Source organism: Sciurus vulgaris, assembly GCF_902686455.1.
Source record: "Sciurus vulgaris genome assembly, chromosome: 11".
In the NCBI taxonomy this organism is placed as follows: domain Eukaryota; kingdom Metazoa; phylum Chordata; class Mammalia; order Rodentia; family Sciuridae; genus Sciurus; species Sciurus vulgaris.
The window spans coordinates 33,811,684-33,883,772 of NC_136472.1; positions in this window are offsets into that span (position 1 = coordinate 33,811,684).

Below are 72,089 nucleotides of genomic sequence, written 5' to 3' on the forward strand. Positions count from 1 at the left end.
TCCAGGATTTATTAATGTTTGTGTTCTTGAAGGCTGCTATTCTAACTGTAATCAGAAGAAATCTCAGCATAGTTCTGATTTTGATTTTCTTTTTTATTGGCTCTTTTTAGTTGTACATAACATTAGATTCAATATGACATGATTTTTACAGCATGGAATATAATTTGTTCTAATTCAGTCCCCAGCATTTCACCTTTCCTTCCCCTTCATCCTCCCACTGTTCTCTTCATTGTGTTGTATTGATATTTCTGCTATTTACTTTTAGTTTAGTTTTTTTTTTTTGTTGTTTAGTTTTGTTTTAGTTAGTGTCTTGTGGATATACATGATGGTGAGATTCGCTACGGTATATCCATAATATACATGCATAGAAATGTTAGGTCAGATTCATTCCAGACTATTCGTCTCTGACCCCGTCCCTCCTCCCACCCACCGAGTCCCCTTCATCTAGACCCATCTTTCTTCTATTTTGATGGAACCCACTTTTTCCCCTCTCTCTTCCTTCTCTTTCTTTTCTCTCTCTCTCACCCCCCCCCACACATACACACACTCACACACATTCTCTCTCTCTCTTTCTCTCTGAAATAGAAGTAGCTTCCACCTATCAGATAAAAAATATTAAAGATATTAGTTCCTGTTTAAATATCTGGTGGAGTTCTGCTGATAATTCATTAGGTCCTGGTCTTTTCTTTGTTGAAAACCTGTTAATAGCTGATTCCGTTGCATTAATTGACATGGATCTGTTTATCTTTTCTATAGCCTCAGGATTCAATTTGGATAGTTAATATTTCCTTAGAAATATGTCAATATCTTCAAGATTTTCTAGATTATTGGAGAATACATTTTCAAAATAGTTTCTGATGATTTTCTGGATTTCATTGATGTCTGTATTCATATTTCTCTTTTTATCTCTGATTTTAATTATCTGAGTCTTCTTTATTTTAGTCATTTTGGCTACAGGTTTGCCAATATTGCTTACCCTTAAAGAAAAAAAGCTCTTTGTTTCCTTTATCCTTTTTATTGTTCTTTTTATTATCCTTTTTTCATTGATTTTGATTCTGATTTTCTGATTTTAATTATTTCCTGTCTTTTACTGACTTTGGTTTTTGTTTGCTCCTTTTTGTTTTCTGAGGCCTTGAAGTATAATGGTAGATAATTTATTTGGCTTATTTCTAATTTTTTAGGGTTGAACTCAGTGCTATAAAAGTTCCTTCTAGAAATTTCTATTTCCAATAGAAATACTGTCCCACAAATTTGGATATGCCATATACATATTCTAATTTGTTTCTAATTTTTTAATTTCTCCCTGATTTATTTTGCTATTCATTCATCACTCAAAAGTATATTATTTAGTTTCCAGGTGTTAGAGTGTTTTTTGTCTTTTGTCTTGTCATTGATTTCTAATTTCATTCCACAATCTCTGATATTTTATATTTGATAAGATTTGTGACTGTTTTAGTCAGTTTTTTGTTTTGTTTTGTTTTGTTTTGTTTTGCTTCTGTGAGTAAAGGACCTGAGAAGAACAATTTTAGAGGAAGAAAAGTTTACTTGGGGCTCACAGTTTCAGAAGTCTCCATCCATAGAGGGCTGCCTCCATTACTTGGAGCTAAAGGTGAGGAAGAACATCATGGCAAAAGAGTGTAGTGGAGGAAAGTGGCTCACATGATCAGGAAGAACAGAGAGAGACTCCCCTCACCTGATACAAATATATACCCCAAAGTCACTCCTCTAATTCCCCCCTCCTCCAGCCACACCGTACCACTTCAGTTACCACTCAGTTAATCCCTGTCAGGGCATAAATTCACTTATTGTGTTAAGACTCTCACAACCCAATCATTTCTCCTCTGAACCTTCTTGCATTGTCTCACACGTGATCTTTTAGAGGACACCTCACATAGAAAGCATAACAGTAACCTAAAGTATGGTGTATTTGAGAAAATGTTCCATGTGCTGATGAGAAGAAGGTGACTTGAGTTGTTGCTGGATGATATATTCTGTAGATGTCTCTTGGGTTCTTTTCATTAATACTATTTTTTAGATCTGAAGAATCTTAGTTTATACCTTGGTGATCAGTCTAGTGGTGAGAGAGGTGTGTTGAAGTCATCCAGGATTATTGTATTGTGATCTATTTGGTTTTTAATATTGAGAAGAATTTTTTTGATGTATGTATATAGATCATTGTTTGGCACATAAATATTTATAGTCATTGTAACTTATTGTTGGATAATTCCCTTAACCAGGATGAAGTGACCTTATTTTTCTCTTCTGATTCATTTTGTCTTCAAATTTACTTTATCTGATATGAGAATGGCTGCTTCTGCTTTTTTATGGGTACAGCTTGCATGGTGTATCTTTTCCTATCCTTTTACTTTTAGTCAGGGGATGTCTTTGCCTTTTCGGTTAAACAACATATTTTGGGTTCTTTTTAAAATCCTATCAGTAAATTTATGTCTTTCATTTGAAAAGTTTAAATAATTTACATTCAACATTAGAATAGATTTTTATTGTTTGCCATTTTGGTGTGTTTCTGATGTTTAATTCAGACTTACTTCTCCTTTATTCTTCTAGTGCAATGTATCCCTATGCAGGTTTTCATTGTTATTTTTCATTTCTTCTCCATGAAATATTTTGTTGGGTATATATTACATGCAAGGTTTGTGGTTATGAATCTTTAGTTTCTGTTTATTATGGAATGTTTTTATTTCATTTTCAATTGTGAATCTTAGTTTTGCTGCATAGTCTTGGTTAGCACTCATTTTCTTTCAGAACTTAGTATATATTATTCCTATCCCTTCTGGTTTTAGTGTATGGGTTGAGGAATCAGTATACTTCTAAGTTGACCAGTAATTTTTTTTTTTTTGTTATAGCTTTTAAAAATAGAGTCTTATTCTGTATATTAGGAATTTTTATTATAATGTGTCTTGGAGTATTTCTATTGTGATTCTGTATATGTGGAGTTCTATATGCCTCTTGCATATGAACTGCCATCTCATTCCTAAGATTTGGGAAGTTTTCTAATATTATTTCATTGAAAAGTTTGCACATCCCTTTAGTCCTTTAGTTTATGTTTCAGAGTCTTCATCTGCTACAGTGATTCTTAAATTTGGTCTCTTGATGTTATCTCACATGTTTTAAATATTTCTGGTTATGGTCTTTTAATATTTTTTCTTTATGATCAACTTTATTTTAAACATTATATGCTTTGTATTTGTGACCTGAAAATCTATCTTCAAAGAAGTCTCATCTATTGGTGATATTTTCTAAGTGATCATTCACTTTCTGTAATTTTGCTCTAATTTCACTCATTATATATTATTTCAGATCATTGAAGATTTTAACTATGAACTTTCTAAATTCTTTCTCTGACTTTTCCTTGACTGTGGTGTTGATGGAATCAGTTGTTGAAGTGTTATGAACTGTTTGAGGTGGTTTGTTTTCTTGCTTTTTCATATTGCTCATATGTCTCCCCAGTTATTGGGATGGTTATTGCTTCTTCCTTAAGCAAGATGCTACTTTAATGAACTTCTTTCTCTCATGAGTCCTGATTTGGGCAAATATCCAGGCATTAAGAATGTAACTCAGTGTATGGCCTCTGTTGATCTCAGTATCAGTACAACATTTGGGGATGCCTATTTACTACTATGACTTCAGAGCTAAGCCATGTCTATTCAACCTTGTGAAAAGTGGAAAACTTGTTCATATTGTTCTTCACAGTTACCCTAATTCAGGTGTAAACTTGTAGTAAGATTCTCTCAAATATTTTTACCACTATCTTCAATCTGTATTGTGAGAATGTTTTCTGTTTACCTCCTTTTTCACCATCTAGGATCAGTTTCATTTACTTAATTGCTAAATATATTGAAATTTTTTCACATACTTGTTGGGAATTTGCATTTCTTCTCCTTCTCTTCTCCTTCTCCTTCTCCTTCTTCTTCTTCTTTTCGGTGGTGTTGGGGATTGAACACAGGGCCTTGTGCATGCTAGGCAAGCACTCTACCAACTGAGCTATATCCCTAAACCCACATTTCTTATTTGAGAAGTGTCTGTTTACTTTATTTTCTTACTAATTAATTGGGTTATTTGTTTTTGTTTTGTTTGTGGTGTTAAAATTTTTAGTTCTTTATTTATTCTGGATATTAATCCTCTGTCAGAGGTGTAGCTTGCAAAGATTTTCTACCATTATAAAGGGTCTCTCTTCACATTTTTCTTTTAGAAATCACAATTTTAGTTTCAATAATAACACTTTCAGTGATACAATAAATGAAGGTAAAAAGGACTTAGGTTATTTGCAAGGATGAATCAATTTATATCCAGAGGATAGAATATGCTATCCTCACAAAATCAACATTTTTTTTCAGATCTGGAATAAATATCTAAATACATCTTACATGGAAAAATATGCACATCTTACAGGGAAAAATATGTACATCTTACATGGAAAAATATGTTGCATATGAAAAATGATTCTTTTTGGTTCTTTTAGTTATACATGACAAAAGAATTCATTTTGACATAATTATACAAGAATGGGATATATCTTATTCAAACTAGGACATCATTCCTATGGACATACATGATGGTTCATTGTTTCTTTTACTGTGCAGAAGCTTCTCAATTTGATGCCATCCCATTTATTAATTTTTGGTAGCATTTCCTGTGCTTCAGGGGTCTTATTGATAAAGACATTGCCTATTCCTGGATGTTGAAGTGTTGAAGTTTTGGTCATATGTTTTCTTTAGGGGTTGCATAGTTTCTATTCCTTCATTTGTTTGGACTTGATGCTTATGGAAGGTGAGAGATAATTGTCATATCTCTTTCTTACACTATGGTTAACAAATTTTCTTATCACCGTTTGTTTAAAAAGGCTATCTTTTCCTCCAATATATATTTTTGACAACATTTTCAAGGATCGAATGACTGTAGCTGTATGGGTTTCTCTCTGTATCTTATCTTCTGTACTATTGGTCTGTGTGTCTGTTTTATGCCAATACCATGCAGTTTTTATTTTAACTCTGTATTATAATATGAAATCAAGTGTGATGTCTCATACATTGTTTTTTTGGCCAAAAATTGCTTTGGCTATTTGGGGTCTTTTATTATTCCATAGGAATTTTAGGACTTACTTTTCTAGCTCAGTAAAAAATTCCATTGTTATTTTGATGGAGATTTCATCATATCTGTATTTGTTTTTGGATTACAGACATTTTAACATACTAATTGTGCCTATCCATGAACATGAATGGTCTTTCCAACTTCTTGTGCCTTCATCAATTTTTTTCTTCAATATTATATACTTTTCATTATAGAATTCTTTTAGCCTTTTGGTTAGATTTATTTCTATGTATTTTACCTTAGTTTCTGGAAGGGGGTTATTGTGAATGGGATTGTTTTCCTTGTTTCTTTCTCAGGAGAATCATTGGTTTCTAGGAAAGTTATTCATATTCTGAATGTTGACTTTTACAACCTTCTAATTTGTTTATAAGTTCTAGTAATCTTCAGGTAGATCTTTTTGGATTTTCTAAGCATGGAATTATATCATCCTCAAACAGTGATAATTTGACTTGTTTCTTTCCTTTCTCCACTCTTTCTGGTTTCTCGTCTGAACTAAATGCTCTGGCTAGAATTTCTAGAACAATATTTTAAAAGAGTGGTAAGAGAGGGTATCCTAATCTTCTTCCAGATTTTAACAAAATTTTTTTCATTTTTTCCTTATTCACTACAACACTGACCTTGGATTCATCACGTATAATCTTTATGATATTGCGGTAATTGCTTCTATCCCTAGATTTTTCCATATTTCAGTCACTAATGAGTTTCAGATCTTGTTGAAGGCTTTTTCTGCATCTATTGAGAAGACCGTGATTTTTGTCCTTAATTCTATTTATTTGGTGAATTACATTTACTAATTTGCTTATGTTAACCCAACCTGGAAATCCTAGAATAAAATCAACTTGGTCATGATGTATGATCTTCTTGATATGTCAGTAAATATGATTTGCTAAAATTTTGTTAAGGATTTTTGCATCTAACCTCATTAGAAATATTGTTCTGTAGTTTCTTTCCTTGATGTCTCTGTATCTGGTTTTAATATGAAGATGATAGTGACATAATATAATGAATTTTTTGGTCTTCCATCCCTTTCTATTTCATAGAATAATTTCAAAGCATTGACATTAGTTATTCTGTAAGAGTCAAGTAGAATTCAGCTGAGAATCTACCTGGTCCTGGGCTTTTTGCTGTTATTTTAGTTGTAAGGCTTTGTTATTATTTCTACTTCATTGCTAGCTATAGGTCTGTTTATGTTTTCTACATCCTTTCAATTCAATTTTTTGTAGGACATACTTTTCCAAAAATATATCCGTTTCTTTATATTTTCCAATTTTTTGGACTCTAAATTTTCACAATAGTCTTAATGATCCTCTGGATTTATGTGATGTCTCTAGTAATTTCTTTTATTTCCTCTCTCATTCTATTAATGTGAGTCTTTTCTTCTTGATTAGTTTGGCTAAGGGCTTATCAGTCTGGTTTATCTTTTCAAAGAACCAATTCTTTGTTTCATTGATACTTCATTTCTTTTTAATTCTCAATTTCATTGATTTTGACTCTGATCTTAATTATTTTCTTATTTTCACAGCATTTGAAATTTTTTTTTCTTGTTTTTAAAGGGTCTTGAGATATACCCATTAGTTGTTTATTTGGAATCTTTCTAATTTTCTTGGTAGTTACTTGCAGCTTTCCTTTTAGAATTGTCTTCAGAGTGTCACAGAGTTTCTGGTATATTGTGTCACTATTCTCATTTTATTTTATTAATTTTTAAATTTCTCTCCTGATTTCTTCTTTCACCCATTCATCATTCAAAAACGTATTGTTAAATCGCCATGTTTATATAGTTTATTTTTGGTGTCTGTTTCTAATTTTATATAACCAGATAAAACACAAGAATTATGCAGTTTTTCTTTATTTGCAGAGAGTTATTTTGTGGCCTAAAATATGATCTGTTTGGGGGAATATCATGAGCGTCTAAGAAGATAATTTATTTGGCTCTTGAATGGTGAAGGCAGAAGTTATAGAAACCTAATAGTTTTAAAAGATGATAAAAATACAGTGATTTGAGGAAAAGACAATGTTATAGGAAGGTAAAAGATAGTTGAGAATGTTCAAAATGTGAACACAGAGAAAGAAGAACAGATATAGCAAATGGTGGCTATAAAGGAGGAGGAAAAAATGTATACAAGAAAGAGAATTTGATTGTTAGAGGGAGAAGAGAGAAAAAGAAAAGAAAAAAAGAGGAAGAATCAAGCAAAAATCAAAATAAAATATGTTATATAATTTACTGTTTCATTTTTCAATATTTTTATTTATTTATTTATTTATTTATTTAGTGCTGGAGATTGAACCCTGGACCTTGTGCATGATAAGGCAAACACTCTACTAATAGAGCTATATCCCAAGCCCTCTTAAGATTTACGTGTGGTTCTTTTTCAATATCTATATCACCTTATTTTGTTTTTCATACCTATCCTGTACTGACTTCCTTAATTCACTCAGTTGTTTTTCTGTGTTCTCTTGTAATTCATTGATCATTTGTATAATTATTCTTTTGAATTCTTCATTTGATATTTCATTTCTTTAATACCTTTTGAGCCACTTGCTGATGAATTATGAACCCTGTTTTTATCATATTTACTTTCTTTTTCATATATATCTTGTTCTGTCATATTTTCTATATTCCTCTGTTAGGCTTTATGAATCTCTTAGCATGAATTTCTCTTCCATTCTTACATGTGAATCTTTTTATGGCACAATATTCTTTGCCAAAGTGTTGTAGAATAATCTAAATTGAGATTTTACCCAAGGCGATTTAAGTCAGAGATATGGAACAAAGTGCATCTCACTTTCCCTTCATCTAATGATTCCTATAATCTGCAGAATAGGGTCTGAAAACTGAACAGTAGGCATGCTTACGCTCAGTAACTAAGCCTGAAAAACCCATATTCATGGACAGCACAGTGAGTGAGATGTACCAATGTTTATTTACCTGCCTCTGAGTAGAACTCTTAGGAAACTTTTGAGATCCAGACTCCCAGCGAAAATTGGAATCTGCCTGACCCTAGCAGTGCATTGATACAACAATCTTTTCTAGACCAGTGTCATTCATGTTCTGCTATTTACACCTTAGGACAATATGCCAATAATTGCTACCATCTCCTGGGTGCCCATAGCAGCAAGATGCCGGGTGAACTCAAGATGGTTCCCAGCCTCAGCTATTTTCTTATAAGTTGAGAAAACAGCATTTTTTTTTAAACAGAAGTTTGCTGTGTTGACTCTATCAACTTAGTTTAGGTTGCTTTTCTGACCCACAGGTTTTCTACATTAGTTTTTTTTTTTTTTAATATTTTTTCTGTATTCATATTGTCCCTCTCCTCTGCAGAGAAACAGCACCATTGTCAATACTGCTGCTGCAACTAGCTTGGTTCCAATATGTTATTTCTTATTTTTTTTGTTAAATGCACCCAAATTTCTGAGTTTTTAAGAGACTCTGGTTGTCTGATATTTCAGGGAATTTTCTGTTTCACCCACCTCATGAACAGCAGTCCTCAGCTGCTTGAATCACAATCCATGGAGCAACTAGAAATACAGCCTTACTTTTTTCCACTCCCTCCCCCTTTTATGGCTTCTTTTCTTGTAACCAATTTTCAAGTATTGTAGTATCTCAAAAATATTTTCTGAACTTTTACTCCTTCAAAACAAATTATCTGTAACCATCTTTTCTCCTCCGAGTGAGTCTTGAACATCCTAGTGTTCAAATATGACCTGCTTTGTATATCTCAATTAATACACTGTTTTAGATTTAATTTTCTGAGCTCTATCTAATTCAAACTGCTACTCATTAATTATGTGAACTTGAGCAAGTTGCATGACCATTTTCTCCCAAATTGTTTTCATGCATAAAATTGAGGTAACCAAAATAATACCTGTTATTTGGATTGTTATAAGGATTCAATGATATAATAAATCTGTATTATTTAGAAAAGTGTTTCATACAGAGAAGGAGTTCAATATATGTTAGTTCTAATTACTCTCAAAGCACTCTTCCCTAGTGCTTTTATGGTACCATATTCTCTTTGGGAAACGAAGCACACCTAGAATTTCATATTTAACTTATGTGATTCTGTGAGACATTTCTGCCTCATCAATGAGGGTAGTAATCACATCTACTTTAACCCATATTAAATCCTGTAGCACCCGACCAATACTTGGAACAAACTAGATCTTTAAAAAGTATCCATGCAGTGAGATAGCACTACTGTTGTCTTAGAGCTTCCATAGAGAAAAAAGACTATTTCCTCTTATTTTTATCCCCAAATACTATCACTGTATGCCAACAATTCTTTTTTTTTTTTTCTTATACTTTCAAAAATTTATTTCCTTTGTTGTAAATTGCTATCATTTTACTGATTTGCCATGTAGGTTTGCTTTCAGGGTATTTGAATTTGGGAGAAAAGTCCCAAAATGAAACAAATCTGAGAACCACTGATTATCATTAATGTTAATATTGCTTATTTAACTTAGCCAGATATTTATCTGTGGTGGCGATCTGTTTTACTCCTAAGAAAATTACTAGTTGGGTGTGGTGGTGCATGCCTGTTGTTGCAGCTACTCAGCAGTTTGACACAGGAGGTTCAGATCTGTTGAGTTTTAGGAATTCAAGACCAGTCAAGACAACATAATAAGATTCTGCCATAAATAAATAAATAAATAAATAAATAAATAAAAGGAAGAGGAAAGAAAATGACCTCTTAAGACTTAATCTTGAAAATCTATTCAACTAAATCATTGTACATCTGGATGATTAGCAAACTTCTAACTTTGCTACAATGTAGCCTAAAATAAATGTTTATAAATTGCTGATATTTTTGTAACTTTACCCCTGTTTCTAACCCACTGACTTCACAGGAGGAAAAAAGATTTTTTGAGATAATGACGATGAATGATGGATTGACTGATAATGTCTTCAAACTATGCAATTCCATTGATTCAGATCATCATTTCACTACTTTTGTATGCTATGGTACATTTCTGTATGCATTTTCTGGAGGTTACAGTGAACACCAAAATATTCATGTATCTACTAAAAAATCACTTGTTTTATTATTAAATACAAAAAAAGAGCATATGTTCATAGACTCTTTATTCTGACTAATAGAAAAAAAAACTACATTTTGTCCTACTTTAAGACAATTCAGTCAAATTAAGTTTTTTCACCCATTGTCCTGGTTTTAATGTATGTTAAAATGTACTAATTATAGCATTATAGGATAAATTCACTTTATTAAGGCCACATATTCTTACTTTAGGTCAAAGCAGAATTGTGAATATTCATAGAGTAGTGAGATTCAACAAATTTTTTTATGATCTAAGTCCAATCTTTGAAGATAATTTAGAAAGTGACCTAAAGGACTGTATCAATGTTTATATACAGTTTTTTGTGGGTTTTTTTTTTGCCTCTATAAAGATAATAAGAATTATCATATTAGTTGCAAACATATATTGTTTGTTCAAAATGTGCAAATATGTTTGTTAAATATCTTTTCAGGACAGTTCATAATAGTTGGCAAATTTTAGACTCATCCAGATATTCTCTAATATAAAATTCATATCTAATATAAGAAAATAAGTATGCCTGAAGCTTTTGGTATTCCTGCTGAGGATTTACTTTTGGAGGATATCATCATCTTCATTATCAATTTCACTGAGTAGAAACTCAAGAATAATACTATGCTACTCAAAATTCTTAATGAGTTTTATTCATTAATGTCTCTGTGTGTGTGTGTGTTTGTGTGTGTGTGTAGTCTTCAAACATAATAACATCATACTGTTTTTCCTCCATCTTTCATTGTTCTTAAATGATGTGTTATACTATAAATGGTTAAATAATGTTGGAAAAAGAAAGAAATTATGTTACAGAATTTACATTATGTTTGTGTGATCTAAGAATACACTATTTTGAACTATAGTTGGTCATTTCTTCATAAACCGAAACTCAACCAGCATTAGTTCAGCAAGAAAGTACATTGGTTTCTGAGGAGAAGTAGATTTTATGTAATAAAAAAATTAATAACTCACAGGTTAGTAGAATGATAAGCTAGATGAGCCTCTGAACAGTGTTGAGGAACATTATCTTCTCTATGGGACATTAGCTCCACCAGTAGGCTCCCCAAAGGCATAAAAGTATCAAAGTTTCCCATCACTCATAGCATACAAGACACCTCTCTCAACACCCATTCCAAAGGAGAGAGAGAAAAAGAGAAAGGTTTGACCAATTTTCATTTCTGGTTTAATTTTAGGAGTACAGAAAGCACAGAAATCCAAAATCTCACACCAGAATCATTAAAAATCTGATATTCTCAGATAATACTCCCTATTGTCATTTAATGTCCCTTATGGGACTAGTACTCCAGTTTAAAATACTTGACATGCAATTGTCATGCAATTGTTACCAAATGTCTTCTAATGTGCCTAATATTTGGGTGAGAATTGAAAAGTGGCACACTTGGTTGCTAGTAATGAATACTTTTTTGTGTTGCCTTCATTTGCTATTTCTATTTGCACTTTCTTCCAAGCTCCCACTCTGTATTTGTTCACCAGCTTTCAGTATTTAGAGTTGGTGCATCTTTTGCAATCAGATGTAATATTGCTATTTTTACAGGAACATGAAGTCAAGCAGTGTTGTTAAAAGGAAGAAGCAGCTTGTGGCAGTAATATCACAACTGTGAAAACATCACATTACTAATGTTACTTATCTCTTCATTAGTCTGATTTAATCAGTTAACTTGTTTTTTTTTTTTTTTTTTTTCCCCTGCCACCTGATACATCTTGTGTGACTCTGTAGTGTCTCTGAAGTGTAGTTCTCCAATAAACAAAGATCAATTCGTTCATCTCCCTCAAATTTCAGATGGGGAAGTTCTCTCCTAGAGATAAATGTAAAGTTTTTGCCCAAAACTCATGATGACATATAAAGTATGTCCATATCTTAAAAAAAAAAAAAAAGAAAAATGAGACTGGGTAGTGACTCGGCGGTAGAGTGCTTGTCTAGCATGTGTGAGGCACTGGGTTCGATTCTCAGCACCACATAAAAATAAAAACAAAAAAGATATTGTGTCCATCTACAAGTAAATAAATTTAAAAAACAAACAAAAAAAACCAAATGAACACCAGATATCCTGATTTCAGTCTGGCAACTCACATGACACAATATAAAGTAGCTTGCATTTTTGAAGTCTCTATACCGCCAACTAATTTGTTGTAAAATTAAAATTCATTTCAAAAAGGAATCATTTTAAACCCATTTTTTTGTTTTGAATTGTGGCCCAAACATCTACATATCTTATTTCTTTCACTCTTCTTAGGAAAAAAATAATTCAAATATCAATTATAAGAGAAATATACATGACTTACTTCACAATTATATTATCATAGAGCATGAGCTCATATAAGTATATAAAATATGATATAAGCATAAATAGACTACTAATTTTGATCTAATTTATTCTAGTTATAAGTTAGTATGCATGTAGGTGTGTAGCAGAATACACATTATTTAAGACACACACAAAAGTATCATAGACACTTACTTGAAAATTGCATATTAAGAACATGATATTTTACAAGCATTAACCTGTTAGCTCTCCAGTGAGTAGATACTTGTATATGTAGAAGGAAATGAGAGGGAGGGGGGTGTGAAAAATGGTAGAAGGGGACAGACATCATTACCCTATGTACATGTATGATTACACAAATGGTATGAATCTACATGGTGTACAACCATAGAAACGAAATGATGTGCCACATTTGTGTACAATGAATCAAAATGCAGTCTATAAAAAATAAAAATAAATAAATAATTTTAAAAAGAGGAATAATGGTAATGGAATTATGTATACTCTGTCAGTACTTTATTCAGTTTTTCATTGCTGTGACCAAAGACCTGACAAGAACAACATGAAGGAGGTAAAGGTTATTTTGGCTCACATTTTCAGAGGTTTGGTCTGTTAAACAGTCAACTGAATATCTGTGGGCCCCAGATGAGGAAGAACATCATGGTAGAAGGGTGTGGAGGAGGAAAGCAGCTCAGAACCATGGCAACTGGGAAGCAGAGAGAGAGTTCTGATCACCAGGGACACAAAATGCACAATATGTTCCCCCAAAGCATTCCTGCAGTGACCTACCTCCCTCAGTCACATCCTACTTGCCTACAGTTTTCCCCCAAGTTAATCCACGTTAGGTTAAGGGTCTCACAACCTAATCATTAACTTTGGAGCTTTCTTGTATTGTTTCACACATGAGCTTTTGGAGGACACCACATGTCCAAACCATACCAGATAGTAAGAATAGAAAGATGTATTAATTTGGTGGTTGTCAGAAGGGCATTTGATGTCCTCTTATGGGCCTTTACTCATGTATTTTTTTTTTTTTCCTGATAGTTCATGGAAAACACTAAGACTTCTGAAGAGTTTATTAAATGAAAGGCAGATTCTGTCTGCTGTCTGCTATATCATAGTCTCTGGAGCTATATTCTAGACATCTGCCTAATTTTAAAGGACTTATTCTGTGTATTTATTTTAGTGTCATGACATTTGACTATAAACCTTTCAATAAAAATAAAGGCACAAGAAATAAACACACTGAAGTTAAACACAACCTTAAGTATTGCATTCATTTAATTTATTTTTAAACTCTTAAATAGATCATAAGACAATGGGAGAAATGAGCTGAAAGTCTATAGCCATATATAGAACAACTGCATTTGATTCCATCCTTTCTCTCTTGCTTTTTCAAGTACTGCCCTGCCATTCACCCATCTTTGTCTTTGGTACCAGGTTCTGCTACCTAAATCAAAATGGTAATCAGGATGATATTTCAGTGTGTGAATTTATGGACTTTCTCCTCAATTTCACCCAACCCCTGATTTTTCCCATTTATTGTAATGGTTGGATAGCCATTCTGCAACTTACATCCAGAATGTCAGAGCTCATGTTCTTTGTCTCCTTTCTTGATCCAGCCTTTCTTTCAAAAGAAACATTGCTTTAATTGTGTCATCTACAGCAGCCTCTACATGTGATTGGTAAAATAAAAATAGGTAGAATAGTCCAATATTATTAAAAGGAACATCAATAACCATTATTGCATAAGATATATTAAAATACTCCATAATTGTCATCCACATATTCAAGAAAGTCCAATAAGGACATTCTTTCTGATTATTCCATACTGTGAGATACATAACCTTCTTGAATTCACTTGTTTTTATATACCTAAAAATACGTTCATCAAAACATTCTTCATCCTTTAGGTTAGCAACCTTCTTATATGATCTCTCTCACTAATTTTTTATATTACTCCACGCAGAAGGAAGCTAGATTCATCTCTAGTTTCTTTTCTGATACTGGAAGCATCTGTACTTTGACCAAACCCCATGTCACTTGGTTGTCTTAGGTCTTTAGCCAGTGTTCAAAATATACTTCGGCACTAGTAAACTCAGAATGGAGGAGGAAATTCTCCTTTCACTCTTTATTTTCCTGAAACATACAATTTGTTTTTTGTGTTTTCCCCTGGATACTGCCTCTACACCTATTTTTTCTTAATGAAACGACATTATCTAACATATCTGAATTTTTATGATATAAATAATGTATACATTTAGGACAAATTTAAGTGAAGATTTCATTTGCCTGTTCTCTTTTACCCCATGACTCTGTGGCATATACAAATTGTAATTACCAAAACTACATAGACTTTTTGTTTTTTCTGGAAACAGAAAGTGAAGTTTTAAATAAAAATCATTACTGATATATGATTTAGTTTACACAATTTTTTCCAATATTCCACTTTAAGGGATGGAAGAATAACTCAGTAAAGTTAAATGTCTTGTAGTCATTCTCTGGAGTTGTATAATGTGAGTGGCAGGTGACCATTTTGCTATGGAATTGAGAAACTGCCAAATCATTGAAATTGGGAAGTGATAATTTTACTAACAACATCTGAGCACACAGTTTATTACTCCATCATGATGATCGGAAAGATTTGTACATTTCTTGTGCCAAGATTTAACATTTCGAGAAGGAAAAATTTTCTTCTAAACAGCATCTCATAATGAAATACATTGCTAAGGAACCGTCCGTGTCGGGCATTTTAAAAACACAGAGTTTTTATTTTCATTTTGCCATTTCTAAAAAAAAAAAAAAAAAAAGAAAGAAAGTTGATGTAGACAAGAACCAAACATCAAAACATAAGAGTAAAAGGAAGAGTGTTTTTGTAGATAATCATAATTTGAAAAGAGAATTCAACAATTTTCTAGTCTACCTTAGGAAATACTGCAGCTGTTTAAATATCATTGCATTTAAAGTTCAAAACCCTGACAGTTACAGCTGTTCCTTATTTATTTTATTTGAATGAGTCTCTTGTTAACTAAAATGAAAGCAAAACATAGTAGACACCTCATTTTATCTTATTTGAACTTTAATGAAACTTATGTTTCTCTAGTGCAAACTGTTTTTGAAAAAAATTATTGCCAATTATCTAGATAGAAGAGTTGTCATTGATGCAAGAATAAAATTATTCCCATTAAAGATATTCATGTAATAACTTTCAATCAACACTAAGCATTTACATTCTGATATGTATTTTAATAAAATTTTATTTGAATTCAAATTAGGTAGGGTTGATAGTGCTGTGATAATATTTTATTTGAATTGTTTGTATGTATTACAATATGCTTCCATGATTGTTTGAAGACATTTTTTTAAAAAAAATTTGGATGGGTAGTAATTTTTGTCCCAAATATTCAATATGGTAACATGGAAAACAAAAAGTGGCAAAAGTTTATAGCATATCATTTGAAATGGATATGTATGGACTTAAGAAGCAGAAGTTATAAGTTTTGATCCCAACTGCAAGAAAATAATTTCCCAACACTTCCCTTTGCTGTGAAAATGGGGAGTCCAAAAGAGAACCAATATATATTAGATGTAATTCTAAAAATACTTTTTATTTATATGGGCAATTAGTTTTCTAATATTTAATTCAAATTCAAATTTATTTTCCCACCTATTCCCTAATTTAATTTAGAAATTTTAAATTATCAATGCTTACTCAGAGATCAATGTTTGCTAAAGTGTCACTCTCACAAATATATTTTTCATTTTTCAATTTAATTAATAATGCAGTGTGTCAGTTTTTACTTCAAAATAAACCACCCCAATATTTAGCAAAAACAACTTTCTTTGAGGTGACATTCTGTGGGTTAGCCAGTTGGGTTGGCCTCAACAGGGTGACTCTTCTGCTAGTTTCTTGGATGGGCTCACTAATGAGTCTGGGATGAGGGTCCCAGGTCAGTGGGGGCTGATTGGTCTAGGATGTGCTCTTCTGGGATGGCTTTTCCTGCTCCACATGATCTCATTGACATTGACCAGCAGGCTAGTCCATGCACATTTATTTGACATCTGGGCTCTCAAGAACATCAAGAGTAGAAACTGTGAAATGACACACACAACCCAATTAATATGTACAATTAGTACTTGCTAACAAAAATATAATAAATATACATGTATAAGTAAATACAACAAAATGTATCAGTAATGACATTATGCTAGTTTAGAACTTGTCAAAGCAACTGCCCTTAATTGGAGTAGATACACTGAAGCCAATTTGAAAATGTCCCCAACAGTTATTAAGGTATTGTTATGCATGTTAAATGTCACCATGATTCAGTGTTGGTAAGTGGTTTTTTAAGTTTTGATTCTTTTGTGTATCTGTGTTTTGCAAAATTTAGAGGGGTGAATCTAGTTCCAGCTGAAGTAGCTTTGCTGTAATAAATGATTGCTACCTTGAAAGCCTGTCATACCTTTGTTAGCTACCCCAAACAATAGCAAGCTTCAACTTCCTTTATATATTCTATGTAATTTAAGTTCATTTTTTGTTCATCATTGTTCGGAAGCCTTCATAATGCTTATTCTAATTTAATCACTTGCAATAAAGGGCAATGAAAAGTCACACAGGAGTTGAAAATTATAATCAATGAGAAGAAAATAAAAGTTTTAGAAAAGTACAATTGTTATGTTCAACTCAGTGAAGGGGCTCTCTCCAATGTATAAAATAAGTTTAGGACTAACAGAGCTAACTGAACAGTTCAATATCATTCTAACCTTTTCCTGCTGCATAGAAAATTGTCCAAAACTTCGTCCTGTAAACAAAATTCTCAGTACTACTTTTCACATGTTTGTGGATTGATTGGAATCAGATGAAAACACATAGGAGATATTTTTGTAGCCATATCTTAATAGTAAATTATGCCATAGTCATTAACACCATTTCCCCAATAAGGAAAATAATTCTCAGATTACATACACTATTCAGTATACTACAGGCACTGGATAGCAAAAGTTGTGGCTCTAACCGAGGTTCTTCAGTTCTTCAGTGGATGTTCTTGATGTTCTTGGGAACCCAGATGTGAAAGTTTTTTGTTTGGTTTTCTTTTTTTCTTTAAAGAAGTTTCAGGGCTGCTATTTAAAACACTCTCACACACACATGCACACGTACTACTATACACACATGTATTAGGTTAAAAATCATTCTGGAAATCTTATCTTTAAGACATAGTTGTGAGAAGTCTACTGCACAATAATGTAATTCCCCCTATGAATGTTAAGTAATAAATCGCTTTGGGTGCAACATAATCAAGAAAGAAAATTTAAGGTGTTATTTGATCATAACTGTGCCTTGATGAGATAAAAAGATTAGTCACAACCTGTCTTTGAAAATCAAGAAAGAGCAAGGATATAGAGGTCAGGTGTCTTAATCCATTAAAATTTATTCAATTTTATGACATTTACCAACAATGTTTTGGACATCTTAATTGGTTTAAGTAAGACATAGAGACATGCACAATCAGAAAAATGCTCTGTTAAAGTAGATAATTTCATTAAATATTTTACATATATTTTTAAGATAGATGGGTCATTTTTATTAGCAAACAAAGATAATGTTTATTTTTTCACCAAAATGGTCATAACATTCCCTTCAGCTTGACTAAACTTTCTACAGGCTTCTACCTGAGTAGAGGGTCTTAGTCTCCCTTTTCTTAAAGCTTTTACCTTCGAAAGCTTGCTGTTGTAATTTTTTCTCTTCCTCTTAGAGCTGAAAATCATGTAACCCACTAATATCTTTCTAAAAGACCTGGGAACCATGTTTTAAACCCTAATCAAGAAATACACATATACAATAGACACCATTCCATCATACAAAAGAAGGAAATTCTGCCATTTGCAACAACATGGAGAGAACTGAACATTGTTACATTCAATGATAGAAGCCAGGCTCAGGAAGACAAGTACTGCACAACCTCAATCATATGTGAAATCTAAAAACATTGATCACATAGAAGTTGAAAGCAGAATGGTGGTTATATGAGAAAAAGTGAGGAGGATGGTGTGGGTAAAAATTGGTCAGTGGGGACTAAGATACGGGTAGGACTAAAGAGATCGGTTGTGCTAGTGTGCATTACGGTAAGTATACATGACAATAATGTACTACTGTACTTTCTAAAAGATGCAAGAAAGGATTTTGAAAGCTTTCACCATAAAGTAATGATTAAGGCTTAAGAGGTAAATAAACTTAACTTGAATAAACTATTATGCAATCATGAATGAAACATTATGTGGTATCCCACTCACATGTATGTTATTTAGGCTTTTTGTGTATCAGTTCATCTTTTTAAAGGAAATAAAAGATAGTACCCTGCATTTTTTCTTTCAGAGGAGTTGCACTCGATTTTTTCTTGTATTGTCACTCTCTTACCGAATATAAGCCTTCCTCTCTGTTTAGCTCCATTAGAAGCAATTTTTCTTTGATGTTTGAAGAAAAAAAGTTTGATATTTGTTAGATATAAATTCAATTAACAAATTATCATCATGGATTTCCCTTTGACATCTGTAATTAGAGTCCAAGAAGCTTGATGTTAGCCTTCTTCTTTGATTTCAAACACAAACACTTTAAAAGTATGAAATAAAGTTTATCATCACAAGGTACACTACGAAAAGATTTTTCCATATGATAGGTTCAGTTTCAAGACTCAGGCCTAAGAGGAAAATCAGGGCAGAATCAGAAAGCCTCTGTGTGCTGGGATTCCTTCAGTGGTTGGGGACTGGAGATGGAAGAGATGATACATGCACAGTAGGAGTCCTCGAGTGGGACCCCATCAGTCTGATAGAACCAATCCTGCACATTGCTTATCCTACCTTCTTCACACTATGTGAGGCAGGCAGGGAAAGAAATGTGGGAAATGGACTTCATCTCTTCTTTGCAAGAACAACAAAAGCCAGGATGTAGCTCAGTGGTAGAAGTAGAGAGCTTCTAGCATACATGTTACCCTGGATTGATATCCAGTAGTGTCAATAAATAAATAAATGAATAAATAAATGAATATAAAGAATAAAACAAGAATAAATATGGAAGAAGTTATGCTATTTAAAAAAATGTTCAATGTGGAAGAGTTAAGTAAAACAGGATTTGAATTGTAAAGTTGAGACACCTGCGTAGGTCTTTCAAGGATGAGAGTGGTCTGGAGCCTTTGAGAAGGAGAGAATTTGAGGATGATTAAAAGTGTCACTTAACTGTTGATACATAGGATTATAATTCTTAAAATACTCATAAAACCACAAATTAAACCTATAAATAGATAATGTTTAAGATCCATGTATCTATTAACTTTATGTGTGCTGCTATTTCAGAGAAGTAACAAAAAAAGCTTTGTATATTATAAATAAGACTTGAAGACTTGCAAATGGCTAATGCTATTACCAATGTGATGATTATGAAAAGATCACGATGGTTCAATTTATCAACAACATTTTTTTATTTATGAAAAGTTTAGCAACATTACACTATTAAACAAAACTGAAGAAAAATTATATTTAAAGGGTTTATACATTTTGCAGGTGACCACAGAGAGGACATGATTGACAAATGAACTTTTTTCTTTTCATTTTGTTTAATAAAAATTGATTGTGCTTTTTAGAGCTTCATGCATCACTCTAATGCAGGAGCTTAGAGGAATTTCTTGGTAAGTCCTATTTTTAGCCACTTACAGCCTTCACAAATGCATTAGCTTGAAATTCATCATCATTTTTCTCCTCTTTCCTAAATGAGGATTTTTCAACGAATATTTGGTCAAATTCCATTCTCCATTTTTGAGTTATTGAAGCAATAAAATTAGATATTTTTCATCTGCATGTGTTTCAGGTGCAATTTAGGGTATTTTTCTGGTGAAGGTCACTGAAAAAAAAAAAAAGTAGAGAAAGTGTAGTTCCAATGTGGAAAGATTTGCTTATTTGTTTGTTTGATTTTTAACCATTTTTAATATATACTACACTTTGGATGCATAGTAAACCCTAAATTAAAAAAAAAAACCCTATCATTTCTATGAATTCTATTTTGCAGTAGTATTTCTTGGCCCAGTTCTCAATTGTATTTTCTTTACACCTATTCCTTTTAGGATACTGACAACTTTTTTTCTTATAGACGTTCTCTAGTATGAAATTGAGTTTATTATGTTTCATTATAATTTAAAAGAAAACTGTTTAAATACTGTATTGGTTGCCATTTAAAAGACCTTACAGGTGATATTCTATGTTAAAATAAAATGTTTTTCTAAGTTTTATAATTTTTTATGTGAGTTAAAGTATTGTAAAAAAAAAAAAAAGACACATGATTTTATCTGCAATTCACTCCTTGTTCTCTTAGTAGATTTGAATCATGAAAACTTTTTTTACCTTCATACATAACTTTTATTTTCATGATTCAAAAAATGCTTATTTTTAAGGTAAATGAATGGCAATTATCTATAAAATCAATAAATGATAAAGTAAAATACAATGAAAAAATAAAGATCCTCTAAATTCTGCCAGTTTACTCACTGGTGTTTTTTCATCGATTCTTGATTCAAAATCATATCAATTGTTTAAACATAAACTGCCTTAAAATAATCAGAATTATTCCAGGAATAAAACTGGCTTTGAATCTTATGAAAATAGCTCAAGTTTCTCATCATAAATAAGTACATCTGTAATAATCCTATTTCCAAAGAAGGTCACTTACTGAGATACTAAGGTTAGGACATCAACATATGCATTATGTAGAAAACAAAATTCAGCTTTTTAACAGGGACTGTCCCCCTAGATTTAGACCTCTTGTTTTTGATACTTCAGCATAAATGGACTTCACTGAGATAAAACAACGGAAAATACTATGCTAGAATAGGAGATGATCCTGAGAAGTGTGAATCAATGAGAGTTTATTATAAAAATGGTTGAGGAGACATTAGAACTAAAGTATCAATGGTGTCCAAGCAGCTTGACATTGATACTTGTCCTATTGCTCTAGGTCAATTTTTGAGATCTGTAATACTGATAATCTTGCAGTTATTCTGTAAGATTCTTTTTCATGAAGATTCTGTGGAGAAAGACATTATTAACATATGCTAATTTGTAAAACACTTAGAAATTTGATTTCTTTTGATCATTTTTTTAAAAAACAGATTTGAATAGTTACCAACTGATAAGAGTTTTGGGGTCACCTTGAGTTTTAGTTTGATAATTGATTTATATTGATGGATAACATACCCTTTTTATTGCATTAGAGTGCTGTTTGATGTATGCTATTCATACTTTGTAACTTATCTGATTTAAGTAGAAGTGGAAGGTAGAGAACAGGTAATACACAAAGAGGGAATTCAAAAAATTATAAAATGTAAAAAGAAAAAAGTGGAGAGGACAAAATGGAAGAAATAAAAAATAATAACAAAGAAATCCCCACATCTGAACATTTTATTTTTCTGTGAAGCATCACGTGCTTCAAGTATTATGATCAGATAAGATTCCCTTATAAAGAACTTCATTGTCGTCTTCTTCCATTCAGAGCTACCATACCTGTAAAAGTGAGTAGATGTTCTAATTACTCTCATTATAAAATGATATCAACATACATTTCATATTTCGTCAGCCTCAAAATCTTTCTGCAGTTATGTGGGAGTAAAAATAAGAACTATTTTGCTAGTTGTAATTTCCATGTCTATGCATTCTGCACTCATTTCCCCAGGTAATTAGTATCCTGGAATGTCGTCGAGTTGGCATATTATCCTTCCTGAGCACTCCAGGTAATAATTGAAATTCAGGATAGGTACTCTATTACAAAGCTCATTGATAAAGTTAATTAATGTAAGCCAAGTTAATTCAGGGCTGGTGTATGAAACAGGAAGTTCTCCCTACTTCCATTTTATTATCCCTTATTGTGTGTGCCATGGACGAATGACTTTTGATGGCTGAATTCTTTTCTTCATCCTTATATTACATCCCTTATACTATACTGGACTAAGCTGTTGTTATGCCTTTTATTTTTATTTCTGAGACCAATCACCAAATCACACATTTTGCTTGTTCTAAAATTCTGGACGCTCTCATTTAGTGAAGTCCCCATAGAAACAAGTACATCCTTTTATTTCATGGATAGTTGTTGTATTTTGAGAGATGCTTTCTGGATTCCTGATTGTACTTCTTTTCTACTACTTTTATGTAATGATTCTCAAAGTTTTTAAATCCTCTGAGTCCTCTAAAACCCTTACATTTTTGTAAGATGCTTGAAAACACACTAGTTATTTGATACCTCTTAATCTTTATGTCTTTCTTTGACATCAAATTCAGCATTTTCATGGTTTAAGGACTCTGGAGTCATGGCTTTTTCTTTTCCATCCAATGCATTTTATTTTTCTTTGTGCCCCCTTGTCTTTACTTACCTTATGGTCTGCCTTAGCCATTTTATCTCAATGATCCATACATATGAGATTAGCATAACAATAAATGATCTCACTTTCAGTAAAAAAAAAAAAAAAAAAATTAGCATCCAATAAAATTTGATGGATTTCATGTGAAGTATTTCCCCAAGCAATCCTCCAGCTCCTTTCTCTGAGATATTTTCTGTCATGTATGATCATAGATTTTCTTTGGTTACTTACTATAAATTTATATTGTTTCCTTTGCCCTATAACTGAAAACCATACTGCTATATGTCACAATCTACCACCATGAGTTTCATTCTGCAGAACTGAGTATAAAAATAGTCTACCAGGAAAGAGAGAGAAGTTCTAAGAACATAAGCTATATTTGGAAGTAAACATCATCTCCAAAATTCTCTCATTCACTTGTGCCCATATCACTGTTCTTCTGAAGAAGCATAATAGAAAAATAACAAAATAGTCAACTGAAATCAAGGATGGTTGCATAGCACAGCAGCCAGGCTTCCGTAATTATTTTGACTGTCATTTACATTTCTCACTAGCTTCAGGAGTTAATCAATTGGTCAAGTTCTAGAAATATGCAGTTGTTTAGCCCACAATGCTAGTGCTAATCCCCCTCCATCTTGTTTAACCTCCTGAGGTATCTTCTTCTTTTTTATTTTTTTTAAAACTATTATGTGAAACTATTATAATGTGAAAACTAGAGTTTTCACATTAAATTAAGATGGTAGTATATTTGTTCTGAGGTTTCTTTTATATATGTTTAAGCTTTTTCTCTTCAAATAAAAACTACTCACTATTATGATTATGTCAAATTGTTATTTATCAAATCTTCAATTCCATTTTATATCTCTACCTGGTCTGTAAAATTATTCCTTGTGACACCAGTCATATTTGGAAGTTATTTATACAGATATAAAAGTGAGCAATCCAGAGAATGATTTAGTTGTTTTATTTGGAAGTAGCAAGGTGGTGGGTAGTCAGCTCAAAAATACAAACCCCATCATATTCCTAGAAGCATTTATATCAGTTATTTCAGTTTTGAAAATACAATCTTAGTACTAAAACTGTAAAGTATAATTATTTCTTGTATAATTTAAAAATTTTATTTACATAAAGGAATTGATCATCTCTCTACTGTGTGAATTTAAAAATTAACTTTTGATAAAACAGATAAAATATTTATTTATATTTACTTATAAACCCTGTTTGCATCTACTTCCCATTTTCTAAATAACCATTGCTTGTAACCTCTATAAAAAAATCATTCCATTCATTTCTTGTAGTCTTTCACTGACTTTAATTAATTAATTTTTATATGGTGCACATTAGTTGCACAAAGCAGCGTATTCATATATGCTTATAACATCATCTGATCAATTTTTTAACTCTCAATACCTCTACTTACCATCCTTTTGTCCCTCTTTCTCATCCTCTTCTCTGAACCCAATGGTCTCCCTTCTAATTTCATGACATCCTTTTTTTTTTTCCACTCGAGAATTTTTTCCACCTATGAGAGACTACATAGGACACTGTCTTTAATTTTGCAGTTCTTCCATATCCACCACTATGACTCTAAGCCCCAAGAAAATATTTTTTTCTCCCTTTCTAGTTTTTATAATATGGTATCTAAAAGGAAACATATCTAAAAGGAAACTTTCTGAAGCTCTGAGATGTAGGGAGTAATTTTGAGGTCTGTCTCCACATACAGATAGATGACCCCTGATTACCATGGTTCGACTAATGAGATTTTGGACTTTATAACAGCACAAAAGTAGTATAATTTTAGTAGAAACGTGTAGATGTTTAGAGACGAAGTTCGCTGAGGGTGAGGACGAACAACGCCTACCTTATCTTGCCTGCGCTTACTCAGGCATCAGAGATTGAGCTCTGCAGGCACATATCTTAATTTTATTTAGGGTCGTACAGGACATATATAGGCACATTATCCAATCAGGTTAACACACTTGGTAAAGTATTACAGAGTCAGCCTATAGGTGAACCATACATCGAGGTAGTGAGTAAACAAATCAAGCATGTCTAAGCAATTGTGCCCAGCAGCAGGTATGAGTCAAAGGACTGGATGGTAAGCTCCTGCACACAGCATGAGGCAAGGCAGCGCCAGGGGAGCTCACATCACAGGCTTGCTGGGATGCTGACAGAACGAAGCCTCCCCTCAGTTCTTAGCTCAGCTCAGCAACTGCAAAGACCTTCATTCCACGGCATGTCTTACCATTACCTCAGTTTCTCTGTCCAGACTGTTTGGCTTACTTAGACCATGGTGTCAGTGACTGCTGTCAGATAAGCTTGGGGAATGTTCCCTACTGAAACATACTTTGAATTTTGATGTTTCTGGGTTACAAATATGACATATTAATTTCTCTTGCCATTGCTGGGCAGCAGCAAGCCAAGGTAGTTCCAGCCAGGCTCATAATGAGTAGGAAAACAATGGTCCTCCACAGTACTTTGTGCTGCTAAAAGATACCACTCATAGTTGAGGTATATTGAATGCAGTTTTTACTTAAATATTTCCCGTTTGTGTTGGTTCATCTGGAATTTAAACCTCTGATATTTCAAGGAGTATCTGTATCCTCTTAGATAACCTATTGAAATAGAATTTTTATACTGGTGTTGGTTGTAATATGTATCTCTTTTTATCTCTTTCCCACAAAGGTGAATTAGGGTGAAAGTCAAGCATTTACTGTAGAAAATATTTTTAAAAAGATCAAAGGAGGTCTGTCCTGAATAAGATAGTCACAATAAGATATGATAATGCATGTAATATGTTAAGTAGTTTTTCTCATTGAGTTCAACGATACTCCTTTTTTTTAAGAAAGAAAAATATCTAAATCCAAGTGACAAGAACATTAGTCAGTAACAAATGTGAAGTAGTTTCTATTGGCAGGGATTCAGGAACTGGGTGCCAATGTTTCTTAACCTTGATTGTAATGAAAGAGATAAATAATCACACAAAAATCTTAACAGAAGGAATAGCATATTGTATGCATCCAATCCGTATGGCATAAGATACAATTATTTGCCAAAATCATAAACTTTGAAGATCAGGTCTTTAGATTACAAGATATTATTAGTGATCTTCCTGCAATACATTTATGGCAGAGATCTTTCTCAGTATATAATTTTATACTATGCTTGCAAAATGAAAAGTTGTTCCTTGGATAAAACCTAGAATAAGAGATTACTAAGAATGTTATATAAAAGATAAAAGATTTTTTTCTAATTAGTTGCACCCATAATTCACCTAAAAACCATAAGCAAGAAGAAAAGACATATCATGCTCCCATAGTCCATAGGAAATCACTGCTAATGCTTCTTACATACCTACAGTTTATTTAATTATTATTAACATAAAACTTTTTTTCATTCACGCTGTGAAATGATAACTATATTTTATGTTTTAAAACATTACAGACACTTATTTATTAACAATAATGATTTTGGATCAATCATCTTTAAATGGGTTTCTATATTATAATTTAATGAACTATTCTTCGATTATAAGATAATCATGGTTTCCTTATTATTATTGTTACCTCCCCCAAATACAGTTTGCACAGAAGATTCTTCTTTTTAGATATAGAGTAATAGTTTACTTTTTGTTGTGTAACAAGTTTATAGGTCAAATTTTAAAGTATGGGGTTTCCAAACTGTTATCCAAATTATTATACTAATTTGTCTTCCCATCAATTATTCACTGATTAGCACATCGGAGTTCCATTTTTTCTTTGCAAAATTACCAGCAAAACATTGTATATGGAATTTTAATTTTATTGTGCTTATTTATTGGTATGATTTTCTCATATTACAATGTGTAAACTTTTTATTGAATAATAGTTACTTTTCAACGTGTCTTAAAATTTTTTCCATAATTTTTCCTACTTTAAAAATTTAGTAGCACTCTTCTAGAGATATAATTACTCAGCTCCATATTTCTAAGGTTTAATTTATGTTGTACTCACTTTATCTACCTAGAATTAATTTTCAATATGGCATAAAGTTTAATATTTTAACCAATTATCTGTCAAATACTTGTTTTCATCACATTTTGAAAGGTATATCATATACCACATTATATTTTGTGATTGGGATTTGTTTATAGTTTTTTTTATTTAGTCTCCATTTTCTCCATGTTTTCTTTATTTCCAACATCAATCTTCTTGCATATCTTAGCTTTTAAATTTTAATAATGTTTAGACCAACCTTAGTCCCCCATCCTTGCCTATAATCAAAGCAAATAACATTTTCTCCTTTCATATCTTTTTTCCCCAACTATTATATCACATTGCTGTTTTGTTAAAATTGATGAATTTTATAGTTAACATTTTGCATTTGTTGCACAACAATCTCTCAAGCATTGTGTAGGTATTTTTCAAATTAAAATCACATCAAATTTCATAATTACATGACTGTATCTTTTCCACTTTTATCCTTCATATTCTTGAACATTATCATTTTATTCGAATTGCACATTATGAAGAAAAAGCAAGGGAAAACAAAAATGGCATCCCTTGATGCACTGTTGTCATTTAAGGCTAAGTAATTCTCTATGTAAATTTAATTGGTTGTGAACCTTTTAATTGTTGTATAATTTATGTACATTTATTTACATTTTAGAATTTTGCAACTTTTAACTATACATTTTAGTATAGTATATATGATTTTCATATATAGTTACACGTTTTTATCTTATTACTCTAGCAAGATTCTTAAAAGGAAACATTTGTTAATGTTTTTGGATATTCAAGATATTCTAATTTGTACTTTCAAATTATTTTACAGTCATTTAAGCAGTCTGTCTTTTCCAGCAAGGCATGAGGTTTTCTGCTTTCCCTATACTTGCATACTTCAATATCATCCACTTAAAAAGTTTTTTTAAGATATTGTATGAAAATCATCATGCACGTCTTGATTTCTTTTTATTATTATTTTATTAATTCATGGATTTCTTTCTATTATTATATAATTAATGAATAAAGTGCCCCTTATTTTATTCATTAATTAAATAATTATTGAGTACGTGCTATTTGCCCTGTCATTGATAATAGAGATGTGAACAGTGAAGTAAGAGAAGTGATTCTTTTGGAGCTTCTATTTAGTAGAGAGAGACCGTAGGTAAATGTAAAAGTTTCAGTTAAAACACGATTTCAGTTAGAAGGCAGTAATTATGAAGGAGTTACGCTTGACAAGACTGATGGAGGGTGCCCTCTCGGGGCCCTTTTAGAAAATGATCAGAGACCAAAAGCAACTTAATTCCATTGATTCAATGAACCGTGCAGTCTTTCTCAAGCCAAGGGAAGAACCATGTGACCAAATGCTATTAAAATGGCATGTTCATAAGAAACCTGCCATCGAATCCAATTCAGATACTTAACTATTGAAGATTTTTATTAATGATTATTAGCTTGGTCTCTGCAATCTACTAGTCCTGGATTTAATTCTTAATTTCTCTGATCCACAAGTTTCTTATCTTCAAAATGTGAATAACGTGTATCTTCATAAGTTCTGAAATGAGTTCCACAGAGAATGTGGTAAAATGTCTAGTAAAGTGTTTTATTAAGTGACCTAATGTTATTATTATTATTTTCATTATTTTTAAGTACAGACAACAGACATAAAATATTTTGACTTGTAATTTAGAGTTAGAAGACATGGATACACATCTACACTCTGACTTATAATTGGTATAAAGCTAAGATAACTTATTAAGCTTCAGCTTATTTATAAAAAAAAAGAAAAAATAATTTTTTTTCTTATCTTCCATTTTACGTTTGGAACTCTGCTTGGTATCCAATTTCTTCCTACACTAAGGTCCACCCTTTCTATATCCTGGGACATTAATAAATTGTTAAAATTACTCATTTATCAAATTCCTATCCTTGATCAGAAGATCTCAACATCAAAAGTGTCTTATAGACATCTGTGCATCCTTTACTGCTGGTGTATTACCTTTCTTCTTCCTGAGGGTGGACCTACACACCAATCAAAATTTGTCTTCTAGCCTTGGAACACTCCATATTGCTGGAAACTCTTCATGATTCTAGGTTCTGGCTATTGCTTAGACTTGTCCATTTACCCCAAGTGACTATTTTGAATCAATATTTTACCCATTGCAACCACTGAACAAATGAGACACATTGTTTACTTTTTGGTATATTCAGAAGTTATATACTAAATTTCTAAAACAGTATGCTTTTTGGAGTACTGCTTCCTGGAAATAGATTTTTAAAAAAAATACATTTTAAAAATGATAATTATAATGAAGTTATCACAGAAGTTCTATCTAAATGAATTTTAGCTGAAATTTCATATTTACAAGATTAGGTTATAATTAGATATCTACCATCATTTTTCTAATTATTTCTTAGATAAAAGATTGAATAAAGCAAAGATGTATTTTCCAGAAAAAAAAATCATTAATTACCTAAGGCAATTTAATAATAATAATAGGATATGATTGAAACAAGTCATATATTGATTGCTTAAAGGAATCTTTTTCCAGTAAATATGAAGTAGAATATGATATACGCTTATCAATTGAGATATCATCCAGAGAGAGAAAATGAAGCTAATTGCCACAGCTGGCTCATTTCAAGTGACAATGTTAGTAATCAACAAGGGACAGATGAGAGAAACTTGTGACACTGAATATTAAAGCATTTCAATAAATGATAAAACAACATTTGACTGACAGCTATTTTTTAATTTTGAACATAACATTACCTTTTATCCCAAGTGAAATTAGTTACATTGGTATGAAAATTTTGGGGGTTTAGTTGTCAGTTTATTGTTTAGAATAAATGACTTCTGAAAAGTGTGATTACTAGAAGTTAAACTAGAAGAATCTTAGTAAAATTGTATTCAATATCAAAAGAGAGGAAGGAAGAAACAGAAACAGATAGAGATGCATGATTTTGAATTTGCCTATATTTCCAAAGTTTTCAGTGATTCCTAATGGTTCAAAACATATTGACTTTTAAACAAATTTAAGGGCACACTAATTTTTTTTTTCTTTTTGTATCAAGGATTGAACCAGGGTTGCTTAACCCTGAACCACATCTCCAGCCCTTTTTATGTCTTATATAGATACAGATTCTGGCTAAATTGCTTAGGATTTTCCTAAGTTCCTGAGGCTGGCTTTGAACTCATAGTCCTGTCTCCCAAGACACTGGGATTACAGGCATGTACCACCATGCCAAGCTCCAACCAACTTTCTTGATGGTCACAATACAATTAGAACTTCTCACACATAGTTATTTTAGCTTAATTCCCATATGGATGCCAAACTGGATTTCCATTCATTTCTTTCTTCACTTACATTTTCATCACATTTTATCTTAGTTTTCCCTGAGTTGTGACCTTTTCCAAACTCAGCATCTGACAATAAGCTGCTTTTCCTAAAAAATGAAAATGTATTTGTAGCCTCATCATATTCTTTTTTTTTTTATTGTAAACAAATGGGATACATGTTGTTTGTTTGTACGTGGGTTTAAATGCATACCATTTGTATAATCATAAATTTACATATTGGTAATGTTGTTTGATTCATTCTATTATTTCCCCCACCCTCACCCCTCCGACCCTTCTTTTCCCTCTAAACAGTCCTTCTTCCTCCATTCTTGCCCCCCTCCCTAACCCTAACCCTAACACTACACCCTAATCCCTAACACTAACTCCCCCCACCCTCCCCCTTATGTGTCATCATCCACTTATCAGCGAGATCATTCGTCCTTTAGTTTTTTGAGATTGGCTTATCTCACTTAGCATGATGGTCTCCAATTTCATCCATTTGCCTGCAAATGCCATAATTTTATCATTCTTTATGGCAGAGTAATATTCCATTGTATATATATACCACAGTTTCTTTATCCACTCATCAATTGAAGGACATCGAGGATGTGGGGAGAAAGGTACACTCATACACTTGCTGGTGGGGCTGCAAATTTGTGCAGCCACTCTGGAAAGCAGTGTGGAGATTCCTTAGAAAACTTGGAATGGAACCACCATTTGACCCAGCTATCCCACTCCTTGGTCTATTCCTCATCATATTCTTGATGAGATACCTTTAGCTCTAGAGTGAATGAGATTTATTAGAATGGCTCAATTCATGTTCTTGATAATATAACATTGAAGTCTATTCTGAAATTAATACAGTACTATCTGGATCACTATGTATCAGTCCAGAAGACCTATAGTCTTTAAGAAAAATATTAGAAATAGGAAAAAAAAGGGGGTAGACTGTATTTAAACACTACTTATGTTCCAGTTTGGGAAAGGAAACATAAGATAACTATCTAATGAAGCTGATAAAACACACAAGCACATGCACCCACTAAAATTGGAGCAATGAGAGAGACCCTGTTCAAATACCCCCAGTTAAGATCTGAGGGAGCACCCAAGGACACTTCAAAGGATATATGTTCTATTGCCCAGTTGAGTCTGGAGCCTTCAGTAAAACTCTTGCAATGGAGTTTCACCCATTTAGAAATCCACAGCTGGACCACTTGCTAGCAAAGAAAAGATGAACAGATTATTTAGGAAGACAGGAAAGACTTGAAAAAACATAGTAGAACACCAGTGGCAGATGAGATTATGGGTAGTGGGTGGGGGGAGGGGGAGGGAGAAGGAGAAAGACAGGTGATGGAGACAGATGGCCAAACCAGAATGGATAAAAGGTATTAATACAAGTGTGTCAGGTGCACACATCCCATAACTTATGAGCAAGTCCTGCAAGTTGGGCATGAAATCATTACAGTGCAATAAAGACTACACGCTGAGTAACTGACAGTATAAAGAGAAGCAGGGAAATATTCTCAAATGTATGAAACAAAGATAAAACATTATAGAGAAAATTAGATAAAAAGAGAAAAAACTGATGCGGAAGCTCCGTCCTTACTATGATGACCCTATCTAAAACAGGATAATGAAATCTGATGCGCGGAGACTGTGCTTCATGCAATGAAGTCTAAATAGATAGCTCTATCCTTTTAGATAGGCCTGCATATTTTTCATTATTTAGAAAGGAACTGATAACAGTTTTAAACCTATGAAGGAACAGCTTGGTTCTGCTTAAATTTACCCAAGTTTTCAGACATGTTATCCTCTCTCATTATGCAAATCAATTTGTAGTTGCTACATTTGAGTGGAATTCTAGAGAAAGCATTATCTATGTCTTCAGGAAACAGACATTCAACAAATATTTATAAATAAATAGTCACATTTATTTATTTTTTGAGATCTGACATGGCTAGGATTAAATGAAAAAAAAGAAAAAAAAAAAACTGTTTTCTATTTTTTGCAGGCACAGTTTAGTTAAAAGTAATTTAAAGAAAGAATTCCATAAATAAGTAATCCATGCAACTGTGATAGAACCTATGAAGGATTATTCCAAAGTTCCATGTGAATCTATAGAAAGTTGGAAGAGGGTGTGCAACCAGTACCAGGTTTGGGGGACAAAATGCAGGCAGCCCTGAAAAATAACATTTGATATAAGATCTTAAGAAGAAGAAAAAAACCCACATTAGTGGCATAGTTAAGGATGGATAATGGTATTTGGGGAAGTACAATCAAAGCAAAGGTCAGTGTAAAGTCCAGAAGTAAAAGACTATACCTAAGGGTTATTCAGAAAACAAAGTGCTGGTTTCCTCCTAGCAGAAGGAAGCCCAAGGAGGACTCAGTGTGTTTAGGGCACAACAGAGGTGGGATTTTAACTGAAGAGTTGAGATGAGATGAACAGATGGGGGAAAGGAGCGTGGTATGACATGGACTGTGAATGGTTTGTCAGAAAAAAACAAAATTGGACACAACAATGAGTAAAACATGAATTTAGTCCGCTTAAAAATATAAGGGCAGCCGGGTGGCACACTGCTATAGTCCCAGTGGCTCAGGAGGCTGAGGAAGGAGGATTGCAAATTAAAAGACAGTCCCAGCAGTTTGTCGAGGCCCTAGGCAACTTAGTGAGACCCTGTCTCTAAATAAAATATAAAAGGGGCTGCAGAGTGGCTCAGTGGTTAAGTACCCCTGGGTAAATCACCAGTACCAAAGAAAGATACAAAAAAAATATAATGACATCTGTGTGCTGTGGTCCACACTAGAGACTCAGAAGCCTGGGGAAAGAAGGATCTGAAGTTAGAGACCAGACTCAGTAACTTAGCCAGACCATAAACAAAATTAATTTTTGTTTACTCTGGGAATATGCCTCTGGGCTCAATCTCCACTACCAGAAAAAAAAAAAAAAAAGTGTTTGACCATTTATTTGACTCAGAGCATTAAGAGAGAAATCTCTGGGGTGGTCAAGACTTTTTGCATGTGAATAGCGTTTTCTACGATAAAAAAAAAAAGTCTGCTAGGGACTAGGGGTAGTGACTCAGTGGTAGAGTGCTTGCCTGGCATGTGTGAGGACCGGGTTTCATTCTCAGCACCACATATAAATAAATAAATAAAAGTCCATTGACAACTTAAAAAACATTAAAAAATCATGTCTGATAACAAAGGATGTGTTTTACCTGTAATTCAAATTCAATTGATTACTTATGTATTAAGTGCTCTTCAAATTAAGACCATTCTGCTTGAAATTTACCTCATTCTTTCCTGCAATGTGCTGCTAGGGAGAGCTTGACACAGTCCACAACATTTACATGCTACTGATGGTAAAGGTAGATGTGTAATCATGTACCAACCTCTTGAGATACAAAGAATGCAAAAGGATACCTAACATAAATGAACAGCTCAAAAATTATAAAAGAATGCTCAAGTTATCCTTAAGATAAAAAGAAAAAGTTCTCAAATTGTCCTCCCTTGTCTCCTTCTTGATTTCTTTCTTTTTTCTTTTTTGAGTTTTATGTTCATAAGTCTGCAGATTTTCTTAAAATTTTCTCTTAACTACTCATCTTTAAAACCATTCTCTTACTCTTCCCTATTTTAAAGTTGATGTAAATGACAAACACTGTCTTCAATCTGGGTCAGGGAACTTCAGTATTCTAATTTCTTGTATCTATCCTCCTTTTTCTCATTCTAAAACTCTTGTGCCCTTCTGCTATGTTCTTTGCCTGGTTGCATTTGATTGTGTGTGCAGTATATCACTATTGAAAGAGAAGCTTATGTTAATTTGAGGGTTGTGATTACATTATCTAGGACCATATTTTACTCTAGAACAGGATTGTCATTTACACCTGCCAGCCCCCTGTGAATTTCCGCAGTCATTAATTTTCTTAATTTAATTGCATAGTCTGAAATTTTTCTTGACTATTCATACTATTTCAAATAAACTTCATTAGGTACCAATGTCAATTTTATTGTTTTCAGCTTTACTGTGAAAATGGGTTCCTTAGGGCTACAGGAAAGAAATGGTTAGATAGGTCTGTTTTCTTTATTGACATTTGTCTACTTTTGTTGGTAGTTTTACGAGGCTGTCAAACCTACTGCTTATCCTTTCTGCTGCCTCTTATGGATTGCAAACATTTAATGCAAGTTTAATGTGAATGCTGTACCCATTATCCTCAGTACCCTTTCTCTGCTTATTTGCAGCTCAGAAATGCCTCACTATCACATTAACTCTTTGGTTGACTTTATTTTTTTCAAGGCCTAATTATTTAGAAGAACATAATTAATAATGCAAGTTCTATACTATTTTCAAGCATAATAGTTATTGGCAAATTTTCTTTCTGCCAATAATTATATTATCATAGAAACATCTTTCTTATCCTTAAGTAGGGCTATATTGTCTTATTTCCAGTTTAAAACCTCTATATATTTGAATTGAAAGTTCTTTTAAATTAATTATAAGCTGGTATGTTCCAAAAGAACAGAGATATAGAGTACGTTCATGTTATTGCTTGATAGTCTAGACTTAAGGACTATATAACTGTGGAATATCTTAAAGTAAACTTATTTTTCATCATTTTTTAACACATTACAATATAGTTCATAATATTTTAGTGTTCTAAAAGAATAGTAGGCTATCAGCACTGTAATGTTCATTATTGCCCCTCTTTCTAGTGTTCTGCAAACTTTTATTTTTTTTAATTTTTTTGTGTGCTAGAGATTGAATGCAGTACCTCACACACAAGAGCTCTACTGAAACTTATAGTTTTTTTTTCTTATATTAACTGTAACTCACATCAACTAACTAAAATTTAGAGGTGAAGAATTTAGTATTCCTGACTCTTAACCTGCAGGTTAGGATAATGAGGTTAAAAAAATAAATAAAAAGAGGTAAGTTACTCTAGGTACACACAGTTATTAGATAAATAAATAAAGCAGGGATTCAGAACCTGTTTTGTTTGACCCTATTCCTTTCTTCATGCTATAATTCCGTTAGACACTTGCATGTAACTAAAAAATTAAGTTATTAAATATTACTTTTAAGGTCCAATTGAGTAATTAAGAACACACAAACCCATATTGTATGGAATAATTATCACATTGAAAAGATTGCATAGTGCATTTCAACAATAAGTTTCAAACTTTGCTATGAAGTAATAATTTTTTTTTATTTCTACATAAATAATAGTGAGATATTTAAGAAAATTTTAATCAAAATTCTTCTCCAAAAGTATAATAAGGTAGATTTTCTGAAAACTAAGTTATTTTTGAATTTTTCTTTATAATCACTTGTCAGCATCAACATTCACTCAATTGACATTACACAGACATGTCAAATAATATGACATATTGTATTCACTAGAGAGACAGAAAAAGGAAGTGAATTTTTTTTCCTCAAGGTCAAAATCTGAGTCCTAATTTTACTTGAAATAAAAATTCTATCACTTGTATACATGATTCTAAAATAAAAAGATAATTTACCAGTTCTGTATTAATTTCCATCCTAATTATGTTAGATACATAATTCCAATTAAATCTCAAAATTATTTGTTGTTTTTATTAATGCATTATAGTTGTACATAATATTGGGGTTCATTTTGACATAATAATTCATGCATGGAATATAATTGCTTCACTTCAGTTTCCAGTTCTTCCTCTTCCCTCCCTTTCCTAGTTTTTACAAATGCAACTAAGAGATTTTTATAAAATAGTTCCATGTCAAAGACCAATTTTCCCATTCCAATACCATACCATTTCATCTCTCCAAAAAGTCCCCATTGTTCATAAAGGAAAATGCAAACATAATTTGTTCACCTAGTGTAGACACAGATTTTACTTTCCTTTATAAACTGCAAGCCATGACTTTTCCACATCTCATTATTAAATTCTTTATGCAAGATTTATGTAAATCATTCAAGAAATAGATTTATATTTTTTTATGAAAACTCTTTACATGAATTTAGTCAGTGAAAGTAGCATCTTGTGAAAGAAGAGCCACATTTAGAATTTCAAAGCCTATATTCTTTTCCTATATCACATATATCTGGCTAATTATCAAGATCAGGTTGACTCATGATCTAAGTTTTGGTATGAATGATGGGATTACTTTGCTATTTTTAGCAGAAATAGAATAGAATAATTAACCGAATATTATTTTTGTTGTCAAAATTTCAAACTCACTCAAAGAATTAAGCAAAAAGTTTATAAGATTTATTCAATATCTCTTTTACCTACTGTTCAACTCACCCTTCTAGGTTACTGATAGCAAGATATATTCAACATTTTTTTCTGCTAATTTGTGGAAGAAATTATTGCCTAAGTAATTAAACAAGCATCATCTATTAGTATGTCAGACTAATTATATTTATTGGTAAAAGGACATGAATACTTTGTTTGAATTCCACAAGGAGTCAGCCAGGTTTAAACAAATGTACGGTGCTGATTAACAAATATTTATCTTTTGCCAAGTGCCATGTACTCAGGATAAAATGAAGAGTAGAATTCAGAGTTGTCTATGTTTTAGGCTACATACTCTATTAAAGATAGTTTCTTTATTTAAACATTTTAATGAGGAAGATAATATTTTTCTTAGAATAAGCCTTTGCTCTATTAAGGAAATAACTGTGCTACAGAGAATTGCTTTTGCAGTTTTTATTTCCTTACTCTAATCATTAAAAATAGTCTTAACAAAAGCATTCCTTACGTTGACAATAGGCCTGTCATTGTGGAAAGTCATTGTATATCATTCTATACCCACCGGTTGGATAACATAAAGAGGATACTTCCTTAAAAACTTACAGGTTTACAGCAATTCATGCTTGGCACTATGGTGCATGCCTGTAATTCTAGCGGCTGGGGAGGCTGAGGCAGGACTAATGCAAGTTCAATGCCAGCCTCAGCAACTTAGCAAGGGCCTAAGCAACTTATGGAGACCCTGTCTCAGAAGAAAAAATAAAAAGAAGTAGGGATGTGATCAGTGGGTAAGCACCCCTGAATTCAATCCACGGTACCAAAACCAAACAAACAAAATATCTGGGAATCAAAAAGATCATAAATTGTTACTGATTTATCAATAACTGAAGTGTATGTGATCACAGTGTCTTCTCTATACACACTCAAGAAAATTATATTTCTTAAAAATTTCTTAAATTGTCTTAAATTGCTGTTTGGTAACTGCCACAGTGACCCCTGCACTATTGATTTCAGAATATGCAAAGGGGACAAACTCAGGACCTCTTTCTGCCCAGTGGGAAAGCATCTGATGTTTTAAAGACCAAAAGATGTCTTACAGCATTTTCTCTGGACGTATATGCTTCATTTTAAAAATCTGTAAGAAGCTAAAAACCAAAAAATACACTTCAGTGTAATCAAGTTACTTTCCGGACTTGAAGAGAAACAACTCAATAAGATTAATTGAAATCTATCAAAAATATGGATGATTGCAAGTGATAGTAGTCATGAGGTTCTTAGCTTTCTCTTAATAATGCTTTGAAAATACTTCTGTCTGAATAAAGGGGTAACAAATTTCACCTGTATCTAAAAGATATGCAGCATACATTGACACAAATAAAATGCATTTTTCATATAGTTATGTGTCCACATGTATATTTACTTATTTTGGGAGGGTATGCTCTCATTTTTGTTTAATATGTAAAAGGTAGGTTGAACAACTCTGTAAATATGGACATTACAAACGAGAAGAAAATACAGTATATGAAAGAACAAAGGCCATATGAGAACACAGAACCTATGCCCACAGCACTCAGAACTATTATATTCCTTCTTATGTTATTTATAGGTGAATGATGGATGTAAATATAACACAGTCACATCAATGTTTATAGCAGCTCAATTCACAATAGCTAGATTGTGGAACCAACCTAGATGTCCTTCAACAGATGAATGGATAAAGAAACTGTGGTATATATAATAATGGAATATTATTCAGCCATAAAGAAGAAGAATATTATGGCATTTGCAGATAAATGGATGGAATTGGAGAATATCATGCTAATTGAAATAAACCAAGCCCAAAAAAACCAAAGGCTGAATGTTTTCTCTGATAAGTGGATGATGATATGTAATGTGGGTGGGGTGTGAGAGAAGAATGGAGGAACTTTAGATTATGTAGAGGGAAATGAGAGGGAGGGGTATGAAAAATGGTAGAATGAAACAGACATCATTACCCTATGTACATGTATGATTACATGAATGGTATGAGTCTACTTGTGCACAACCATAGAAACAAAATGATGTACCCCATTTGTGTACATGAATCAAAATGCAGTCTGTAAAAAAAAAAAAAAAGAGGAAAAGAAACTAGAGCTTAATAAAATGAATACATCCCTAAGATTTCTACAAAACATAAAAGATGCTCTTAGTTAAATTCTTTTTAACTGTAGATGAATACGATAGTTTTTTTTTAATCACTTAGTTAAGAGGAAAGGTACTAAAAATATACAAAACATATAGCAGTAAGGACAATTAAGAAATAAATGCCTATGTTAGAAAACAAGACAAAGTGCAGAAAATAATCAGAACACGGATAACAAAGACGACTAATAGCTAATTTCATTTTCAAGAGTATCAAAGTAATCTCATATGGCCAATGAAATCAATATCAATGTTATAATCATTTTCATCAGAATATTACCTAAGATATTTTAATAGCAATTGCTTATCCTTAAACATCACATTTACATTGAATAATTTGCCTTCGAAAGATAAAGAGCAGATTATATAATTTCCATCTTATATGGGGACCCTTTAGTTTGAGAATCATACATATTGTCTTAAAAATGGGCATTATGAATTGGAAAAAACTAAGAGACATTAAGCATTTCTAAATATAAGTCTGATAGCAAGATAATTACTAAATGAAATAGTAGTAAAATTATCATCAATATCTTTAATTAAAGTAACCGAAGAGATTTTTACATAATAACCAAGTGCATTTTACATTCTCTACTTTAAGAAATTAATGTGACTTTGCAGGTATAATTTTCCTATAATGCTTGTAATTTCCATTACCAAACTCCAGTCTGTTTTTTATTTGTTTTAATAAACCATTTCTACTTCAAATGTTGTTTCTTCAAAAACTTTCCTGAAATTTTCATTTTTCTCAGAAAATATTTGCTTTCCCTAGAATGACAATGTGACATTATAGTTTTCACAGTACAGGGACAGGTATTTCAAATAATGAGTATGGAACTATTTAGAAACCAGTCCTCCCCCTTGATTAGAATAGCAACTGGAGAGTACAAAACCCACAGATCAAAAATTTGACTTCTTTGGTGCTAATTTATCTGAAATTTACCAAACCTTCCTTTTCTGTGTAATTATGGGTCACCTGCTATCAGACATATTGTAAAGGTGACATGCTGCTCCTCTCAAGATGAAAGTGGATTTTGCTGTTTTTAAATTTCTCTATCGCTACCATTCCATTGTCTTGATAGCTGCAGATAAGATCATCACAAGTCTCAAAGGGTGCATGACAAAGAGTGTAGGAAAAATTAACTGGGTCATTGGAACAAGCACCAACCACATGCTTTTTCAAAAGCTGACAGAATGATCTTTCTAAAATGCAAATGCAGCTGTTATTCCCTGCCTACTACCAGTCAATGTTTACTATACCATTCAGTTATCAGCTAAAAAGTATAGATATCATTCTTTCTAGTCTTTTAGACTCAATTCCCAAGTCTGTGACTTCTACTCCTGAGCTCACTAGTCCACAAGAAAAATAATCTGTACTAAGTATAATTGCTGTGATGTTTCATGTCTCTGTCAGTTCAGCTGTGTAAAAACATTATTTTCCCTGTCCTTCTTTGAAGTCCAACAGATTTCAGACCAACTGCAGTAGTATCTTTGAAATTTCATTGACTCAACTCTATAAACTTTGTAACACTGAAATCTGTTTTACCTAATCTTGTGTCTATTTTTATTATTTTACTGATTATGCTGCATTGAAAATTCAAAATTTTAATGTATGTTTAATTTGAATGTTTTCTCCTATTAAATAGAAATCTATTTTTTCCACAATGATTATGTCTTAGTTCTCATCTAATTTCTAAAATCAATCACAAATCTCAGCACATGTGGGTATTTTAATGAGATAGTCTGTTTTTAATGTACACTGAATAGCAATTAGCAAGAAGATATTGATAACATTAATTAAGCACTCATTTTGTGATGTCTTAGACTTACTTACTCTCTGATAAGCATATTTATGTTTATATATTTCATTTCCAAGTTCCATTGATCATTGTTATTAATACTAATAATACTGCAATTTTTAAAAATGTCCTTCTCCTCTTAATTCATCCCTAGCTACTACTGTCTAATTGCAGTCTTTTTAACAATTTTTATACTTGAGTTTCAAATTTCTCATCTTTTGTGAGAAACTCAGTCTATTCGAAACAACTCATATATTCAAAATGTTGTCAATTTTATTAATAGATATCACTTCATTATATTAAGATAATTAAAAATTTCCCTCTCTTATTTGACATTTAGGGTAATACCATTTTACATCTCTGAGATTTCTTCCTACATCTCTGGCAATTCTTTCATTTTCTTTATTGGTACATTATAGTTGTGCATGATGAGATTTGTTGTTGCATGTTCACACATGCACACAATATAAGAAAATAATTTGACCACTATCATTCCCCAGTATTTCACTTTTACCTTCTCTCATCCTTCTCCTGGGTCCCTTTTAGCTACTCTACTGATCTCCCTTCTTTCATAAGATTCCCCCACTTCACCTTTATTTTCTTTTTCCTCTCTAGCTTCTAAATATGAAAGCATATGATTTTTGATTTCTGATTTCACTTAATGTATTGTTCTCAAGCTCCATCCATTATCCTGCAAATGACATAATTTCATTTCTTTATGGCTGAATAAAACTCCATTGTGTATCTATACCACATTGTCATTACCATTCATCCCTTGATGGACACCTAGACTGGTTCCTTAGACTGGTTGCTGTGAATTTTTCTGCTATAAACATGAGTATGTAAGTACCAACGTAGTATGAAGACTTTAATTTTTAGGACTAATGTCAAAGTGATAGCTGAGTCATGTAGTGGTTTTGTTCCTGCACTTTTGAGTAACCTCCATACTCATTTCCGTAGTGGTTGTAACAATTGACAATTCCACTAGCCATTTGAACATGTCCTTTTTTCTCCAAATCCATTCCAGGATTTATTAATGTTTGTGTTCTTGAAGGCTGCTATTCTAACTGTAATCAGAAGAAATCTCAGCATAGTTCTGATTTTGATTTTCTTTTTTATTGGCTTTTTAGTTGTACATAACATTAGATTCAATATGACATGATTTTTACAGCATGGAATATAATTTGTTCTAATTCAGTCCCCAGCATTTCACCTTTCCTTCCCCTTCATCCTCCCACTGTTCTCTTCATTGTGTTGTATTGATATTTCTGCTATTTACTTTTAGTTTAGTTTTGTTTTGTTTAGTTTTGTTTTAGTTAGTGTCTTGTGGATATACATGATGGTGAGATTCGCTATGGTATATCCATAATATACATGCATAGAAATGTTAGGTCAGATTCATTCCAGACTATTCGTCTCTGACCCCGTCCCTCCTCCCACCCACCGAGTCCCCTTCATCTAGACCACCCATCTTTCTTCTATTTTGATGGAACCCACTTTTTCCCCTCTCTCTTCCTTCTCTTTCTTTTCTCTCTCTCTCACCCCCCCCACACATACACACACTCACACACATTCTCTCTCTCTCTTTCTCTCTGAAATAGAAGTAGCTTCCACCTATCAGATAAAAAATATTAAAGATATTAGTTCCTGTTTAAATATCTGGTGGAGTTCTGCTGATAATTCATTAGGTCCTGGACTTTTCTTTGTTGAAAACCTGTTAATAGCTGATTCCGTTGCATTAATTGACATGGATCTGTTTATCTTTTCTATAGCCTCAGGATTCAATTTGGATAGTTAATATTTCCTTAGAAATATGTCAATATCTTCAAGATTTTCTAGATTATTGGAGAATACATTTTCAAAATAGTTTCTGATGATTTTCTGGATTTCATTGATGTCTGTATTCATATTTCTCTTTTTTATCTCTGATTTTAATTATCTGAGTCTTCTTTATTTTAGTCATTTTGGCTACAGGTTTGCCAATATTGCTTACCCTTAAAGAAAAAAAAGCTCTTTGTTTCCTTTATCCTTTTTATTGTTCTTTTTATTATCCTTTTTTCATTGATTTTGATTCTGATTTTCTGATTTTAATTATTTCCTGTCTTTTACTGACTTTGGTTTTTGTTTGCTCCTTTTTGTTTTCTGAGGCCTTGAAGTATAATGGTAGATTATTTATTTGGCTTATTTCTAATTTTTTAGGGTTGAACTCAGTGCTATAAAAGTTCCTTCTAGAAATTTCTATTTCCAATAGAAATACTGTCCCACAAATTTGGATATGCCATATACATATTCTAATTTGTTTCTAATTTTTTAATTTCTCCCTGATTTATTTTGCTATTCATTCATCACTCAAAAGTATATTATTTAGTTTCCAGGTGTTAGAGTGTTTTTTGTCTTTTGTCTTGTCATTGATTTCTAATTTCATTCCACAATCTCTGATATTTTATATTTGATAAGATTTGTGACTGTTTTAGTCAGTTTTTTGTTTTGTTTTGTTTTGTTTTGTTTTGCTTCTGTGAGTAAAGGACCTGAGAAGAACAATTTTAGAGGAAGAAGAGCTTTTACTTGGGGCTCACAGTTTCAGAAGGTCTGTCCATCCATAGAGGGCATGGCCTCCATTACTTGGAGCTAAAGGTGAGGAAGAACATCATGGCAAAAGAAGTTGTAGTGGAGGAAAGTGGCTCACATGATCAGGAAGAACAGAGAGAGACTCCCCTCACCTGATACAAATATATACCCCAAAGTCACTCCTCTAATTCCCCCCTCCTCCAGCCCACACCGTTACCACTTCAGTTACCACCAGTTAATCCCTGTCAGGGCATTAAATTCACTTATTGTGTTAAGACTCTCAAACCCCAATCATTTCTCCTCTGAACCTTCTTGCATTGTCTCACACGTGATCTTTTAGAGGACACCTCACATAGAAAGCATAACAGTAACCTAAAGTATGGTGTATTTGAGAAAATGTTCCATGTGCTGATGAGAAGAAGGTGACTTGAGTTGTTGCTGGATGATATATTCGTAGATGTCTCTTGGGTCTTTTCATTAATACTATTTTTAGATCTGAAGAATCTTCGTTTATACCTTGGTGATCAGTCTAGTGTGTGAGACGAGGTGTGTTGAAGTCATCCTATGGATTAGTGTATTGTGATCTATTGGTTTTAATATTGAGTAAGAATTTTTTTGATGTATGTATATAGATCATTGTTTGGCACATAATATTTATAGTCATTGTAACTTATTGTTGGATGTTCCCCTTACCAGGATGAAGTGGACATTATTTTTCTCTCTGATTCATTTGTCTTCAAATTTACTTTCTCTGATATGAGAATGGCTGCTTTGCTTTTTATGGGTACAGCTTGCATGGTGTAATCTTTTCCTATCCTTTTACTTTAGTCAGGGATGTCTTTGCCTTTTCGGTTAAACAACCATATTTTGGGTTCTTTTTTAAAATCCTATCAGTAAATTTATGTCTTTCATTTGAAAAGTTTAATAATTTACATTCAACATTAGAACTAGATTTTATTTGTTGCCATTTGGTGTGTTTCTGATGTTTAATTCAGACTTACTTCTCCTTTATTCTTCTAGTGCAATGTATCCCTATGCAGGTTTTTCATTGTTATTTTTCATTTCTTCTCCATGAAATATTTGTTGGGTATATATTACATGCAAGGTTTGTGTATGAATCTTTAGTTTCTGTTTATTATGGAATGTTTTTATTTCCATTTTCAATTGTGAATCTTAGTTTTGCTGCATAGTCTTGGTTAGCACTCATTTTCTTTCAGAAACTTAGTATATATATTCCTATCCCTTCTGGTTTTAGTGTATGGGTTGAGGAATCAGTATACTTCTAAGTTGACCAGTAATTTTTTTTTTTTTTTTGTTATAGCTTTTAAAAATAGAGTCTTATCTGTATATTAGGAATTTTTATTATAATGTGTCTTGGAGTATTCTATTGTGATTCTGTATATGTGGAGTTCTATATGCCTCTTGCATATGAACTGCCATCTCATTCCTAAGATTTGGGAAGTTTTCTAATATATTTCATTGAAAAGTTTGCACATCCCTTTAGTCCTTTAGTTATGTTCAGAGTCTTCATCTGCTACAGTGATTCTTAAATTTGGTCTCTTGATGTTATCTCACATGTTTTAAATATTTCTGGTTATGGTCCTTTTAATATTTTTTTCTTTATGATCAACTTTATTTTAAACATTATATGCTTTGTATTTGTGACCTGAAAATCTATCTTCAAAGAAGTCTCATCTATTGGTGATATTTTCTAAGTGATCATTCACTTCCTGTAATTTTGCTCTAATTTCACTCATTATATATATTTCAGATCATTGAAGATTTTAACTATGAACTTTCTAACTTCTTTCTCTGACTTTTCCTTGACTGTGGTGTTGATGGAATCAGTTGTTGAAGTGTTATGAACTGTTTGAGGTGGTTTGTTTCTTGCTTTTTCATATTGCTCATATGTCTCCCCAGTTATTGGGATGGTTATTGCTTCTTCCTTAAGCAAGATGCTACTTTAATGAACTTCTTTCTCTCATGAGTCCTGATTTTGGGCAAATATCAGGCATTAAGAATGTAACTCAGTGTATGGCCTCTGTTGATCTCAGTATCAGTACAACTTTTGGGGATGCCTATTTACTACTATGACTTCAGAGCTAAGCCATGTCTATTCAACCTTGTGAAAAGTGGAAAACTTGTTCATATTGTTCTTCACAGTTACCCTAATTCAGGTGTAAACTTGTAGTAAGATTCTCTCAAATATTTTTACCACTATCTTCAATCTGTATTGTGAGAATGTTTTCTGTTTACCTCCTTTTTCACCATCTAGGATCAGTTTCATTTACTTAATTGCTAAATATATTGAAATTTTTTCACATACTTGTTGGAAATTTGCATTTCTTCTCCTTCTCTTCTCCTTCTCCTTCTCCTTCTTCTTCTTCTTTTCGGTGGTGTTGGGGATTGAACACAGGGCCTTGTGCATGCTAGGCAAGCACTTTACCAACTGAGCTATATCCCTAAACCCACATTTCTTATTTGAGAAGTGTCTGTTTACTTTATTTTCTTACTAATTAATTGGGTTATTTGTTTTTGTTTTGTTTGTGGTGTTAAAATTTTTAGTTCTTTATTTATTCTGGATATTAATCCTCTGTCAGAGGTGTAGCTTGCGAAGATTTTCTACCATTATAAAGGGTCTCTCTTCACATTTTTCTTTTAGAAATCACAATTTTAGTTTCAATAATAACACTTTCAGTGATACAATAAATGAAGGTAAAAAGGACTTAGGTTATTTGCAAGGATGAATCAATTTATATCCAGAGGATAGAATATGCTATCCTCACAAAATCAACATTTTTTTTCAGATCTGGAATAAATATCTAAATACATCTTACATGGAAAAATATGCACATCTTACAGGGAAAATATGTACATCTTACAGGAAAAAATATGTTGCATATGAAAAATGATTCTTTTTGGTTCTTTTAGTTATACATGACAAAAGAATTCATTTTGACATAATTATACAGAATGGGATATATCTTATTCAAACTAGGACATCATCCTATGGACATACGATGATGGTTCATTGTTTCTTTACTGTGCAGAAGCTTCTCAATTTGGATGCCATCCCATTTATTAATTTTTGGTAGCATTTCCTGTGGCTTCAGGGGTCTTATTGATAAAGACATTGCCTATTCCTGGATGTTGAAGTGTTGAAGTTTTGGTCATAGTTTTCTTAGGGTTGCATAGTTTCTAGTCCTTCATTTGTTTGGACTTGATGCTTATGGAAGGTGAGAGATAATTGTCATATCTCTTTCTACACTATGGTTAACAAATTTTCTTATTCACCGTTGTTTAAAAAGGCTATCTTTTTCTCCAATATATATTTTTGACAACATTTTCAAGGATCGAATGACTGTAGCTGTATGGGTTTCTCTGTGTATCTTATCTTCTGTACTATTGGTCCTGTGTGTCTGTTTTATGCCAATACCATGCAGTTTTATTTAACTCTGATTTATAATATAATCAAGTGTGATGTCTCATACATTGTTTTTTTGGCCAAAAATTGCTTTGGCTATTTGGGGTCTTTTATTATTCCATAGGCATTTTAGGACTTACTTTTCTAGCTCAGTAACAAAATTCCATTGTTATTTTGATGGAGATTTCATCATATCTGTATTTGTTTTTGGATTACAGACCTTTTAACATACTAATGTGCCTATCCATGAACATGAATGGTCTTTCCAACTTCTTGTGCCTTCATCAATTTTTTTCTTCAATATTATATACTTTTCATTATAGAATTCTTTTAGCCTTTTGGTTAGATTATTTCTATGTATTTTACCTTAATTTCTGGAAGGGGGTTATTGTGAATGGCTTGTTTTCCTTGTTTCTTTCTCAGGAGAATCATTGGTTTCTAGGAAAGTTATTCATATTCTGAATGTGACTTTTACAACCTTCTAATTGTTTATAAGTTCTAGTAATCTTCAGGTAGATCTTTTTGGATTTTCTAAGCATGGAATTATATCATCCTCCAAACAGTGATAATTTGACTTGTTTCTTTCCTTTCTCCACTCTTTCTGGTTTCTCGTCTGAACTAAATCCTCTGGCTAGAATTTTCTAGAACAATATTTAAAAGAGTGGTAGAGAGGGTATCCTAATCTTCTTCCAGATTTTAACAAAATTTTTTTCATTTTTTCCTTATTCACTACAACACTGACCTTGGATTCATCACGTATAATCTTTATGATATTGCGGTAATTGCTTCTATCCCTAGATTTTTCCATATTTCAGTCACTAATGAGTTTCAGATCTTGTTGAAGGCTTTTTCTGCATCTATTGAGAAGACCGTGATTTTTGTCCTTAATTCTATTTATTTGGTGAATTGCATTTACTAATTTGCTTATGTTAACCCAACCTGGAAATCCTAGAATAAATCAACTTGGTCATGATGTATGATCTTCTTGATATGTCAGTAAATATGATTTGCTAAAATTTTGTTAAGGATTTTTGCATCTAACCTCATTAGAAATATTGTTCTGTAGTTTCTTTCCTTGATGTCTCGTATCTGGTTCTAATATGAAGATGATAGTGACATAATATAATGAATTTTTTTGGTCTTCCATCCCTTTCTATTTCATAGAATAATTTCAAAAGCATTGACATTAGTTATTCTGTAAGAGTCAAGTAGAATTCAGCTGAGAATCTACCTGGGTCCTGGGCTTTTTGCTGTTATTTTAGTTGTAAGGCTTTGTTATTATTTCTACTTCATTGCTAGCTATAGGGTCTGTTTATGTTTTCTACATCCTTTCAATTCAATTTTTTGTAGGACATACTTTTCCAAAACATATATCCGTTTCTTTATATTTTCCAATTTTTTGGACTCTAAATTTTCACAATAGTCTTAATGATCCTCTGGATTTATGTGATGGTCTCTAGTTAATTTCTCTTATTTCCTCTCTCATTCTATTAATGTGAGTCTTTTCTTCTTGATTAGTTTGGCTAAGGGCTTATCAGTCTGGTTTATCTTTTCAAAGAACCAATTCTTTGTTTCATTGATACTTCATTTCTTTTTAATTCTCAATTTCATTGATTTTGACTCTGATCTTAATTATTTTCTTATTTTCACAGCATTTTGAAATTTTTTTTCTTGTTTTTAAAGGGTCTTGAGATATACCCATTAGTTTGTTTATTTGGAATCTTCTAATTTTCTTGGTAGTTACTCGCAGCTTTCCTTTTAGAATTGTCTGCAGAGTGTCACAGAGTTTCTGGTATATTGTGTCACTATTCTCATTTTATTTTATTAATTTTTAAATTTCTCTCCTGATTTCTTCTTTCACCCATTCATCATTCAAAAACGTATTGTTAAATCGCCATGTTTATATAGTTTTTTTGGTGTCTGTTTCTAATTTATATAACCAGATAAACACAAGAATTATGCAGTTTTCTTTATTTGCAGAGAGTTATTTTGTGGCCTAAAATATGATCTGTTTGGGGGAATATCATGAGCGTCTAAGAAGATAATTTATTTGGCTCTTGAATGGTGAAGGCAGAAGTTATAGAAACCTAATAGTTTTAAAGATGATAAAATACAGTGATTTGAGGAAAAGACAATGTTATAGGAAGGTAAAAGATAGTTGAGAATGTTCAAAATGTGAACCAGAGAAAGAAGAACAGATATAGCAAATGGTGGCTATAAAGGAGGAGGAAAAAATGTATACAAGAAAGAGAATTTGATTGTTAGAGGGAGAAGAGAGAAAAGAAAAGAAAAAAAAGAGGAAGAATCAAGCAAAAATCAAAATAAATATGTTATATAATTTACTGTTTCATTTTTCAATATTTTTATTTATTTATTTATTTATTTATTTAGTGCTGGAGATTGAACCCTGGACCTTGTGCATGATAAGGCAAACACTCTACTAATAGAGCTATATCCCCAAGCCCTCTTAAGATTTACGTGTGGTTCTTTTTCAATATCTATATCACCTTATTTTGTTTTTCATACCTATCCTGTACTGACTTCCTTAATTCACTCAGTTGTTTTTCTGTGTTCTCTTGTAATTCATTGATCATTTGTATAATTATTCTTTTGAATTCTTCATTGATATTTCATTTCTTTAATACCTTTTGAGCCACTTGCTGATGAATTATGAACCCTGTTTTTATCATATTTACTTTCTTTTTCATATATATCTTGTTCTGTCATATTTCTATATTCCTCTGTTAGGCTTTATGAATCTCTTAGCATGAATTTTTCTTCCATTCTTACATGTGAATCTTTTTATGGCACAATATTCTTTGCCAAAGTGTTGTAGAATAATCTAAATTGAGATTTTACCCAAGGCGATTTAAGTCAGAGATATGGAACAAAGTGCATCTCACTTTCCCTTCATCTAATGATTCCTATAATCTGCAGAATAGGGTCTGAAAACTGAACAGTAGGCATGCTTACGCTCAGTAACTAAGCCTGAAAAACCCATATTCATGGACAGCACAGTGAGTGAGATGTACCAATGTTTGTTTACCTGCCTCTGAGTAGAACTCTTAGGAAACTTTTGAGATCCAGACTCCCAGCGAAAATTGGAATCTGCCTGACCCTAGCAGTGCATTGATACAACAATCTTTTCTAGACCAGTGTCATTCATGTTCTGCTATTTATACCTTAGGACAATATGCCAATAATTGCTACCATCTCCTGGGTGCCCATAGCAGCAAGATGCCGGGTTGAACTCAAGATGGTTCCCAGCCTCAGCTATTTTCTTATAAGTTGAGGAAAACAGCATTTTTTTTTAACAGAAGTTTGCTGTGTTGACTCTATCAACTTAGTTTAGGTTGCTTTTCTGACCCACAGGTTTTCTACATTAGTTTTTTTTTTTTTTTTTAATATTTTTCTGTATTCATATTGTCCCTCTCCTCTGCAGAGAAACAGCACCATTGTCAATACTGCTGCTGCAACTAGCTTGGTTCCAATATGTTATTTCTTATTTTTTTTGTTAAATGCACCCAAATTTCTGAGTTTTTAAGAGACTCTGGTTGTCTGATATTTCAGGGAATTTTCTGTTTCACCCACCTCATGAACAGCAGTCCTCAGCTGCTTGAATCACAATCCATGGAGCAACTAGAAATACAGCCTTACTTTATTCCACTCCCTCCCCCTTTTATGGCTTCTTTTCTTGTAACCAATTTCAAGTATTGTAGTATCTCAAAAATATTTTCTGAACTTTTACTCCTTCAAAACAAATTATCTGTAACATCTTTTCTCCTCCAAGTGAGTCTTGAACATCCTAGTGTTCAAATATGACCTGCTTTGTATATCCCAATTAATACACTGTTTTAGATTTAATTTTCTGAGCTCTATCTAATTCTAACTGCTCCTCACTAATTATGTGAACTTGAGCAAGTTGCATGACCATTTTCTCCCAAATTGTTTTCATGCATAAAATTGAGGTAACCAAAATAATACCTGTTATTTGGATTGTTATAAGGATTCAATGATATAATAAATCTGTATTATTTAGTAAAGTGTTTCATACAGAGAAGGAGTTCAATATATGTTAGTTCTAATTACTCTCAAAGCACTCTTCCCTAGTGCTTTTATGGTACCATATTCTCTTTGGGAAACAAAGCACACCTAGAATTTCATATTTAACTTATGTGATTCTGTGAGACATTTCTGCCTCATCAATGAGGGTAGTAATCACATCTACTTTAACCCATATTAAATCCTGTAGCACCCGACCAATACTTGGAACAAACTAGATCTTTAAAAAGTATCCATGCAGTGAGATAGCACTACTGTTGTCTTAGAGCTTCCATAGAGAAAAAAGAGTATTTTCTCTTATTTTTATCCCCAAATACTATCACTGTATGCCAACAATTCTTTTTTTTTTTTTTCTTATACTTTCAAAAATTTATTTCCTTTGTTGTAAATTGCTATCATTTTACTAATTTGCCATGTATGTTTGCTTTCAGGGTAATTTGAATTGGGAGAAAAGTCCCAAAATGAAACAAATCTGAGAACCACTGATTATCATTAATGTTAATATGCTTATTTAACTTAGCCAGATATTTATCTGTGGTGGCGATCTGTTTTTACTCCTAAGAAAATTACTAGTTGGGTGTGGTGGTGCATGCCTGTTGTTGCAGCTACTCAGCAGTTTGACACAGGAGGTTCAGATCTGTTGAGTTTTAGGAATTCAAGACCAGTCAAGACAACATAATAAGATTCTGCCATAAATAAATAAATAAATAAATAAATAAATAAATAAATGGAAGAGGAAAGAAAATGACCTCTTAAGACTTAATCTTGAAAATCTATTCAACTAAATCATGTACATCTGGATGATTAGCAACTTCTAACTTTGCTACAATGTAGCCTAAAATAAATGTTTATAAATTGCTGATATTTTTGTAACTTTACCCCTGTTTCTAACCCACTGACTTCACAGGAGGAAAAAAGATTTTTTGAGATAATGACGATGAATGATGGATTGACTGATAATGTCTTCAAACTATGCAATTCCATTGATTCAGATCATCATTTCACGACTTTTGTATGCTATGGTACACTTCTGTATGCATTTTCTGGAGGTTACAGTGAACACCAAAATATTCATGTATCTACTAAAAAATCACTTGTTTTATTATTAAATACAAAAAGAGCATATGTTCATAGACCTCTTTATTCTGACTAATAGAAAAAAAAACTACATTTTGTCCTACTTTAAGACAATTCAGTCAAATTAAGTTTTTTCACCCATTGTCCTGGTTTTAATGTATGTTAAAATGTACTAATTATAGCATTATAGGATAAATTCACTTTATTAAGGCCACATATTCTTACTTTAGGTCAAAGCAGAATTGTGAATATTCATAGAGTAGTGAGATTCAAACAAATTTTTTATGATCTAAGTCCAATCTTTGAAGATAATTTAGAAAGTGACCTAAAGGACTGTATCAATGTTTATATACAGTTTTTTGTGGGGTTTTTTTTGCCTCTATAAAGATAATAAGAATTATCATATTAGTTGCAAACATATCTAATATTGTTTGTTCAAAATGTGCAAATATGATTGTTAAATATCTTTTCAGGACAGTTCATAATAGTTGGCAAATTTTAGACTCATCCAGATATTCTCTAATATAAAATCCATATCTAATATAAGAAAATAAGTATGCCTGAAGCTTTTGGTTTTCCTGCTGAGGATTTACTTTTGGAGGATATCATCATCTTCATTATCAATTTCACTGAGTAGAAACTCAAGAATAATACTATGCTACTCAAAATTCTTAATGAGTTTTATTCATTAATATCTGTGTGTGTGTGTTTGTGTGTGTGTGTAGTCTTCAAACATAATAACATCATACTGTTTTTCCTCCATCTTTCATTGTTCTTAAATGATGTATTATACTATAAATGGTTAAATAATGTTGGAAAAAGAAAGAAATTATGTTACAGAATTTACATTATGTTTGTGTGATCTAAGAATACACTATTTTGAACTATAGTTGGTCATTTCTTCATAAACCAAAACTCAACCAGCATTAGTTCAGCAAGAAAGTACATTGGTTTCTGAGGAGAAGTAGATTTTATGTAATAAAAAAATTAATAACTCACAGGTTAGTAGAATGATGTCAAAGCTAGATGAGCCTCTGAACAGTGTTGAGGAACATTATCTTCTCTATGGGACATTAGCTCCACCAGTAGGCTCCCCAAAGGCATAAAGTATCAAAGTTTCCCATCACTCATAGCATACAAGACACCTCTCTCAACACCCATTCCAAAGGAGAGAGAGAAAAAGAGAAAGGTTTGACCAATTTTCATTTCTGGTTTAATTTTAGGAGTACAGAAAGCACAGAAATCCAAAATCTCACACCAGAATCATTAAAAATCTGATATTCTCAGATAATACTCCCTATTGTCATTTAATGTCCCTTATGGGACTAGTACTCCAGTTTAAAATACTTGACATGCAATTGTCATGCAATTGTTGCCAAATGTCTTCTAATGTGCCTAATATTTGGGTGAGAATTGAAAAATGGCACACTTGGTTGCTAGTAATGAATACTTTTTTGTGTTGCCTTCATTTGCTATTTCTATTTGCACTTTCTTTCAAGCTCCCACTCTGTATTTGTTCACTAGCTTTCAGTATTTAGAGTTGGTGCATCTTTTGCAATCAGATGTAATATTGCTATTTTTACAGGAACATGAAGTCAAGCAGTGTTGTTAAAAGGAAGAAGCAGCTTGTGGCAGTAATATCACAACTGTGAAAACATCACATTACTAATGTTACTTATCTCTTCATTAGTCTGATTTAATCAGTTAACTTGTTTTTTTTTTTTTTTTTTTCCCCTGCCACCTGATACATCTTGTGTGACTCTGTAGTGTCTCTGAAGTGTAGTTCTCCAATAAACAAAGATCAATTCGTTCATCTCCCTCAAATTTCAGATGGGGAAGTTCTCTCCTAGAGATAAATGTAAAGTTTTTGCCCAAAACTCATGATGACATATAAAGTATGTCCATATCTTAAAAAAAAAAAAAAAAGAAAAATGAGACTGGGTAGTGACTCGGCGGCAGAGTGCTTGTCTAGCATGTGTGAGGCACTGGGTTCGATTCTCAGCACCACATAAAAATAAAAACAAAAAAGATATTGTGTCCATCTACAAGTAAATAAATTTAAAAAACAAACAAAAAAAAACAAATGAACACCAGATATCCTGATTTCAGTCTGGCAACTCACATGACACAATATAAAGTAGCTTGCATTTTTGAAGTCTCTATACCGCCAACTAATTTGTTGTAAAATTAAAAATTCATTTCAAAAAAGGAATCATTTTAAACCCATTTTTTTGTTTTGAATTGTGGCCCAAACATCTACATATCTTATTTCTTTCACTCTTCTTAGGAAAAAAATAATTCAAATATCAATTATAAGAGAAATATACATGACTTACTTCACAATTATATTATCATAGAGCATGAGCTCATATAAGTATATAAAATATGATATAAGCATAAAATAGACTACTAATTTTGATCTAATTTATTCTAGTTATAAGTTAGTATGCATGTAGGTGTGTAGCAGAATACACATTATTTAAGACACACACAAAAGTATCATAGACACTTACTTGAAAATTGCATATTAAGAACATGATATTTTACAAGCATTAACCTGTTAGCTCTCCAGTGAGTAGATACTTGTATATGTAGAAGGAAATGAGAGGGAGGGGGGTGTGAAAAATGGTAGAAGGGGACAGACATCATTACCCTATGTACATGTATGATTACACAAATGGTATGAATCTACATGGTGTACAACCATAGAAACGGAATGATGTGCCACATTTGTGTACAATGAATCAAAATGCAGTCTATAAAAAATAAAAATAAATAAATAATTTTAAAAAGAGGAATAATGGTAATGGAATTATGTATACTCTGTCAGTACTTTATTCAGTTTTTCATTGCTGTGACCAAAGACCTGACAAGAACAACATGAAGGAGGTAAAGGTTATTTTGGCTCACATTTTCAGAGGTTTGGTCTGTTAAACAGTCAACTGAATATCTGTGGGCCCCAGATGAGGAAGAACATCATGGTAGAAGGGTGTGGAGGAGGAAAGCAGCTCAGAACCATGGCAACTGGGAAGCAGAGAGAGAGTTCTGATCACCAGGGACACAAAATGCACAATATGTTCCCCCAAAGCATTCCTGCAGTGACCTACCTCCCTCAGTCACATCCTACTTGCCTACAGTTTTCCCCCAAGTTAATCCACGTTAGGTTAAGGGTCTCACAACCTAATCATTTAACTTTGGAGCTTTCTTGTATTGTTTCACACATGAGCTTTTGGAGGACACCACATGTCCAAACCATACCAGATAGTAAGAATAGAAAGATGTATTAATTTGGTGGTTTGTCAGAAGGGCATTTGATGTCCTCTTATGGGCCTTTACTCATGTATTTTTTTTTTTTTTTCCTGATAGTTCATGGAAAACACTAAGACTTCTGAAGAGTTTATTAAATGAAAGGCAGATTCTGTCTGCTGTCTGCTATATCATAGTCTCTGGAGCTATATTCTAGACATCTGCCTAATTTTAAAGGACTTATTCTGTGTATTTATTTTAGTGTCATGACATTTGACTATAAACCTTTCAATAAAAATAAAGGCACAAGAAATAAACACACTGAAGTTAAACACAACCTTAAGTATTGCATTCATTTAATTTATTTTTAAACTCTTAAATAGATCATAAGACAATGGGAGAAATGAGCTGAAAGTCTATAGCCATATATAGAACAACTGCATTTGATTCCATCCTTTCTCTCTGCTTTTTCAAGTACTGCCCTGCCATTCACCCATCTTTGTCTTTGGTACCAGGTTCTGCTACCTAAATCAAAATGGTAATCAGGATGATATTTTCAGTGTGTGAATTTATGGACTTTCTCCTCAATTTCACCCAACCCCTGATTTTTCCCATTTATTGTAATGGTTGGATAGCCATTCTGCAACTTACATCCAGAATGTCAGAGCTCATGTTCTTTGTCTCCTTTCTTGATCCAGCCTTTCTTTCAAAAGAAACATTGCTTTAATTGTGTCATCTACAGCAGCCTCTACATGTGATTGGTAAAATAAAAATAGGTAGAATAGTCCAATATTATTAAAAGGAACATCAATAACCATTATTGCATAAGATATATTAAAATACTCCATAATTGTCATCCACATATTCAAGAAAGTCCAATAAGGACATTCTTTCTGATTATTCCATACTGTGAGATACATAACCTTCTTGAATTCACTTGTTTTTATATACCTAAAAATACGTTCATCAAAACATTCTTCATCCTTTAGGTTAGCAACCTTCTTATATGATCTCTCTCACTAATTTTTTATATTACTCCACGCAGAAGGAAGCTAGATTCATCTCTAGTTTCTTTTCTGATACTGGAAGCATCTGTACTTTGACCAAACCCCATGTCACTTGGTTGTCTTAGGTCTTTAGCCAGTGTTCAAAATATACTTCGGCACTAGTAAACTCAGAATGGAGGAGGAAATTCTCCTTTCACTCTTTATTTTCCTGAAACATACAATTTGTTTTTTGTGTTTTCCCCTGGATACTGCCTCTACACCTATTTTTTCTTAATGAAACGACATTATCTAACATATCTGAATTTTTATGATATAAATAATGTATACATTTAGGACAAATTTAAGTGAAGATTTCATTTGCCTGTTCTCTTTTACCCCATGACTCTGTGGCATATACAAATTTGTAATTACCAAAACTACATAGACTTTTTGTTTTTCTGGAAACAGAAAGTGAAGTTTTAAATAAAAATCATTACTGATATATGATTTAGTTTACACAATTTTTTCCAATATTCCACTTTAAGGGATGGAAGAATAACTCAGTAAAGTTAAATGTCTTGTAGTCATTCTCTGGAGTTGTATAATGTGAGTGGCAGGTGACCATTTTGCTATGGAATTGAGAAACTGCCAAATCATTGAAATTGGGAAGTGATAATTTTACTAACAACATCTGAGCACACAGTTTATTACTCCATCATGATGATCGGAAAGATTTGTACATTTCTTGTGCCAAGATTTAACATTTCGAGAAGGAAAAATTTTCTTCTAAACAGCATCTCATAATGAAATACATTGCTAAGGAACCGTCCGTGTCGGGCATTTTAAAAACACAGAGTTTTTATTTTCATTTTGCCATTTCTAAAAAAAAAAAAAAAAAAAGAAAGAAAGTTGATGTAGACAAGAACCAAACATCAAAACATAAGAGTAAAAGGAAGAGTGTTTTTGTAGATAATCATAATTTGAAAAGAGAATTCAACAATTTTCTAGTCTACCTTAGGAAATACTGCAGCTGTTTAAATATCATTGCATTTAAAGTTCAAAACCCTGACAGTTACAGCTGTTCCTTATTTATTTTATTTGAATGAGTCTCTTGTTAACTAAAATGAAAGCCAAACATAGTAGACACCTCATTTTATCTTATTTGAACTTTAATGAAACTTATGTTTCTCTAGTGCAAACTGTTTTTGAAAAAAATTATTGCCAATTATCTAGATAGAAGAGTTGTCATTGATGCAAGAATAAAATTATTCCCATTAAAGATATTCATGTAATAACTTTCAATCAACACTAAGCATTTACATTCTGATATGTATTTTAATAAAATTTTATTTGAATTCAAATTAGGTAGGGTTGATAGTGCTGTGATAATATTTTATTTGAATTGTTTGTATGTATTACAATATGCTTCCATGATTGTTTGAAGACATTTTTTTAAAAAAAATTTGGATGGGTAGTAATTTTTGTCCCAAATATTCAATATGGTAACATGGAAAACAAAAAGTGGCAAAAGTTTATAGCATATCATTTGAAATGGATATGTATGGACTTAAGAAGCAGAAGTTATAAGTTTTGATCCCAACTGCAAGAAAATAATTTCCCAACACTTCCCTTTGCTGTGAAAATGGGGAGTCCAAAAGAGAACCAATATATATTAGATGTAATTCTAAAAATACTTTTTATTTATATGGGCAATTAGTTTTCTAATATTTAATTCAAATTCAAATTTATTTTCCCACCTATTCCCTATTTAATTTAGAAATTTTAAATTATCAATGCTTACTCAGAGATCAATGTTTGCTAAAGTGTCACTCTCACAAATATATTTTTCATTTTTCAATTTAATTAATAATGCAGTGTGTCAGTTTTTACTTCAAAATAAACCACCCCAATATTTAGCAAAAACAACTTTCTTTGAGGTGACATTCTGTGGGTTAGCCAGTTGGGTTGGCCTCAACAGGGTGACTCTTCTGCTAGTTTCTTGGATGGGCTCACTAATGAGTCTGGGATGAGGTCCCAGGTCAGTGGGGGCTGATTGGTCTAGGATGTGCTCTTCTGGGATGGCTTTTCCTGCTCCACATGATCTCATTGACATTGACCAGCAGGCTAGTCCATGCACATTTATTTGACATCTGGGCTCTCAAGAACATCAAGAGTAGAAACTGTGAAATGACACACACAACCCAATTAATATGTACAATTAGTACTTGCTAACAAAAATATAATAAATATACATGTATAAGTAAATACAACAAAATGTGTCAGTAATGACATTATGCTAGTTTAGAACTTGTCAAAGCAACTGCCCTTAATTGGAGTAGATACACTGAAGCCAATTTGAAAATGTCCCCAACAGTTATTAAGGTATTGTTATGCATGTTAAATGTCACCATGATTCAGTGTTGGTAAGTGGTTTTTTAAGTTTTGATTCTTTTGTGTATCTGTGTTTTGCAAAATTTAGAGGGTGAATCTAGTTCCAGCTGAAGTAGCTTTGCTGTAATAAATGATTGCTACCTTGAAAGCCTGTCATACCTTTGTTAGCTACCCCAAACAATAGCAAGCTTCAACTTCCTTTATATATTCTATGTAATTTAAGTTCATTTTTTGTTCATCATTGTTCGGAAGCCTTCATAATGCTTATTCTAATTTAATCACTTGCAATAAAGGGCAATGAAAAGTCACACAGGAGTTGAAAATTATAATCAATGAGAAGAAAATAAAAGTTTTAGAAAAGTACAATTGTTATGTTCAACTCAGTGAAGGGGCTCTCTCCAATGTATAAAATAAGTTTAGGACTAACAGAGCTAACTGAACAGTTCAATATCATTCTAACCTTTTCCTGCTGCATAGAAAATTGTCCAAAACTTTGTCACTGTAAACAAAATTCTCAGTACTACTTTTCACATGTTTGTGGATTGATTGGAATCAGATGAAAACACATAGGAGATATTTTTGTAGCCATATCTTAATAGTAAATTATGCCATAGTCATTAACACCATTTCCCCAATAAGGAAAATAATTCTCAGATTACATACACTATTCAGTATACTACAGGCACTGGATAGCAAAAGTTGTGACTCTAACCGAGGTTCTTCAGTTCTTCAGTGGATGTTCTTGATGTTCTTGGGAACCCAGATGTCAAAGTTTTTTGTTTGGTTTTCTTTTTTTCTTTAAAGAAGTTTCAGGGCTGCTATTTAAAACACTCTCACACACACATGCACACGTACTACTATACACACATGTATTAGGTTAAAAATCATTCTGGAAATCTTATCTTTAAGACATAGTTGTGAGAAGTCTACTGCACAATAATGTAATTCCCCCTATGAATGTTAAGTAATAAATCGCTTTGGGTGCAACATAATCAAGAAAGAAAATTTAAGGTGTTATTTTGATCATAACTGTGCCTTGATGAGATAAAAAGATTAGTCACAACCTGTCTTTGAAAATCAAGAAAGAGCAAGGATATAGAGGTCAGGTGTCTTAATCCATTAAAATTTATTCAATTTTATGACATTTACCAACAATGTTTTGGACATCTTAATTGGTTTAAGTAAGACATAGAGACATGCACAATCAGAACAATGCTCTGTTAAAGTAGATAATTTCATTAAATATTTTACATATATTTTTAAGATAGATGGGTCATTTTTATTAGCAAACAAAGATAATGTTTATTTTTTCACCAAAATGGTCATAACATTCCCTTCAGCTTGACTAAACTTTCTACAGGCTTCTACCTGAGTAGAGGGTCTTAGTCTCCCTTTTCTTAAAGCTTTTACCTTCGAAAGCTTGCTGTTGTAATTTTTTCTCTTCCTCTTAGAGCTGAAAATCATGTAACCCACTAATATCTTTCTAAAAGACCTGGGAACCATGTTTTAAACCCTAATCAAGAAATACACATATACAATAGACACCATTCCATCATACAAAAGAAGGAAATTCTGCCATTTGCAACAACATGGAGAGAACTGAACATTGTTACATTCAATGATAGAAGCCAGGCTCAGGAAGACAAGTACTGCACAACCTCAATCATATGTGAAATCTAAAAACATTGATCACATAGAAGTTGAAAGCAGAATGGTGGTTATATGGGAAAAAGTGAGGAGGATGGTGTGGGTAAAAATTGGTCAGTGGGGACTAAGATACGGGTAGGACTAAAGAGATCGGTTGTGCTAGTGCGCATTACGGTAAGTATACATGACAATAATGTACTACTGTACTTTCTAAAAGATGCAAGAAAGGATTTTGAAAGCTTTCACCATAAAGTAATGATTAAGGCTTAAGAGGTAAATAAACTTAACTTGAATTAAATATTATGCAATCATGAATTGAAACATTATGTGGTATCCCACTCACATGTATGTTATTTAGGCTTTTGTGTATCAGTTCATCTTTTTAAAGGAAATAAAAGATAGTACCCTGGCATTTTTTCTTTCAGAGGAGTTGCACTCGATTTTTTCTTGTATTGTCAGTCTCTTACCGAATATAAGCCTTCCTCTCTGTTTAGCTCCATTAGAAGCAATTTTTCTTTGATGTTTGAAGAAAAAAAGTTTGATATTTGTTAGATATAAATTCAATTAACAAATTATCATCATGGATTTCCCTTTGACATCTGTAATTAGAGTCCAAGAAGCTTGATGTTAGCCTTCTTCTTTGATTTCAAACACAAACACTTTAAAAGTATGAAATAAAGTTTATCATTCACAAGGTACACTACGAAAAGATTTTTCCATATGATAGGTTCAGTTTCAAGACTCAGGCCTAAGATGAAAATCAGGGCAGAATCAGAAAGCCTCTGTGTGCTGGGATTCCTCAGTGGTTGGGGACTGGAGATGGAAGAGATGATACATGCACAGTAGGAGTCCTCGAGTGGGACCCCCATCATTCTGATAGAACCAATCCTGCACATTGCTTATCCTACCTTCTTCACACTATGTGAGGCAGGCAGGGAAGAAATGTGGAAATGGACTTCATCTCTTCTTTGCAAGAACAACAAAAGCCAGGATGTAGCTCAGTGGTAGAAGTAGAGAGCTTCTAGCATACATGTTACCCTGGATTTGATATCCAGTAGTGTCAATAAATAAATAAATGAATAAATAAATGAATATAAAGAAATAAAACAAGAATAAATATGGAAGAAGTTATGCTATTCAAAAAAATGTTCAATGTGGAAGAGTTAAGTAAAACAGGATTTGAATTGTAAAGTTGAGACACCTGCGTAGGTCTTTCAAGGATGAGAGTGGTCTGGAGCCTTTGAGAAGGAGAGAATTTGAGGATGATTAAAAGTGTCACTTAACTGTTGATACATAGGATTATAATTCTTAAAATACTCATAAAACCACAAATTAAACCTATAAATAGATAATGTTTAAGATCCATGTATCTATTAACTTTATGTGTGCTGCTATTTCAGAGAAGTAACAAAAAAAGCTTGTATATTATAAATAAGACTTGAAGACTTGGCAAATGGCTAATGCTATTACCAATGTGATGATTATGAAAAGATCATGATGGTTCAATTTATCAACAACATTTTTTTATTTATGAAAAGTTTAGCAACATTTACACTATTAAACAAAACTGAAGAAAAATTATATTTAAAGGGTTTATACATTTTGCAGGTGACCACAGAGAGGACGTGATTGACAAATGAACTTTTTTCTTTTCATTTTGTTTAATAAAAATTGATTGTGCTTTTTAGAGCTTCATGCATCACTCTAATGCAGGAGCTTAGAGGAATTTCTTGGTAAGTCCTATTTTTAGCCACTTACAGCCTTCACAAATGCATTAGCTTGAAATTCATCATCATTTTTCTCCTCTTTCCTAAATGAAGATTTTTCAACGAATATTTGGTCAAATTCCATTCTCCATTTTTGAGTTACTGAAGCAATAAAATTAGATATTTTTCATCTGCATGTGTTTCAGGTGCAATTTAGGGTATTTTTCTGGTGAAGGTCACTGAAAAAAAAAAAAAAGTAGAGAAAGTGTAGTTCCAATGTGGAAAGATTTGCTTATTTGTTTGTTTGATTTTTAACATTTTTAATATATACTACACTTTGGATTGCATAGTAAACCCTAAATTTTAAAAAAAAAAACCCTATCATTTCTATGAATTCTATTTTGCAGTAGTATTTCTTGGCCCAGTTCTCAATTGTATTTTCTTTACACCTATTCCTTTTAGGATACTGACAACTTTTTTTCTTATAGACGTTCTCTAGTATGAAATTGAGTTTATTATGTTTCTTTATAATTTAAAAGAAAACTGTTTAAATACTGTATTGGTTGCCATTTAAACGACCTTACAGGTGATATTCTATGTTAAAATAAAATGTTTTTCTAAGTTTTATAATTTTTTATGTGAGTTAAAGTATTGTAAAAAAAAAAAAAAAAGACACATGATTTTATCTGGAATTCACTCCTTGTTCTCTTAGTAGATTTGAATCATGAAAACTTTTTTACCTTCATACATAACTTTTATTTTCATGATTCAAAAAATGCTTATTTTTAAGGTAAATGAATGGCAATTATCTATAAAATCAATAAAATGATAAAGTAAAATACAATGAAAAAATAAAGATCCTCTAAAATTCTGCGAGTTTACTCACTGGTGTTTTTTCATCGATTCTTGATTCAAAAATCATATCAATTGTTTAAAACATAAACTACCTTAAAATTAATCAGAATTATTCCAGGAATAAAACTGGCTTTGAATCTTATGAAAATAGCTCAAGTTTCTCATCATAAATAAGTACATCTGTAATAATCCTATTTCCAAAGAAGGTCACTTACTGAGATACTAAGGTTAGGACATCAACATATGCATTATGTAGAAACAAAATTCAGCTTTTAACAGGGACTGTCCCCCTAGATTTAGACCTCTTGTTTTTGATACTTCAGCATAAATGGACTTCACTGAGATAAAACAACGGAAAATACTATGCTAGAATAGGAGATGATCCTGAGAAGTGTGAATCAATGAGAGTTTATATAAAAATGGTTGAGGAGACATTAGAACTAAAGTATCAATGGTGTCCAAGCAGCTTGACATTGATACTTGTCCTATTGCTCTAGGTCAATTTTTGAGATCTGTAATACTTGATAATCTTGCAGTTATTCTGTAAGATTCTTTTTCATGAAGATTCTGTGGAGAAAGACATTATTAACATATGCTAATTTGTAAAACACTTAGAAATTTGATTTCTTTTGATCATTTTTTTAAAAAACAGATTTTGAATAGTTACCAACTGATAAGAGTTTTGGGGTCACCTTGAGTTTTAGTTTGATAATTGATTTATATTGATGGATAACATACCCTTTTTATTGCATTAGAGTGCTATTTGATGTATGCTATTCATACTTTGTAACTTATCTGATTTAAGTAGAAGTGGAAGGTAGAGAACAGGTAATACACAAAGAGGGAATTCAAAAAAATTATAAAATGTAAAAAGAAAAAAAGTGGAGAGGACAAAAATGGAAGAAATAAAAAATAATAACAAAGAAATCCCCACATCTGAACATTTTATTTTTCTGTGAAGCATCACGTGCTTCAAGTATTATGATCAGATAAGATTCCCTTATAAAGAACTTCATTGTCGTCTTCTTCCATTCAGAGCTACCATACCTGTAAAAGTGAGTAGATGTTCTAATTACTCTCATTATAAAATGATATCAACATACATTTCATATTTCGTCAGCCTCAAAATCTTTCTGCAGTTATGTGGGAGTAAAAATAAGAACTATTTTGCTAGTTGTAATTTCCATGTCTATGCATTCTGCACTCATTTCCCCAGGTAATTAGTATCCTGGAATGTCGTCGAGTTGGCATATTATCCTTCCTGAGCACTCCAGGTAATAATTGAAATTCAGGATAGGTACTCTATTACAAAGCTCATTGATAAAGTTAATTAATGTAAGCCAAGTTAATTCAGGGCTGGTGTATGAAACAGGAAGTTCTCCCTACTTCCATTTTATTATCCCTTATTGTGTGTGCATGGACGAATGACTTTTGATGGCTGAATTCTTTTCTTCATCCTTATATTACATCCCTTATACTATACTGGACTAAGCTGTTGTTATGCCTTTTATTTTTATTTCTGAGACCAATCACCAAATCACACATTTTGCTTGTTCTAAAATTCTGGACGCTCTCATTTAGTGAAGTCCCCATAGAAACAAGTACATCCTTTTATTTCATGGATAGTTGTTGTATTTTGAGAGATGCTTTCTGGATTCCTGATTGTACTTCTTTTCTACTACTTTTATGTAATGATTCTCAAAGTTTTTAAATCCTCTGAGTCCTCTAAAACCCTTACATTTTTGTAAGATGCTTGAAAACACACTAGTTATTTGATACCTCTTAATCTTTATGTCTTTCTTTGACATCAAATTCAGCATTTTCATGGTTTAAGGACTCTGGAGTCATGGCTTTTTCTTTTCCATCCAATGCATTTTATTTTTCTTTGTGCCCCCTTGTCTTTACTTACCTTATGGTCTGCCTTAGCCATTTTATCTCAATGATCCATACATATGAGATTAGCATAACAATAAATGATCTCACTTTCAGTAAAAAAAAAAAAAAAAAAAATTAGCATCCAATAAAATTTGATGGATTTCATGTGAAGTATTTCCCCAAGCAATCCTCCAGCTCCTTTCTCTGAGATATTTTCTGTCATGTATGATCATAGATTTTCTTTGGTTACTTACTATAAATTTATATTGTTTCCTTTGCCCTATAACTGAAAACCATACTGCTATATGTCACAATCTACCACCATGAGTTTCATTCTGCAGAACTGAGTATAAAAATAGTCTACCAGGAAAGAGAGAGAAGTTCTAAGAAACATAAGCTAATATTTGGAAGTAAACATCATCTCCAAAATTTCTCTCATTCACTTGTGCCCATATCACTGTTCTTCTGAAGAAGCATAATAGAAAAATAACAAAATAGTCAAACTGAAATCAAGGATGGTTGCATAGCACAGCAGCCAGGCTTCCGTAATTATTTGACTGTCATTTACATTTCTCACTAGCTTCAGGAGTTAATCAATTGGTCAAGTTCTAGAAATATGCAGTTGTTTAGCCCACAATGCTAGTGCTAATCCCCCTCCATCTTGTTTAACCTCCTGAGGTATCTTCTTCTTTTTTTATTTTTTTAAAACTATTATGTGAAACTATTATAATGTGAAAACTAGAGTTTTCACATTAAATTAAGATGGTAGTATATTTGTTCTGAGGTTTCTTTTATATATGTTTAAGCTTTTTCTCTTCAAATAAAAACTACTCACTATTATGATTATGTCAAATTGTTATTTATCAAATCTTCAATTCCATTTTATATCTCTACCTGGTCTGTAAAATTATTCCTTGTGACACCAGTCATATTTGGAAGTTATTTATACAGATATAAAAGTGAGCAATCCAGAGAATGATTTAGTTGTTTTATTTGGAGTAGCAAGGTGGTGGGTAGTCAGCTCAAAAATACAAACCCCATCATATTCCTAGAAGCATTTATATCAGTTATTTCAGTTTTGAAAATACAATCTTAGTACTAAAACTGTAAAGTATAATTATTTCTTGTATAATTTAAAAATTTTATTTGCATAAAGGAATTGATCATCTCTCTACTGTGTGAATTTAAAAATTAACTTTTGATAAAACAGATAAAATATTTATTTATATTTACTTATAAACCCTGTTTGCATCTACTTCCCATTTTCTAAATAACCATTGCTTGTAACCTCTATAAAAAAATCATTCCATTCATTTCTTGTAGTCTTTCACTGACTTTAATTAATTAATTTTTATGGTGCACATTAGTTGCACAAAGCAGCGTATTCATATATGCTTATAACATCATCTGATCAATTTTTTAACTCTCAATACCTCTACTTACCATCCTTTTGTCCCTCTTTCTCATCCTCTTCTCTGAACCCAATGGTCTCCCTTCTAATTTCATGACATCCTTTTTTTTTTTTCCACTCGAGAAATTTTTTCCACCTATGAGAGACTACATAGGACACTGTCTTTAATTTTGCAGTTCTTCCATATCCACCACTATGACTCTAAGCCCCAAGAAAATATTTTTTTCTCCCTTTCTAGTTTTTATAATATGGTATCTAAAAGGAAACATATCTAAAAGGAAACTTTCTGAAGCTCTGAGATGTAGGGAGTAATTTTGAGGTCTGTCTCCACATACAGATAGATGACCCCTGATTACCATGGTTCGACTAATGAGATTTTGGACTTTATAACAGCACAAAAGTAGTATAATTTTAGTAGAAACGTGTAGATGTTTAGAGACGAAGTTCGCTGAGGGTGAGGACGAACAACGCCTACCTTATCTTGCCTGCGCTTACTCAGGCGTCAGAGATTGAGCTCTGCAGGCACAGATCTTAATTTTATTTAGGGTCGTACAGGACATATATAGGCACATTATCCAATCAGGTTAACACACTTGGTAAAGTATTACAGAGTCAGCCTATAGGTGAACCATACATCGAGGTAGTGTAAACAAATCAAGCATGTCTAAGCAATTGTGCCCAGCAGCAGGTCTGAGTCAAAGGACTGGATGGTAAGCTCCTGCACACAGCATGAGGCAAGGCAGCGCAGGGGAGCTCACATCACAGCTTGCTGGGATGCTTGACAGAACGAAGCCTCCCCTCAGTTCTTAGCTCAGCCTCAGCAACTGCAAAGACCTTCATTCCACGGCATGTCTTTACCATTACCTCAGTTTCTCTGTCCAGACTGTTTGGCTTACTTAGACCATGGTGTCAGTGACTGCTGTCAGATAAGCTTGGGGAATGTTCCCTACTGAAACATACTTTGAATTTTGATGTTTCTGGGTTACAAATATGACATATTAATTTCTCTTGCCATTGCTGGGCAGCAGCAGCCAAGGTAGTTCCAGCCAGGCTCATAATGATGTAGGAAAACAATGGTCCTCCACAGTACTTTGTGCTGCTAAAAGATACCACTCCATAGTTGAGGTATATTGAATGCAGTTTTTACTTAAATATTTCCAATTTGTGTTGGGTTCATCTGGATTTAAACCTCTGATATTTCAAGGAGTATCTGTATCCTCTTAGATAACCTATTGAAATAGAATTTTATTACTGGTGTTGGTTGTAATATGTATCTCTTTTTATCTCTTTCCCACAAAGGTGAATTAGGGTGAAAGTCAAGCATTTACTGTAGAAAAATATTTTTAAAAAGATCAAAGGAGGTCTGTCCTGAATAAGATAGTCACAATAAGATATGATAATGCATGTAATATGTTAAGTAGTTTTCTCATTGAGTTCAACGATACTCCTTTTTTTTTTAAGAAAGAAAAATATCTAAATCCAAGTGACAAGAACATTAGTCAGTAACAAATGTGAAGTAGTTTCTATTGGCAGGGATTCAGGAAATGGGTGCCAATGTTTCTTAACCTTGATTGTAATGAAAGAGATAAATAATCACACAAAAATCTTAACAGAAGGAATAGCATATTGTATGCATCCAATCCGTATGGCATAAGATACAATTATTTGCCAAAATCATAAACTTTGAAGATCAGGTCTTTAGATTACAAGATATTATTAGTGATCTTCCTGCAATACATTTATGGCAGAGACTTCTCAGTATATAATTTTATACTATGCTTGCAAAATGAAAAGTTGTTCCTTGGGATAAAACCTAAGAATAAGAGATTACTAAGAAATGTTATATAAAAGATAAAAGATTTTTTTCTAATTAGTTGCACCCATAATTCACCTAAAAACCATAAGCAAGAAGAAAAGACATATCATGCTCCCATAGTCCATAGGAAATCACTGCTAATGCTTCTGTACATACCTACAGTTTATTTAATTATTATTAACATAAAACTTTTTTCATTCACGCTGTGAAATGATAACTATATTTTATGTTTTAAAACATTACAGACACTTATTTATTAACAATAATGATTTTGGATCAATCATCTTTAAATGGGTTTCTATATTATAATTTAATGAACTATTCTTCGATTATAAGATAATCATGGTTTCCTTATTATTATTGTTACCTCCCCCAAATACAGTTTGCACAGAAAGATTCTTCTTTTTAGATATAGAGTAATAGTTTACTTTTTGTGTAACAAGTTTTATAGGTCAAATTTTAAAAGTTATGGGTTTCCAAACTGTTATCCAAATTATTATACTAATTTGTCTTCCCATCAATTATTCACTGATTAGCACATCGGAGTTCCATTTTTTCTTTGCAAAATTACCAGCAAAACATTGTATATGGAATTTTAATTTTATTGTGCTTTATTATTGGTATGATTTCTCATATTACAATGTGTAAACTTTTTATTGAATAATAGTTACTTTTCAACGTGTCTTAAAATTTTTCCCATAATTTTTCCTACTTTAAAAATTTAGTAGCACTCTTCTAGAGATATAATTACTCAGCTCCATATTTCTAAGGTTTAATTTATGTTGTACTCACTTTATCTACCTAGAATTAATTTTCAATATGGCATAAAGTTTAATATTTTAAACAATTATCTGTCAAATACTTGTTTTCATCACATTTTGAAAGGTATATCATATACCACATTATATTTTGTGATGGGATTTGTTATAGTTTTTTTATTTAGTCTCCATTTTCTCCATGTTTTCTTTTATTCCAACATCAATCTTCTTGCATATCTTAGCTTTTAAATTTTAATAATGTTTAGACCAACCTTAGTCCCCCATCCTTGCCTATAATCAAAGCAAATAACATTTTCTCCTTTCATATCTTTTTTCCCCAACTATTATATCACATTGCTGTTGTTAAAATTGATGAATTTTATAGTTAACATTTTGCATTTGTTGCACAACAATCTCTCAAGCATTGTAGGTATTTTTCAAATTAAAATCACATCAAAATTTCATAATTACATGACTGTATCTTTTCCACTTTTATCCTTCATATTCTTGAACATTATCATTTTATTCGAATTGCACATTATGAAGAAAAAGCAAGGGAAAACAAAAATGGCATCCCTTGATGCACTGTTGTCATTTAAGGCTAAGTAATTCTCTATGTAAATTTAATTGGTTGTGAACCTTTTAATTGTTGTATAATTTATGTACATTTATTTACATTTTAGAATTTTGCAACTTTTAACTATACATTTTAGTATAGTATATATGATTTTCATATATAGTTACACGTTTTTATCTTATTACTCTAGCAAGATTCTTAAAAGGAAACAATTTGTTAATGTTTTTGGATATTCAAGATATTCTAATTTGTACTTTCAAATTATTTTACAGTCATTTAAGCAGTCTGTCTTTCCAGCAAGGCATGAGGTTTTCTGCTTTCCCTATACTTGCATACTTCAATATCATCCACTTAAAAAGTTTTTTAAGATATTGTATGAAAATTCATCATGCACTTTCTTGATTTCTTTTTATTATTATTTTATTAATTCATGGATTTCTTTCTATTATTATATAATTAATGAATAAAGTGCCCCTTATTTTATTCATTAATTAAATAATTATTGAGTACGTGCTATTTGCCTGTCATTGATAATAGAGATGTGAACAGTGAAGTAAGAGAAGTGATTCTTTTGGAGCTTCTATTTAGTAGAGAGAGACACGTAGGTAAATGTAAAAGTTTCAGTTAAAACACGATTTCAGTTAGAAGGCAGTATTATGAAGGAGTTACGCTTGACAAGACTGATGGAGGGTGCCCTCTCGGGGCCCTTTTAGAAAATGATCAGAGACCAAAAGCAACTTAATTCCATTGATTCAATGAACCGTGCAGTCTTTCTCAAGCCAAGGGAAGAACATGTGACAAATGCTATTAAAATGGCATGTTCATAAGAAACCTGCCATCGAATCCAATTCAGATACTTAACTTATTGAAGATTTTTATTAATGATTATTAGCTTGGTCTCTGCAATCTACTAGTCCTGGATTTAATTCTTAATTTCTCTGATCCACAAGTTTCTTATCTTCAAAATGTGAATAACGTGTATCTTCATAAGTTCTGAAATGAGTTCCACAGAGAATGTGTAAAATGTCTAGTAAAGTGTTTTATTAAGTGACCTAATGTTATTATTATTATTTTCATTATTTTTAAGTACAGACAACAGACATAAAATATTTTGACTTGTAATTTAGAGTTAGAAGACATGGATACACATCTACACTCTGACTTATAATTGGTATAAAGCTAAGATAACTTATTAAGCTTCAGCTTATTTATAAAAAAAAAGAAAAAATAATTTTTTTCTTATCTTCCATTTTACGTTTGGAACTCTGCTTGGTATCCAATTTCTTCCTACACTAAGGTCCACCCTTTCTATATCCTGGGACATTAATAAATTGTTAAAATTACTCATTTATCAAATTCCTATCCTTGATCAGAAGATCTCAACATCAAAAGTGTCTTATAGACATCTGTGCATCCTTTACTGCTGGTGTATTACCTTTCTTCTTCCTGAGGGTGACCTACACACCAATCAAAATTTGTCTTCTAGCCTTGGAACACTCCATATTGCTGGAAACTCTTCATGATTCTAGGTTCTGGCTATTGCTAGACTTGTCCATTTACCCCAAGTGAATATTTTGAATCAATATTTTACCCATTGCAACCACTGAACAAATGAGACACATTGTTTACTTTTTGGTATATTCAGAAGTTATATACTAAATTTCTAAAACAGTATGCTTTTTGGAGTTACTGCTTCCTGGAAATAGATTTTTAAAAAAAATACATTTTAAAAATGATAATTATAATGAAGTTATCACAGAAGTTCTATCTAAATGAATTTTAGCTGAAATTTCATATTTACAAGATTAGGTTATAATTAGATATCTACCATCATTTTTCTAATTATTTCTTAGATAAAAGATTGAATAAAGCAAAGATGTATTTTCCAGAAAAAAAAATCATTAATTACCTAAGGCAATTTAATAATAATAATAGGATATGATTGAAACAAGTCATATATTGATTGCTTAAAGGAATCTTTTTCCAGTAAATATGAAGTAGAATATGATATAAGCTTATCAATTGAGATATCATCCAGAGAGAAAATGAAGCTAATTGCCACAGCTGGCTTCATTTCAAGTGACAATGTAGTAATCAACAAGGGACAGATGAGAGAAACTTGTGACACTAGAATATTAAAGCATTTCAATAAATGATAAAACAACATTTGACTGACAGCTATTTTTAATTTGAACATAACATTACCTTTTATCCCAAGTGAAATTAGTTACATTGGTATGAAAATTTTGGGGGTTTAGTTGTCAGTTTATTGTTTAGAATAAATGACTTCTGAAAAGTGTGATTACTAGAAGTTAAACTAGAAGAATCTTAGTAAAATTGTATTCAATATCAAAAGAGAGGAAGGAAGAAACAGAAACAGATAGAGATGCATGATTTTGAATTTGCCTATATTTCCAAAGTTTTCAGTGATTCCTAATGGTTCAAAACATATTGACTTTTAAACAAATTTAAGGGCACACTAATTTTTTTTTTCTTTTTGTATCAAGGATTGAACCAGGGTTGCTTAACCCTGAACCACATCTCCAGCCCTTTTTATGTCTTATATAGATACAGATTCTGGCTAAATTGCTTAGGATTTTCCTAAGTTCCTGAGGCTGGCTTTGAACTCATAGTCCTGTCTCCCAAGACACTGGGATTACAGGCATGTACCACCATGCCAAGCTCCAACCAACTTTCTTGATGGTCACAATACAATTAGAACTTCTCACACATAGTTATTTTAGCTTAATTCCCATATGGATGCCAAACTGGATTTCCATTCATTTCTTTCTTCACTTACATTTTCATCACATTTTATCTTAGTTTTCCCTGAGTTGTGACCTTTTCCAAACTCAGCATCTGACAATAAGCTGCTTTTCCTAAAAAATGAAAATGTATTTGTAGCCTCATCATATTCTTTTTTTTTTTATTGTAAACAAATGGGATACATGTTGTTTGTTTGTACGTGGGTTAAATGCATACCATTTGTATAATCATAAATTTACATATGGTAATGTTGTTTGATTCATTCTATTATTTCCCCCCCCTCACCCCTCCGACCCTTCTTTTCCCTCTAAACAGTCCTTTCTTCCTCCATTCTTGCCCCCCTCCCTAACCCTAACCCTAACACTAACCCTAACCCTAACACTAACTCCCCCCACCCTCCCCCTTATGTGTCATCATCCACTTATCAGCGAGATCATTCGTCCTTTAGTTTTTTGAGATTGGCTTATCTCACTTAGCATGATGGTCTCCAATTTCATCCATTTGCCTGCAAATGCCATAATTTTATCATTCTTTATGGCAGAGTAATATTCCATTGTATATATATACC